At 44.1% G+C, this 72,089-nt stretch overlaps 3 protein-coding genes, 1 long non-coding RNA gene and 1 other non-coding gene across 5 annotated transcripts; 2 read left to right on the top strand and 3 right to left on the bottom strand.

The window, feature by feature from the left end:
* The first annotated feature begins 18,538 nt into the window (after nt 1-18,538).
* Nucleotides 18,539-20,387, top strand: LOC125521187 (cytochrome P450 89A2). Its single transcript, XM_048686240.2, has one exon. The coding sequence runs from the start codon at nt 18,662-18,664 to the stop codon at nt 20,240-20,242; it is 1,581 nt and encodes a 526-aa protein (XP_048542197.2). The 5' UTR covers nt 18,539-18,661; the 3' UTR covers nt 20,243-20,387.
* Nucleotides 20,388-22,781: 2,394 nt separating this feature from the next.
* Nucleotides 22,782-24,698, top strand: LOC147959418 (uncharacterized). Its single transcript, XM_087537051.1, has 3 exons — nt 22,782-23,261; nt 23,365-23,511; nt 24,051-24,698. The coding sequence occupies exons 1-3, from the start codon at nt 23,181-23,183 to the stop codon at nt 24,603-24,605; spliced, it is 783 nt and encodes a 260-aa protein (XP_087393177.1). The 5' UTR covers nt 22,782-23,180; the 3' UTR covers nt 24,606-24,698.
* Nucleotides 24,699-25,891: 1,193 nt separating this feature from the next.
* Nucleotides 25,892-27,452, bottom strand: LOC147959419 (uncharacterized). The gene is made up of 3 exons (XM_087532648.1): nt 27,435-27,452; nt 26,338-27,288; nt 25,892-26,248 (listed from the first exon to the last, which is right to left on the bottom strand). The coding sequence occupies exons 1-3, from the start codon at nt 27,450-27,452 to the stop codon at nt 25,892-25,894; spliced, it is 1,326 nt and encodes a 441-aa protein (XP_087388774.1).
* Nucleotides 27,453-34,779: 7,327 nt separating this feature from the next.
* Nucleotides 34,780-34,852, bottom strand: TRNAR-CCG (transfer RNA arginine (anticodon CCG)). The gene has a single exon. It is a non-coding gene; the product is annotated as a tRNA-Arg (tRNA).
* A 4,442-nt stretch (nt 34,853-39,294) lies between these two features.
* On the bottom strand, nt 39,295-42,889 carry LOC147959420 (uncharacterized). The gene is made up of 2 exons (XR_015611514.1): nt 42,306-42,889; nt 39,295-39,570 (listed from the first exon to the last, which is right to left on the bottom strand). It is a non-coding gene; the product is annotated as an uncharacterized LOC147959420 (long non-coding RNA).
* Nucleotides 42,890-72,089: the final 29,200 nt, after the last annotated feature.

Consider the following 72,089-nt stretch of genomic DNA (forward strand, 5'->3'; position numbering starts at 1 on the left):
TGTAATATGATGCTTGTATGACTTATTTTATTTGTAGAGTTGTGTTGTGATATCTTCCCGTGAGTCCCTGATCTTCATCGTACACGCTTGCGTGTATGATTAGTGTACGATTGAATCGGGGGCGTCACAATTCCCGTGAGTCCCTGATCTTGATCGTACACGTTTGCGTATATGATTAGTGTACGATTGAATCGGGGGCGTCACAGTCACCATGCCTCCGGGCAATATCCACACACACACACATACCCTTGCGCATGACTCTGGAGACCACCCTCCCATGCCTCCAGAGGCGACATGGTCTTGTGCTACCAAAGCCTGGGTCACCATGCCTCCGGGTAATATCCACACACACACACACATACCCTTGCGCATGACTCTGGAGACCACCCTCCCGTGCCTCCAAAGGCGACATGGCCTTGTGCCACCAAAGCCTGGGTCACCATGCCTCCGGGCAATATCCACACACACACAAATACCAAGAGCGCCTCAACCGTGGCTAGCTCCTACGCACACGTGACTTCACATGCTTCAAACCCATGCCTCCGGAGGCAACATACCAATGCCTTCGTAATATGCACACATGTGCATGCACACACAAACCTATATATCCTCCACAAAGCCTAGCTCTTAAGCAGACATGACTTTCAAAACAAAGCAGTTTGCCTTTTGCACGACTTGCTATATAGAAATTAAACGAGCCGAAGGCGAGCAGGAGGTTCCCTCGCGCCAGAGGCGCCGTGTCACACCACTAGGGACAACGCGCCGCACGAACTAGCACGTTGCACGACCAACACACACTTCGACCTATGCCCCCCCTTCAAGATGTTTATGAAAATTAAATGAGCCGAAGGCGAGCAGGAGGTTCCCTCGCGTCGGAGGCGTCGTGTCACACCACTAGGGACAACGCGCCGCATGAACCAGCACACACTTCGACCTATGCCCCCCTTCAAGATGTTTATGAAAATTAAACGAGCCGAAGGCGAGAAGGAGGTTCCCTCGCGCTGGAGGCGCCGTGTCACACCACTAGGGACAACGCGCCGCACGAACCAGCACGCTGCACGAACCAGCACACACTTCGACCTATGCCCCCCCCCTTCAAGATGTTTATGAAAATTAAACGAGCCGAAGGCGAGCAGGATGTTCCCTCGCGCCGGAGGCGCCATGTCACACCACGACGGACAACGCGCCGCACGAACCAGCACGTTGCACGACCAACACACACTTCGACCTATGCCCCCTCCTTCAAGATGTTTATGAAAATTAAATGAGCCGAAGGTGAGAAGGAGGTTCCCTCACGCCGGAGGCACTTTTATTTAATTTAGTATAGTTATACACCTGTGCCTCTCCTGGTGTTCACCTGTGCCTATAAAGAAGTCACACGATTGAATGATTCTGAAGACTGCCGTTTTACATTAAAAAGTTGCTTTTTTTCCTTACTTGAAAGGTCACATCCTATATACTTAAGAAGTTCACCCGCACTATTTGATTTATCTTGACATGCAGCCTATCCACGTCAGCAGCCTTACCACATCAGCAACTCTATTTTTTTCTAGCTAATGATATGTTTTGCATTTAGTTACACAAGTGGGATTTAATTTGCATTAGTACGCAACCAGCCTTGGTCACAGAAGCGACTTGCCGTTTCCTCTTCGTAACAGAACCCCACTGGAACAGAACAGCTCACATCCATCCTATCCCACCTCCACGCAAATCTCATCCTCTCCCACAACCAGCATTATTTCCCCTTTATCTTCTCTACGGCTCCACTCAGGAAACAAATCACCATCTTCATCTCCGCATCAGCCGTTGCACAACTATGGGAAGATCCTCACCTTCAGAAGTGCCGGGGGTGCTGATGGCATCGTACCGCTGCTGGACAAGCCTTCGTTGGTCGTCGCCGGCAGAGCCGCACGCTGCTGCCGATTCAGTCCACGTAATCACCGCCCTTAAATTGATTCTTGCTGCAGATGAATCGAGCCCCGCGCCCCGATGTCCACCAAAGCTCCCGATGAGTCACATGCGCCACCATCGGCTTCCTCCTCCAACATCACCTTCACCAAAGGTGGGTGGATCTCCTTCCTCTTATATGTCCTCAGATCTGAGCAATTATTTTGATTTATAGCTTTGTTTGGATGCTCTGATTTGGGTGTTGTAGGAAGCCTTTTTCAGAAGAACATCCCTGCTCCGTCTCCAGGCACCTTCTCTATGGCCGCAAGTTCCGCAAGTTTCTCTCACCTACGATTCCTCTCTAACTGAAGCACGATCCGCAAGAATGTGTCAACATCCGATGGATCATGATGATCTCTCTGATCCGGTTGGTTTTGATCGGAAACGATAGATGGTGAGCAATTCCTCTTTGTTCGTTTTCTTTATTTTTCTGAAGGAATAAATACATGAAATTTACCATTTAACACGTGCAACTACAATTCTCTCTCTCTCTCCCTCTCTCTCACACACACATGTTAGTTCAGTGTGATTTATTTTTATTTTTATACTTTCCTTTGATAGTTCTATAGAATAAGAGCATATGGCATAGTGCAATTCATTTTCAGGTATTTTGTTGTCCGGTCATATTATTCCAGTGTGAATGGCTTGAGATCAGTCCAATACCCGAGTGACACCGTCGTGTGACTGACATTGTCGTTCTTTTCTACTGCCAGGTTCAAAACTAAGGTTTTGTTTGTTAGCTGCTAGGAATTTCGGAGGTTCCATTAACAAATCACGTGTATTGCATCCGAAAGGAGGCAAGGAGCTCTATAATTACAGTTAGTGTTTTCTTTCTCCTTTCAAATTGATCATACAAGATTACTCCTCTAGGACATAACAAGTACAAAATGCATTTAGCATTTCTCAATGGCTACTCTTATGGAGTATTGACAATTTTCTATAGTAATATAATTATTGACCTTATGGAGTTTAATTAGTTCCATGCAAGAATTTCTAGGGTTGCTTAATTTGTTTCATTCAATATAGTTGCTTGATGATGAACCTATTTTGTGGAAAGAAGTTCAATGTGCATCAAGGTTAGCCTCGAGATCCAGATTTTCTCAAGAATAAGTTTAGCATGTAATTCACAATTTCTAGAACATGATTGTTCATAAAAAAGCATAATATATTCCTACATGATTTTTTACTACAGTTCAATGCGACAAAATTCTATTTTACATAATATCCACTATATCTGGCTTGGTATGCTTCCATCCTCTATCTTATGGAATGGTCTATTTCCACTTTCCAGTTATCACGATGCTCCTACCGCCTTTGTGCTTTTGTTTATACTACTGTGAATAATTCTTATAGAATTTGAGTTTACATGCCAATCAATCAGTGTTTAAGTGTCGTGGGTTTCAAGAAAATTCTCCATAAACTAAACCAGAAGGATGAAAATAGATATTTGTAATTTTATTAAATAATGATATGCATATAATATTTGTCATGTGGGAAATTGAGTTTTAAATTAACTATTTGCATCTAATCAAGGTGGCACAACCACCGAAATGTTTACTCCAGGTACATGTCCCTATCACTCACACTTCTGCATAAGAAATTGGTATTTTTTTTTCATAAAATTTGCTAGAGAGATTATTATTGCTACTGCATTGCTGTATCTTTTTTTCATTTATGCGATTCACCCATGCTAAATAAATACGAATTTCGAATGTCACATGGTTTCATACTCCCAGTCATGTCCTTTTTTTAGGGAATCCCAGTCATGTCCTTAATGTGTCTTTTCTCTTACTAGATATTCACTTCAGATATGTAATAGTATAGCCCATACTCAAATAATGTATTTCCTGTTTTTTGAAGGTGTGTGTTTTGTTCTATCAAATTTGTGATACATTATAATTTACAGGTTTCTAATGGTTTTGGTGTTTGTTCAACTGAATGCTCTACCTGACTACACCTCCCTCCCAGGGACAAGATGTACAAGTGTGATGATAAATAAGCAAATAAGGGCGTTGAGATGTTTCTGGTTTGGAGATAGATGCTAGAATAGTAACCAATGTTCAGTTTTCAAGAACGCATGTGTAACTACAATCGAACAATTTTCTCTAAGGCTAAGCACTTAGATATGATCTCTTCAAACCTATTGCTTCACTTAAAAAATGTAAGAACATTAGTTTTCTGGTTGTTCTGGTATTGACAGACATCCAAGCCTAAAAGGTCTATCCTCACTGAGAGAATCAAGTATGACCCCTTTTGTATCCTTCTGTCTAATTGTACTCTGTTGCGTGGCACCCTATTAAATAAGATGTAAATGGAGCATATATGTTGTTACTCAAGAACCATTCTATTTTTCCACCTTTGGATAATAGACAACTAAGTTATATTATCTGAGAAGGTGCATTCTAATCAACCAAATATGGAGATGCTCTATAATATAAAACCTTTCCAAACTTTTCACATCATTCCATCCAAGGTTAAAAAGACATATATTTATATTTATTTCAATAGTTATTATTTCTCTCTCCATAAATCCTTCTCCTATCAATACTACAAATTCCCGCTGCAACGCGCGGGGTATTATCTAGTTTGATAGTGTTGGTAGTCCCCGCCCGTAACTAACCCATAAATCTCCATTACCCGGAAATATAATGGGAACAAAAAGGGAAACGAGAAAGGGAAACAGGGAACCAACCGCGCGAACTGGTATTTTCTTTGTGTTTTCGCGCGGAAAGGGAAAACGGAAAATTCTGATAGTTCAAGGGTCAAACTGCAAAACGCACGAAACCACAAACCGGAAAGGGAAAACCGGGAACTAACCGCGCCAACTGGTTTTCCCTCGCGGGAGCGCTCCGCACGCGACACTTGTCACGCGCGGAATGCTCCTGAACCGCTCGTTACGAGCGCTCCGAAGAAGCGCTTGTTAACTAGTTGCTCCCGAATAAAGAAGCGCACTGCGGTGTGGCTTCATTCTGGGCCAGACGAGATTCCGGACCTATATAATGCAGACATGGCTATCACTTAATTAATGAATTCCCCTTTTTCCTTGCAAAAAAAAGAATAAATTCCCTTTTCTCCGCAGAAAAAAAAACTACCGACGTGTGCCGAAGTGCCCTTAAGCAAAACGATCAAAAGAATCCCTTTAATCAACGATGCTCCATGTAGTGGTATACTTCAAGCACAACTCCCAATGTTTACTTTTCAATTGCTGCCAAAGCCTTGCTACTTCCGATGGGTTCAGCCCTTGATAATTTTCGTACGTCCCAGGCTTCGTACGTTCCAGGCGTTTCCTCCTTCTCTCGATTCGTTTCTATCAAAAAAAAGAAAATCACAGGACGCATATAGCCGCAATAGGCCGGCCCGTTAGCAGACAAAGATCCCGCGCTAAAAGAATTTCGAAGAAAAAAAATACCGCGACGTGAGTAATCGAACCCAACCACTCATGCTAGAACACTCAAATGCTGACCAATATACTAAACAAGATTATGTATTTTATTAGCACCATGAAACTTTAAATTAACTACGCAGTGGCACCAGATACTGAGAGGAAAATATATTTTTCAAAGTGAATATATTTTAGAATGCGAAAATTTGGTAAAGTTGTTAATTTAAAGTCGCACATTTATTTAAAGAAAAATATTTGTCTTTTTATTTTTTTTGAAACCCGAGTACTTTTTAAAACACAGACAATATTTTCGTTCATGGTGGACCCACATAATTTTCGTACGTCCCAGGCTTCGTACGTTCCAGGCGTTTCCTCCTTCTCTCGATTCGTTTCTATCACAAAAAAAGAAAATCACAGGACGCATAGAGCCGCAATAGGCCGGCCCATTAGCATACAAAGAGCCGCACTAAAAGAATTTCGAAGAAAAAAAATAACACAACGTGAGGAATCGAACCCAGCCACTCATACTAGAGCACTCAAATGCTGACCAATATACTAAACAAGACTATGTGTTTTATTAGCACCACGAAATTTTAAATTAAGTACATAGTGGCACCAGATACTGAGAGGAAAATATATTTTTCAAAGTGAATATATTTTAGAATGCGAAAATTTGGCAAAGTTGTTAATTTAAAGTCGCACATTTATTTAAAGAAAATTATTTGTCTTTTTATTTTTTTGAAACCTGAGTACTTTTTAAAACACAGACAATTTTTTTAAAACTAGGAGGTATTGTTGTGATTATTTCTCGGATTTAGAAATATTTTAAAAACACAAATATTTTTTGAACTTTAAATTTGAAAAGGCAAACATTATTGTAAACATGTCTTTTTTAACTGGGAGGTACTGTAGCTAATTTTTTTTAATCTATACATATATTAATAATACTTGGCGAATATTTGAAATATGCCCACATGATGCTTTGTTTTACTTTATTTTATTAAACTAGGGATATGAAAGGAATTTTTTCTCTTCCGCGTCTCCACGTACAACCAGTCTCACACGGCTCAGTGACGCCCGTCAAAATGCATGAGGAGTCCAGCTAAGGTTTCATGGTCTATCTAACACAAACTACTCAATTTACATGATGACACAAACATATATTATGTGCAGTGCTTTTTCCCTCTTACATTAGCCAAATAATAAAAACAAATTGTGTTCAACGCTTTTGATCTTCATCAGACACGAAGGCAGCTCAACAATCCAGCTATTGGTGAAGGAAATATGCCCTAGAGGCAATAATAAAGTTGTTATTTATATTTCCTTATACCATGATAAATGTTTATTATTCATGCTAGAATCGTATTAACCAGAAACTTAGTACATGTGTGAATACATAGACAAACAGAGTGTCACTAGTTTGCCTCTACTTGACTAGCTCGTTGAATCAATTATGGTTATGTTTCCTAAACCATAGACATGAGTTGTCATTTGATTAACGGGATCACATCATTAGAGAATGATGTGATTGACTTGACCCATCTGTTAGCTTAGCACGATGATCGTTTAGTTTGTTGCTATTGTTTTCTCCATAACTATACATGTTCCTATGACTATGAGATCATGCAACTCCCGAATACCGGAGGAACACTTTGTGTGCTACCAAACGTCACAACGTAACTGGGTGATTATAAAGGTGCTCTACAGGTGTCTCCGATGGTGTTTGTTGAGTTGGCATGGATCAAGATTAGGACTTGTCACTCCGGTTGTCAGAGAGGTATCTCTGGGCCCTCTCGATAATGTACATCATAATAAGCCTTGCAAGAAATGTAGCTAATGAGTTAGTTACGGGATGTAGCATTACGGAACGAGTGACTAGACTTGCCGGTAATGAGATTGAACTAAGTATTGAGATACCGACGATCGAATCTCGGGCAAGTAACATACCGATGACAAAGGGAACGACGTATACCGTTATGCGGTTTGACCGATAAAGATCTTCGTAGAATATGTAGGAGCCAATATGAGCATCCAGGTTCCGCTATTGGTTATTGACCGAATACATGTCTTGGTCATGTCTACATAGTTCTCGAACCCTTAGGGTCCGCACGCTTAACGTTCGGTGACGCTCGGTATTATTAGTTTATGTGTTTTGATGTACCGAAGGTAGTTCGGAGTCCCGAATTTGATCACGGACATGACGATGAGTCTCAGAATAGTCGAGGCGTAAAGATCGATATATTGGAAGCCTATATTTGGACATCGGAATGCTTCCGTGTGGTTCGAGCATTTTTTTTCGGAGTACCGGGAGGTTACCTGAACCCCCCGGGAAGTATATGGGCCTTATTGGGCCTTAGTGGAATAGAGGAGAGGGAAGGGAAAAGAGGGAGGCACGCCCTCCAAGCCAATCTGAATTGGGAGGGGGGCCGGCCCCCCTTTTCTTCATCCCTATCTCCTCCTTCCTTCCTCTCCTATTCCTACTTGGAAAGGGGGGGGGGAATCCTACTCCCGGAGGGACTAGGACTCCCCTAGGGCGCGTGATAGAGAGGGTCGGCCCTCCCCCTCCTCCACTCCTTTATATACGGGGGAGGGGGCACCCCATGGACACACAAGTTGATCATTGATCTTTTAGCCGTGTGCGGTGCCCCCTCCACCATAATCCACCTCGGTTATATCGTAGTGGTGCTTAGGTGAAGCCCTGTTCCGGTAGCAACATCATCACCGTCATGCACGCCGTCGTGCTGGCGAAACTCTCCCTCGAAGCTCTACTGGATCGTGAGTTCGCAGGACGTCACCGAGCCGAACGTGTGCAGATCGTGGAGGTGACGTACCTTCGGTGCTAGATCGGTCGATCGTGAAGACGTACGACTACATCAACCGAGTTGTCATAAATCTTCCGCTTACGGTCTATGAGGGTACATAGATGATACTCTCCCCTCTCGTTGCTATGCATCACCATGATCTTACGTGTGCGTAGGAATTTTTTTGAAATTACTGTGTTCCCCAATAGTGGCATCCGAGCCAGGTTTATGCGTAGATGTTATATGCACGAGTAAAACACAAAGGAGTTATGGGCGTGGGTATATACATGTTGCTTTCCATCACTAGTTGATTCTTGATTCAGCGGCATTGTTGGATGAAGCGGCCCAGACCGACATTACGTGTACGCTTACGCGAGACTGGTTCTACCGACGTGCTTCGCACACAGGTGGCTAGTGGGTGTCTGTTTCTCCAGCTTTAATTGAATCAGATTCAATGAACATGGTTCTTTCTGAAGATCAAAAAGCAAACACTATACCGCGTTGTGGTTTTTCATGCGTAGGTAAGAACGGTTCTTGCTTAGCCCGTAGCAGCCACGTAAAACTTGCAACAACAAAGTAGAGGACGTCTAACTTGTTTTTACATGGCATGTCGTGATGTGATATGGTCAAGACATGATGCTAAATTTTATTGTATTACATGATCATGTTTTGTAACACAGTTATCGGCAACTGGCAGGAGCCATATGGTTGTCGCTTTATTGTATGAAATGCAATCGTCATGTAATTACTTTACTTTATCACTAAGCGGTAGCGATAGTCGTAGAGGCAATAGTTGGCGAGACGACAACGATGCTTCGATGGAGATCAAGGTGTCAAGCTGATGACGATGGTGATCATGACGGTGCTTTGGAGATGGAGATCAAAGGCACAAGATGATGATGGCCATATCATATCACTTATATTGATTGCATGTGATGTTTATACTTTATGAATCTTATTTTGCTTAGTTCGGCGGTAGCATTATAAGATGATCTCTCACTAAATTTCAAGGTATAAGTGTTCTCCCTGAGTATGCACCGTTGCTACAGTTCGTTGTGCCGAGACACCACATGATGATCGGGTGTGATAAGCTCTACGTTCACAAACAACGGGTGCAAGCCAGTTTTGCACACGCAGAATACTCGGGTTAAACTTGACGGGCCTAGCATATGCAGATATGGCCCCGGAACACTGGAGACCGAAAGGTCAAGCGTGAACCATATAGTAGATATGATCAACATAGTGATGTTCACCATTGAAAACTACTCCATCTCACGTGATGATCGGACATGGTTTAGTTGATATGGATCACGTAATCACTTAGATGATTGGAGAGATGTCTATCTAAGTGGGAGTTCTTAAGTAATTTGATTAATTGAACTTTAATTTATCATGAACTTAGTACCTGATAGTATTTTGCACGTCTATGTTGTTGTAGATAGATGGCCCGTGTTGTTGTTCCGTTGAATTTTAATGCGTTCCTAGATAAAGCTAAGTTGAAAGATGATGGTAGCAACTACACGGATTGGTTCCGTAACTTGAGGATTATCCTCATTGCTCCACAGAAGAATTACGTCCTGGAAGCACCACTAGGTGACAAACCCGCTGCAGGAGCAATGCCAGATGTTATGAACACCTGGCAGAGCAAAGCTGATGACTACTCAATAGTTCAGTGTGCCATGCTTTACGACTTAGAACCGGGACTTCAACGATGTTTTGAACGTCATGGAGCATATGAGATGTTCTAGGAGTTGAAGTTAATATTTCAAGCAAATGCCCGGATTGAGAGATATGAAGTCTCCAATAAGTTCTACAACTACAAGATGGAGGAGAATAGTTCTGTCAGTGAACATATACTCAGAATGTCTGGGTACCACAACCACTTGACTCAACTGGGAGTTAATCTTCCTGATGATAGTGTCATTGACAGAGTTCTTCAATCACTGCCACCAAGCTACAAGAGCTTCGTGATGAACTATAATATGCAAGGGATGGATAAGACGATTCCCGAGCTCTTCGCATACTAAAGGCTCCGGAGGTAGAAATCAAGAAGGAGCATCAAGTGTTGATGGTCAACAAGACCACCAGTTTCAAGAAAAAGGGTAAAGGGAAGAAGGGGAACTTCAAGAAGAACAGCAAGCCAGTTGTTGCTCAAGTGAAAAAACCCAAGTCTGGACCTAAGCCTGAGACTGAGTGTTTCTACTACAAAGGAACTGGTCACTTGAAGCGGAATTACCCCAAGTATTTGGCGGAGAAGAAGGATGGCAAAGTGAAAGGTATATTTGATATACATGTTATTGATGTGTACCTTACTAATGCTCGCAGTAGTGCCTGGGTATTTGATACTGGTTCAATTGCTAACATTTACAACTCGAAACAAGGGCTACGGATTAAGCGAAGATTGGCTAAGGACGAGGTGACGATGCACGTGGGAAATGGTTACAAAATCGATGTGATCGCCGTCAGCACACTACCTCTACATCTACCTTCGGGATTAGTATTAGACCTAAATAATTGTTATTTGGTGCCAGCGTTGAGCATGGACATTATATTTGGATCTTGTTTGATGTGAGACGGTTATTCATTTAAATCAGAGAATAATGGTTGTTCTATTTATATGAGTAATATCTTTTATGGTCATGCACCCCTGACGAGTGGTCTATTTTTACTAAATCTTGATAGTAGTGATACACATGTTCATAGTATTGAAGCCAAAAGATGCAGAGTTGATAATGATAGTGCAACTTATTTGTGGCACTGCCATTTAGGTCATATTGGTGTAAAGCGCATGAAGAAACTCCATTCTGATGGACTTCTGGAATCACTTGATTATGAATCACTTGGTACTTGCGAACCATGTCTCATGGGCAAGATGACTAAAACTCTGTTCTCCGGAACAATGGAGCGAGCAACAGAGTTATTGGAAATCATACATACTGATGTGTGTGGTCCAATGAACATTGAAGTTCGTGGCGGATATCGTTATTTTCTCACCTTCACAGATGATTTGAGCATATATGGGTATATCTACTTAATGAAACATAAGTCTGAAACATTTGAAAAGTTCAAAGAATTTTAGAGTGAAGTGGAAAATCATCGTAACAAGAAAATCAAGTTTCCATGATCTAACCGTGCAGGCGAATATTTGAGTTATGAGTTTGGACTTCATTTGAAACAATGTGGAATAGTTTCGCAACTCACTCCACCTGAAACACCACAGCGTAATGGTGTGTCCGAACGTCGTAATCGTACTTTACTAGACATGGTGCGATCTATGATGTCTCTCACTGATTTACCGCTATCATTTTGGGGTTACGCTTTAGAGACAGCTGCATTCACATTAAATAGGGTGCCATCTAAATTCATTGAGATGACACCTTATGAATTGTGGTTTGGCAAAAAAGCCAAGTTGTCATTTCTTAAAGTTTGGGGCTGTGATGCTTATGTGAAAAAGTTTCAACCTGATAAGCTCGAGCCCAAATAGGAGAAATGTGTCTTCATAGGATACCCAAAGGAGACTGTTGGGTACACCTTCTATCACAGATCCGAAGGCAAGATATTTGTTGCTAAGAATGGATCCTTTCTAGAGAAGGAGTTTCTCTCGAAAGAAGTGAGTGGGAGGAAAGTAGAAATTGACGAGGTAATTGTACCTTCTCCCTTATTGGAAAGTAGTTCATCACTGAAATCAGTTCCAATGATTCCTACACTAGTAAGTGAGGAAGCTAATGATGATGATCATGAAACTTCTGATCAAGTTACTACCGAACCTGTAGGTCAACCAGAGTAAGATCCGCACCAGAGTGGTATGGTAATCCTGTTCTGGAAGTCATGTTACTTGACCATGACGAACCTACGAACTATCAGGAAGCGATGATGAGCCCAGATTTCACAAAATGGCTTAAAACCATGAAATCTAAGATGGGATCCATGTATGAGAACAAAGTATGGACTTTGGTTGACTTGCCCAATGATCGGCAGGCCATAGAGAATAAATGAATCTTCAAGAAGAAGACTGACGCTGACGGTAATGTTACTATCTACAAAGCTCGACTTGTTGCAAAAGGTTTTCGACAAGTTCAAGGAGTTGACTACGATGAGACCTTCTCACCCGTAGCGATGCTTAGGGGTGGGCATAAAAACCAATGAACCGAAGACCGAACCGATACCGAAACCGAATAAACCGAATTTTCGGTTTTTTACATTAGCACAGAAAAAATCGGTTTGTACATCCACTAACCGAACTCAATTCGGTAGGTCCGGTTTCTGTATCGGTTAGCCGAACAAAAACCGATTAAACTGAACCTGTGAACACACAACCTGAAACTAGGCAGCCAGCGCCGTGTCGTCCTTCCATAGTGCCACTTTCTTTTTTGAGCCACTTGCGCTACGCGACATGTACATGGGCCTAGGGCCTAGGCAACCACGTGCATGCAATGAGTGCAAGGGCCCTTAGTAAAATGGTGCAAGGCCAAAACTTACGTGGGCTATTTTCTGAAGCGTGTAGCCATAACAATGCACCGTTTTGACTGTTGACGTTCTTGATTAGTCCCACCTCGCTCGGCTATGCAAAAGGAGTTGGGGAGCTGAGGTATATAAGAGGAGGGGTGTGAGACGTCCAACGCACCAAACAAATATTCATTCTTCGGTAGTAAACCGAATACTGAACCGAAGTTGCAGTTAACCGAATATTCGGTTTCTGCTTTTTAACTGTCATTTTTGGTTAGCAATTTTGACAACCGAAATCTGAAAAATACCGAAATTTACTAACCGAAGTTTCGGTTAATACCGAATGCCCAGGCCTAGCGATGCTTAAGTCCATCCGAATCATGTTAGCAATTGCCACATTTTATGATTATGAAATTTGGCAAATGGATGTCAAAACTGCATTCCTTAATGGACATCTTAAAGAAGAGTTGTATATGATGCAACCAGAAGGTTTTGTCGATCCAAAAGGTGCTAACAAAGTGTGGAAGCTCCAGCGATCCATTTATGGACTGGGGCAAGCCTCTCGGAGTTGGAATATACGCTTTGATAGTGTGATCAAAGCATATGGTTTTATACAGACTTTTGGAGAAGTCTGTATTTACAAGAAAGTGGGTGGGAGCTCCGTAGCATTTCTGATATTATATATAGATGACATATTGTTAATCGGAAATGATACTGAATTTCTGAATAGCATAAAAGGATACTTCAATAAGAATTTTTCAATGAAAGACCTCGGTGAAGCTGCTTATATATTGGGCATCAAGATCTATAGAGATAGATCAAGACGCTTAATTGGACTTTCACAAAGCACATACCTTGATAAAGTTTTGAAGAAGTTCAAAATGGATCAGGCAAAGAAAGGGTTCTTGCCTGTATTACAAGGTGTGAAATTGAGTCACACTCAATGCCCGACCACTGCAGAAGATAGAGAGAAAATGGAAGGTGTTCCCTATGCTTCAGCCATAGGCTCTATCATGTATGCAATGCTGTGTACCAGACCTGATGTGTGCCTTGCTATAATTTTAGCAGGGAGGTACCAAAGTAATCCAAGAATGGATCACTAGACAGCGGTCAAGAACATCCTGAAATACCTGAAAAGGACTAAGGATGTGTTTCTCGTATATGGAGGTGACAAAGAGCTCGTCGTGAACAGTTACGTCGATGCAAGCTTTGACACTGATCCGGATGACTCTAAGTCATAGACCGGATACGTGTTTTTATTAAATGGAGGAGCTGTCAGTGGGTGCAGTTCCAAGCAGAGCGTCATGACGGGATCTACGTGTGAAGCGGAATACATAGCTGCTTCGGAAGCAGCAAATGAAGGAGTTCATATCCGATCTAGGTGTCATACCTAGTGCATCGGGTCCAATGAAAATCTTTTGTGACAATACCGGAGCAATTGCCTTGGCAAAGGAATCTAGATTTCACAAAAAAACCAAGCACATCAAGAGACGCTTCAATTCCATCCGCGATCAAGTCAAGGAGGGAGACATAGAGATTTGCAATATACATACGGATCTGAATGTTGCAGACCGTTGACTAAGCCTCTCTCACAATAAAAACATGATCAGCACCAAGACTTCATGGGTGTTAGAATCATTACAATGTAATCTAGACTATTGACTCTAGTGCAAGTGGGAGACTGAAGGAAATATGCCCTAGTGGCAATAATAAAGTTGTTATTTATATTTCCTTATATCATGATAAATGTTTATTATTCATGCTAGAATTGTATTAACCGAAAACTTAGTACATGTATGAATACATAGACAAACAGAGTGTCACTAGTTTGCCTCTACTTGACTAGCTCATTGAATCAATTATGGTTATGTTTCCTGAACCATAGGCATGAGTTGTCATTTGATTAACGGGATCACATCATTAGAGAATGATGTGAATGTGATTGACTTGACCCATCCATTAGCTTAGCACGATGATTGTTTAGTTTGTTGCTATTGCTTTCTCCATAACTATACATGTTCCTATGACTATGAGATCATGCAACTCCCGAATACCAGAGGAACACTTTGTGTGCTACCAAACGTCACAACGTAACTGGGTGATTATAAAGGTGCTCTACAGGTGTCTCCGATGGTGTTTGTTGAGTTGGCATGGATCAAGATTAGAATTTGTCACTCCGATTGTCGGAGAGGTATCTCTGGGCCCTCTCGGTAATGCACATCATAATAAGCCTTGCAAGCAATGTAGCTAATGAGTTAGTTACGGGATGTAGCATTATGGAACGAGTAAATAGACTTGCCGGTAACGAGATTGAACTAGGTATTGATATACCGACGATCGAATCTCGGGCAAGTAACATACTGATGACAAAGGGAACGACGTACACCGTTATGCGGTTTGACAAATAAAGATCTTCGTAGAATATGTAGGAGCCAATATGAGCATCCAGGTTCCTCTATTGGTTATTGACCGGAGACATGTCTTGGTTATGTCTACATAGTTCTTAAACCCATAGGATCCGCACGCTTAACGTTCGGTGACGATCGGTATTATGAGTTTATGTGTTTTGATGTACCGAAGGTAGTTCGGAGTCCCGGATTTGATCACGGACATGATGAGGAGTTTTGGAATAGTCGAGACGTAAAGATTGATATATCGGAAGCCTATATTTGGACATCGGAATGGTTCCGAGTGACTCGGTTATTTTTCCGGAGTACCGGGAGGTTACCGGACCCCCCCGAAAGTATATGGGCCTTATTGGGACCTAGTGGAATAGAGGAGAGGGAAGGGAAAAGAGGGAGGCGCTCCCCCAAGCCCAATCCGAATTGGGAGGGGGGCCGGCCCCCTTTCCTTCCTTCCTCTCTCCTCCTTCCTTCCTCTCCTACTCCTACTTGGAAAGGGGGGAATCCTACTCCCGGAGGGAGTAGGACTCCCCTAGGGCGCGCCGTAGAGAGGGCCGGCCCTCCCCCTCCTCGACTCCTTTATATACGGGGGAGGGGCACCCCAAGGACACACAAGTTGATCATTGATCTTTTAGTCGTGTGCGGTGCCCCCCTCCACCATAATCCACCTCGGTTATATCGTAGCGGTGCTTAGGCGAAGCCCTGTTCCGGTAGCAACATCATCACCGTCATCACGCCGTCATGCTGAGAAACTCTCCCTTGAAGCTCTACTGGATCATGAGTTCGCGGGATGTCACCGAGCCAAACATGTGCAGATCGCGGAGGTGTCGTACCTTCGGTGCTAGATCGGTCGATCGTGAAGACGTACGACTACATCAACCACGTTATCATAACGCTTCCGCTTACGGTCTACGAGGGTACGTAGACGATACTCTCCCCTTTTGTTGCTATGCATCACCATGATCTTACGTGTGCGTAGGAAATTTTTTGAAATTACTGTGTTCCCCAACAATTGGACCTTGCCAACCTTGGTTAGTGACAGCTAATACTACGACCACCGGTGACGAGGACGGCAAAGACGACAAGCGGAAACATGTGTCTGGTGTTATATTGAAATGGAGGATGTGGAACTGAGGATGAGGTATTATAATCATGTTTATTATGTTATGGACAGAGGGTGAGGTCTTTAGCCATGCTCAGTGCGAAAGGGCATGTGAAGGCCTTTTTCTCCCATTGCAACGCACGGGCATGTTTCCTAGTCTACTTCTAAGAGCAACTCTAGCAAACCCCACAAAACGCCCGGCCTGCAAAAATTCCGGCGAGTATGCGGGCTCAGACCAATTTTGCGGCCAGAACAGAGCCCGCATACTCGCCCGGCCTGCAAAAACTTTTGCCGCAGCCCGCAAACCGCACGCCCCGAGCACTATAAGTGCGGTCCCGCGACCCTTTTGCGGGTCCAAACCCTATCCCACCGCCACCGCGAGCCACCCGATTCCCCTTTCTCCTCTCCCAATTTCTCGTCGTCGGCGACCCTCCGCCCCGCCTCCAGCCGCCATGTGGGGGCGAATGTGGAGCTCCGGACGCGGCTCCGGCAGCCGATCCAGCAATGAGAGGGACTCGAATCGCGAGCGGCGCGTCCGGCCCAACGGCGCGAGGAAGCGCAGCGCGCGGAAGTGGACCAACCGCGGGCTTTCGCCGCCGGCGAGCTTCTACCGCCGCGAGAAGGTGGAGTACGACCGCCGGCGCGTGTCGTTCTCCTCCGCGCGTTCTTCGTATGCCGGATCCTCCTCCTCCTCCGCCGCAGGCTTCCTCCCCGTGAAGAGGGAGTGGTCGGACGAGAAGGAGGAGCCGGAGCCGTCGGCGCCGTTCCCCTTCATGCCGGTGAAGGAGGAGCCCGAGGAGCCCGCTCCGCTCGGCCGCCGCGGGGTCGTCGGGCCCGAGGACTACGTCGCGAAGTTCGACGCCGTCGCCGCCGCCATCGCCGAGCGGAGCGTGCGTGAGGAGGAGGAGCGCCGCCGCCACGCCGAGGAGCTCGAGGCCCTCGAGTGACGACAGGCGGTCGCCGCCAAGGAGAAGGCCGAAGAGTGGCGCCGCATCCATGCGGGGCAGGCGGAGAAGTTCGTCGATCTCTATAGCTCCGGCGAGGAGGAATGAGCGTCCGGCTCCTTCACGACGTCGTCCAGTTGCCGCGACCTCGCCGCCGTTTAGATCCGACCCCCTAATACTAGCTTAATGTAGTATGTATGCTTCTAGTGTGATGAACTATGTAGTATGCAATGAACAATGTAGTATGTGATGAACTGTGTTTGTGCAATTTCTCCCGCGAAAGTAGTTTTTCAAATTATGCAGGTTTAGATACAGGTTCTGCTCGAACGTGTATGTTTTTAACTCGCAAAAGCGATTTTCATGAGGCCGCAAACACGTTTTGCGGGTCGTATTTTTGCGGGGTCTGCTAGAGTTGCTCTAAAGTCTAAACCGCAACTCGTCGACGTATGATCTGTCCCGTATTACGACCGTCTCCTGCAGATTTCGTCGTTGTTCTTTCTCCCCTAGGTAAGTCCCTCACCTCCTCAAAACCTTGCTCGTGATACTATTTATTAAAATAAATTCGAGACGCCACGAACACGAGACCGAGATTTGTTAACGAGGTTCATCGATATGGCTACATCTCCGGGGCCTGATTACGGGTGCTCCTTTCAATGACACCGCTACAACACCGCACCCGACCGTCCGGGCACCGGCACACGACGCCGGGTCCCCTTGCGTGCCTGTGCTATTATGTTGCCATAGGTTACATCGTGTGTCTACCATCTCATTATATAAAATATAGAAGACCTAGAGTACAAGTGTTCTACTTGAAGACGACTTCATATCCTGTCTACACACCGTACGACTCCAAGTCCAACTATAACCTACCTTATATAATAATATTCAACACAATTCTAACAGATGGTGGTTGGACGCTCCACTTAAAGCACTCTTATCTCACAAAAATGATCCTTAGACTAGTTACAATGGAAGTAACTTCAGCAGTAACATCGAGTCCAACTCAGCAAATTTGCTTATGTGGCAATGATTTAATGAGGAGAGAGGTAGTTTCAGTAACTTAGCTAGTTACTGTAACATCACATGTCCCAATATAATATGAGTCTATAACCTAATAAATGAAGCTTTGTATGTTATCACACTTATGTTACTACCCACTATGAAAGTAGTAACATAGTCTAGGAAAATGTGTATATTACTAGTGTATATTACTCTTCATTGTGGCTAGTCTTATGATGCTCCAGGAAGGGTATTCTTTAATCGGTTGCTCTCATAAAAATGTAGCTCTATCCATCCTTTGGTGTCCACTGGTTCTGTTCTGGTTCCTCCATCTCTATCCATCCAACTTTTCTCCTCCTCGTCCTCGTCACCTCATTTTCATTCACGTAACAAAATCGCCCCAGGTGTCTAGCAGCCATGTTTTCTCTTCCGTCCTTCAGACGACCACTTCTCCACTGTCACACCACACGCGTGCATATGTGGTAGCCGCGCAGTGTTATTCTTCTCTCCACCACTCACTCCTTTGTCGACAGCGGCTGATCCGGCGTGTCTTACTCAGAAAATTTAGCATCGCTTAGTCTCCTCAATGGCACAAGAAAAGAGACGGAACAACTCTAACTCGCTGGAGGTGGTATAAAATGCCGCTAACGCTGCAACTCGTTGGTGCATGCCCAGCAAGTCCGGATCTTGCTGCACCGGCAATGGATCAGGCCGCCTCCTACCCCGCCTCCACCACGCCCCTGCTGCTCCTCCTCGGCTCCGTCACGCTTGCGGTCTCGCTGTTCGTGCTGATTGGTCGCAGCAGACATGGACGCGGGAAGGCGGGGCTCCCGCCCGGCCCGCCGGCGCTGCTCTTCCTCGCCAAGTTCCTCGCGCTCCGCCGGTCCATATTCGACCTGGGCCCGCTGCTCGTCGACCTCCACGCGCGCCACGGGCCCGTCATCTCCGTGCGCCTCTTCCGCACGCTCGTCTTCGTCGCCGACCGCAAGCTGGCCCACCGCGCGCTCGTCCAGGGCGGCGCCACCTTCGCCGACAGGCCGCCGCCGGTCGACCCCACCCGCTTGTTCACGTCCGGGGGACGTGACATCAGCTTCTCCTCCTACGGGCCCTACTGGCGCCTCCTCCGCCGGAACCTCGCCGGGGAGGCGCTCAGCCCGGCCCGTGTTGGTCTCTTCGCGCCGGCGAGGAGGTGGGCGTGCGACGGCCTCGTCTCCAGCCTCCTCAGCGAGCAGCAATCGCAGCGCCAGGACGCCGTGACGCTCAGGCCGCTCCTGCGCCGCGCCATGTTCGAGCTGCTCGTGTACATGTGCTTCGGCGCACGGCTCGGACGGGAGGCGCTCGACGAGGTGGAGGAGCTGCAGCACCAGGCGCTACTCTCGCTCACCACGTTCCCGGTCTTCGCCTTCTTCCCGGCGGTCACTAAGAGGCTCTTCGGCAGACGCTGGGCGGCGTGCCTCGCTGTGCGCAGGAGGCAGGACGAGGTATTCGTCCCGCTCATCCACGCGAAGCGCGGCGACGGTGACCCGCCGTGCTACGCCGACTCCCTCCTCGCCGTCCGCGTGGCCGATGAGGGCGGCCGCCAGCTCACTGACGCCGAGATGGTCGCCCTCTGCTCCGAGTTCATGAACGGTGGGACGGATACCACGGTGACCTTGCTGGAGTGGATCATGGCCGAGCTCGTGCAACACCCCGACGTCCAGACCAAGGTCTACGAGGAGGTGAAAGCCGATCCAGAGCTCAACAACCTGCAGGCAATGCCGTACCTGAAGGCCGTCGTGCTCGAGGGCCTTCGGCTGCACCCGCCAGGCCACTTCGTCCTCCCGCACGGCGTGCAGAGCGGCGACGCGGAGATCGCGGCCTACGCGGTGCCCAAGGGAGCGGAGGTCAACTTCCTGGTAGCCGAGATTGGCCGCGACGAGACTGTGTGGACGGCGGCGCGGGAGTTCCGTCCGGAGAGGTTCCTGGAGGGCGGCGAGGGGCACGGAGTGGACATCACGGGGAGCAGGGAGATCAAGATGATGCCTTTCGGCGCAGGCCGCAGGATGTGCCCGGGGTACACGCTGGGCATGCACCACGCCGAGTACTTCGTGGCGAGAATGGTGAGGGAGCTGGAGTGGCGGCCGGCAGCGGAGGGGGCCAAGGTGGACATGGCGGAGACGCTCGATTTCACCACCGTGATGAAGCACCCGCTCCGTGCGCTCATCGTCTCCAGAAGCTAACGATTTCCCACGCAGAATGCAACCTCTCGACATATGAGTCGAAGAATACGTCGACGCAACTTTGTTATTGCGTTTAAAAGTATTTTGAGTTTTAATTCGTACTCCTACTTACTAAATCAAACATATTACTCCCTCCTTCCATCTATATAGAACCTAATGCGTTTTTCGAGACTAACTTTAACCAAATATTAAAACAATAATATATGACATGCAATTAACACAAAGCACACCGTTAAATTCGTGTGTGATTTTCACATTGTGCATGTCATGTACTATTAATCTTGTCAATAGTCAAAGGCGGTCTTAAAAAACGCATTAGGTCCTATATAGATGGAAGGAGGGAGTAATGTTTGATTATGCCTATAAAAAATACACCAACATCTGCAACATAGGCAATTAGTTTACCTATTTACTTTTAGCCAGCCGGTCGTGGCGTCTTTTCGTGGCTAGTTGGTGTTTCTAGCCTTGTTTGGCTCGGTGTGAGCCTTCTTTACTTTTTTATTACTTTTGGAGACCTTGGAACCATGTTGGCACTGCTTTATTTGGTTAATAAGATGGCCATATGCATCACTCTGATGCAAAGGTCGGGGAGAGTCCCCCTTTTCAAAAAAAAATCTGCAACACTGTATTGTTTTAACATCATTATAGACACAAGTGCTCATATATGCACGCATACACTCATTTTTATGAACGCACACATACACATCCCTATCTCTATGAGCATCTCTGAGAGACTGAGCCGGTATATCCCTATGAACACACATAAAAAAATAAACTTGACCAGGTGTCTGTCCATCATCGCTTTCTTTTCGTTGTAGACGACGAATTTTGGTCCAATAATGTGTTTAGCGTCTTGAGCCTTCTATCAACCAAATTAAGAGTAATGTTAGAGTAATGTTTTTGGTGTACAAAAATTCAGTTCAGAAAAAAACATACAAAAATATTAGAGAACGGACCGTACAAAAAAATCGACCACGCTGGTGTCCCTATAAACACACACACACACAAAAGGAAACTTGATCAGGTGTCCGTCAAGCATCGTTTTCTTTTCGCTGTAGACGATGAATTTTGATCCAATAATGTGTTTAGCATCTCGAGTCTTCTATCAACCAAATTAAGAATAATGTTAGACTAATGTTTTTGGTGTAGAAAATATCAGTTCAGGAGAAACCGTACAAAAATATTAGAGAACAGATCGTACAAAAAAAATCAACCACGCTGATGTCCCTATAAACACATACACAAAAAGGAAACTTCATCAGGTGTCTGTCCAACGTCGTTTTCTTTTCATTGTAGACGACGAATTTTGATCCAATAATGTGTTTAGCGTCTCGAGTCTTCTATGTTAGAGGAATAAAGTTTGATACTTTTCCAAAAAAATGTTTTTGGTGTAGAAAAATTCAGTTCAGGAAAAACCGTACAAAAATATTAGAGAACAGATCGTAAAAAAAAATTGACCACGCTGATGTCCCTATAAAAACACACACACACACACAAAGGAAACTTGATCAGGTGTCCGTCCAACATCGTTTTCTTTTCACTGTAGACAACGAATTTTGATCCAATAATGTATTTAGCGTCTCGAGTCTTCTATCAACAAAATTAAGAGTAATGTTAGAGGAATAAAGTTTGATACTTTTCCAAAAAAAATAGATTTTGGTGTAGAAAAATTCAGTTCAGGAAAAATAGAGAAGAGACCGTACAAAAAGTCGACCACGCTGATGTCTCTATAAACACACACACAAACACACACAAAGGAAACTTGATCAGGTGTCCGTCCAACATCGTTTTCTTTTCACTGTAGACGACGAATTTTGATCCAATAATGTGTTTAGCGTCTCGAGTCTTCTATCAACAAAATTAAGAGTAATGTTAGAGGAATAAAGTTTGATACTTTTCCAAAAAAATGATTTTGGTGTAGAAAAATTCAGTTCGGGAAAAATAGAGAAGAGACCGTACAAAAACTTGATCAGGTGTCCGTCCAACGTCGTTTTCTTTTCATTGTAGACGACGAATTTTGATCCAATAATGTGTTTAGCGTCTCGAGTCTTCTATGTTAGAGGAATAAAGTTTGATACTTTTCCAAAAAAAATGTTTTTGGTGTAGAAAAATCCAGTTCAGGAAAAACCGTACAAAAATATTAGAGAACAGACCATACAAAAAAAATTGACCACGCTGATGTCCCTATAAACACACACACACACAAAGGAAACTTGATCAGGTGTCCGTCCAACATCATTTTCTTTTCACTGTAGACGACGAATTTTGATCCAATAATGTGTTTAGCGTGTCGAGTCTTCTATCAACAAAATTAAGAGTAATGTTAGAGGAATAAAGTTTGATACTTTTCCAAAAAAATGGTTTTGGTATAGAAAAATTCAGTTCAGGAAAAATAGAGAAGAGACCGTACAAAAAGTCGACCATGCTGATGTCCCTATAAACACACACACACACACACACACAAAGGAAACTTGATCAGGTGTCCGTCCAACATTGTTTTCTTTTCACTGTAGACGACGAATTTTGATCCAATAATGTGTTTAGCGTCTCGAGTCTTCTATCAACAAAATTAGAGTTAATTGCACAGAAGTATCACAATTTGGGCATCACATGCAGATTGGTACCATGATTGCTAATTTTTGCGTGTCAGTACCAACATTGGTGTAAGTTTTTGCAAATTAGGCTAAAACGCGTATTTATACGTATTGACGCCCGATCCGACAGCTCGGGCCCACCCGTCAGGTGCCACGCTGGCCAATCGGCGCGTGCCCGCGTGCTGACTAGGACGAGCCGGTGCGCTGCTGCTCTCCAACCTGGTCCGGTCGCACCAGCTCCAGCCCAGCCGCACCATTCCCCTCCCCTCCTCCTCCTCGCTCGTTTCCTCCGTCGCCGCCGCCCGCGTCCCGACTGCCGGCCGCCGCACCGCCCCGCCGACGCCATGGTTTTGGAGGACGAAAGCAGCGACGACCATTCTAGCCTCCCGTACATGCAATCTTCCTCCACAGACTGTCTCAACGAGGTCAGTACAGGGTTAGGGTTAGGGTTTCAGATTTGGGATTTCTTGATTTGGTTAATATCGCTAGGTTTTGATTTGGCCATTGTATTTGTGCGAGCTTCTACAGGTCCCTTTCAGCATTGAAGATCCAGATTACAAGGGGCTTAAGCTAGATCTGATGTCTCCATGTGAGAAGCACGGCATGGCATCTGAGAGGCTTGTTGCCTTTGAAGGAACAGACACAGGCAGGAGGTTTTTAGCATGTGCACAGCCGGTATGGATTGTAGGATTGTAGGCATACTGATTTTTTTTCTTACTTGGTCAGTGCCATATTGAACTCTGTTTGCTGGAGTACTCTGCTTGCTGTCAACATTTTGGTTCATAGTGGTTAGAGTAGCTTATTTAGGTCAAGCATGAGTATATTTTGCTGGAGTACAATGGCATAGTAATTTATGTTAATAGTGGTAGTAGAGTAGCTTACAAATGTTTGAACACTCCTTGATATGAACAGTATAGTAACTAAACTAGTCAGTCAGCTACTCAAGTGGCTGCTCCTCTTGTTAAATGTAGTGGTCTGGTGCTAACATAGTAATTTATGTTAATAGTGGTAGTAGAGTAGCTTACAAATATTTGAACACTCCTTGATATGAACAGTACAGTAACTAAACTAGTCAGTCAGCTACTCAAGTGGCTGCTCCTCTTGTTAAATGTAGTGGCCTGATGCTAAATTTAGACATTCTTTTTGGCAACTGCAGTGATTTTGTGTAATTACTTGATGTATGAACTGTTTTGTTGTTGTTGTTGTTTTTGCAGGAAGGTAGCAATTGTGGCTTTGTTGAATGGGTTGATCACCAGTGGCCCCCAACAATGCAGAATGCATTGTTGAAGCTATGGGCAATGGTTGAAGATGCCAAAAGTGCTAGGGTGAATGACAATCTTGAAAGTTCTTTCACTATCCACCATCTGACAGAAGAGAAGAACAACCTGGAGGCCAACTATGACAAGCTAGTCCAAGATGTGCATCAGCTTATGAGCTTCCAGGAGGATAGGGTGGTGGATTTCAGACATCTGCAGTCTGCCATTACATATCAGCATGAATGCAGAAGTGAACTGGTGGCTGATATGAATGCACAGATGGGAAAGAAAGATGCAGAGTTTGAGAAGTTTAAGCAGAATTATGATGTGCTACTGAACCTGACAAGAGCTCAAGCTACAGTCATCCAGAACCTGAAGTTGAAGCATATTACTGATAAGCAATTGCTTACTGAAGCTAAGATGAACTTGGAGTTGAAGAATGCAGAGCTCACAAAGTCTGAGGAGAAGCCGAAGGAGAAGATCAAGGGGATCCAGGCCATCTTAGAGAAGTGAAGAAAATGAATATGAGAGTAGTGGGCAATGCTGACCTTTTGGGCATGATGGTTGTGTAGTGTATGGCTCTACTAAACGTGAACTTCTCTAAGATGAACTATGGCTGTGTATGTATGTAGTAGATATGCTTTTCATCCTTTTGTGAGAAAAGGATGAACTATGCATCAAAACTCCACTATGTATTGTGAACAATGGTTGTGTACTTTATAATATGTTGAACTGTAGTAAGTATTGTGTGTTATGTGTGTTATGTTTGCTGGATCAGATATTCTGTGTTATGTTTGCTAGACTTCAGATTATGATTTCTCATGCACTAGGTTTTGATGATTATGTTAGCATTGGAAGACTATTTGATGGTTATGTTAGCACTGGATTATTAGATGGTTATGTTATATCATGCATTGGAAGCCTATGTTTAGGTGGCTCTGTCGACCCCGAGTCACCGTAAACCCTAATGGTTAGGTTTAGGTGGCTCCGTCGACCCCGAGTCACCATAAACCCTAATGGTTAGGCTTAGGTGGCTTCGTTGACCCCGAGTCATCGTAAACCCTAATGGTTAGGCTTAGGTGGCTTCCTCGACCCCGAGTCACCGTAAACCCTAATGGTTAGGCTTAGGTGGCTTCCTCGACCCCGAGTCACCGTAAACCCTAATGGTTAGGCTTAGGTGGCTCCGTCGACCCCGAGTCACCGTAAACCCTAACGGTTAGGCTTAGGTGGCTCCGTCGACCCCGAGTCACCGTAAACCCTAATGGTTAGGCTTAGGTGGCTCCGTCGACCCCGAGTCACCGTAAACCCTAATGGTTAGGCTTAGGTGGCTCCGTGGATGAACCCTAGTTTCGTTCCCCACTCTGAGATCTGGTGCTATCAATTTAATAGTAGAAGAGGTATCTGTCCCACATGTCAGAATCCCCAAATGTGGTACTGCATGTTATGTGATGCCCCAATATTGGTACTGACATGCAACAGATAGCAGCAGTATTGGTACTAATTTGTCACAAGTAACTGCAATTGTGGTACTGCTTTGCAAATACTGGTAGTTCAGAAAACCACCTAAAGTTCAACATTCAGAAAACCACCTAAAGGTGAACATTCAGATAACCACCTAAAGTTCAACATTCAAATAATCACCTAAAGTTCAACCACATATCCAGTAGCAAGTCATACATATCCAGTACTCCACCTCAAGTTCAACATTACAAGCATCAAGTTCAACATTACTAGAGTACTCCACCAGTACTCCACCTCAAGCATCAAGTTCAACCAAAATAACACCACAGTATTTCACATTACATGGCTCCTCCTCCTCCCATGCTAGCATTGAAGTAGGACATCCATCCAGTGTGTGTGCCATCAGTAGGAATGTCAGCATATTTCCTGGGAGCACCTCTTCCAGCTCTTCCTCTGCCTCTACCAGCTCCTCTTCCAGATGGTGGTGGTGTAGTAGAAGTAGCACCAGCTCCTCTGCCAGCTCCCCTTCCTCTTCCAGATGGTGGTGTTGTAGTAGAAGTAGCACCAGCTCCTCTGCCAGCTCCTCTTCTTCCAGATGATGGTGGTGTAGGAGCAGAAGCAGCAGGTCTTGGCTGTCTTGCTGTTGGTGGAGTAGAAGGACCAGCAGCTCTTGGCTGTGAGGTACTTGGAGTAGCCTTGCAAAGAAAAGGAAACAATTAATAATGCTAGAAAGAAATGTACAAGAAAGAAAACATTAGTATATTTCAAGGTGAAAAATTATTACCACATGCTTATTCTTCCTCAAAGCTAGCTCGGGCTTCAACTGTTTAAGACAGTTTGTGTACCTATGCCCTTGGAGACCACAATTGCCACATGTTATGGTCCCCATTCTTGAAGTTTCTTTTGGCTTTGGTACTTCAAATTTGCCCTTGATCATCTTTTCTTTCCTTCTTCCTCTCTTGATTTTGAATGCAGGTGGTTCTATGTCTGGACCAGGGGTCCTTGTCCAATCATGCTCACCAGGCACAGGAAAGATCATTGGTTCATAAGCTGCAGCATAAAAATCTTTCTTGAAGAATTTGCTGACATAATCCTCTGGTTTCCTTTTAGCCTTGTTTATTGCAGAGATGGCATGGTTGCAAGGTATGCCACTAAGGTCCCACTTCGTGCATCCACATGTCTGAAGTTCCAGGTTGACAGCATGTGTTTGCTGCCCACTTGTAACTTGCCATAAGTTGACCCCTGCCTGTATTGGCTTGCAGTATCTGGCCCTCTCCTTCTCAGCCTCTAGCTTCTCACTGTAATGAGGTGTTATCTCCCATCTTGCTTCCTTAACACTCTCTCTCTTAATGTGCCACCTCACCATCTGCTTATCTTTTATCCCATCACACATTGTCCTTATAGGTTTTCTCCTAACATCTAGAATGTACTTGTTGAACACCTCAGACAAGTTGTTCACTACCAAGTCAGTCTTGCAGTTTGTGTCAAATGCATGCCTTGCCCATGTCTTTTTTGGTATTGCAGTAAGCCACTCCCAAGCTTCCTCACTTTCAGCTCTAAGATCATTCATTGCAATATTAAATTTGTGTTCATTGTAGGCATAGCTAGCATTATCCATGCACTTCTTAAGATCTTCACCCCTAAACCCAGCATTTTGGAAATTTGCATATATATGTCTAAGGCAGAACCTTTGGTTGCAATTTGGAAACACAGCATTCACTGCATACAGTAACCCCTGACACAAACAATATAACAAGTCTAAGCTACATCCTAAAGAAATATGCACCAATGAATTAAATATGCATTCTAATCTACTATAAACACTTGTGCAAAACACAATGAAACTCTAAGCTAATGTGAACACTTCTGCAAAACACATACCTTTTGTCTATCTGACATTATAGTATAAGGTCCAAACTTGCCCACTTCTCCCCCTAGGCAAATTTTCAGTTGGTGTAGAAACCAACACCAACTAGCTTTGTCCTCTTGTCCAACTATGCCAAATGCCAGTGGATATATGTTGTTGTTGCCATCTCTACCAGTGGCAGCAAGGAGTTGAGCACCTGTAGTGAGCTTAATGAAGCACCCATCAACACCTGCATAATCAACATTTCCAAACATTAAATACATTCAAGTGAGAAACAAAATGTAGTACTCTACAATATGTAAATGGTGCACAAGGTTTAGGAACTAACCAATGAATGGCCTACACCCATTGAGAAACCCCTCCCTTGCTCATGCAAAAGAACATGGCATGGAATCTTGGGCCTGGGTGGGGTATTCTTGCAGTTGGTGTTGGAGTAACAGTAGTGACTATTACTCTGCTCCCAGGGTTTGTGTCCATGACAGTCTAAGCATAGTCTTTAAGCCTAGGATATTGCTTCTTGTGATCTCCTAACACAGCTTCAATAGCTATGTTCTTTGCCCTATATGCCATGCACTTGGGCACATCTACACCATATTTTTCATTGCATGCATCAATTATAGTCTGAATACCAGTAGTTATATCAGATCTAAAGAGATGCTCATATTTCTGTGCTAGCCACTTAGCACTAACCCTGGTGGTCTCTGTGGTACTAGGGCAAGTGTGTTCTAGTCTCATCTTCTTAATTACAAAGGTTTTCTCCCCTTTTATAACTGCTGCCACCATTAAGAAGTGGCATTGTTTATCTGTACACTCAACAATTATCCTCTGATATGAATTCATGTGATACCTGAAATTCCTGGCCTGGGTGATGTGCAAATTGAACAAAGCATCTCTGAATTGATGCTGATCCCTAAAACACAACTTCACACACAGTTGCTCATGTGGTTGCTCCAATTTCTCATTATACCACTTCCTAGCAGGCCTTTTCTTTGCCCTACTCTTCCTTTTATTTGGTAGGACAAAAGAGAGTGGCTCAAAACCATCATCATCACTCTCCCTCAACAACCCCTTCTCTTCTTCATCTGATGATGGTCTGAAATCAGGTTCAACCTCTGGTAGCTCACTACAATGTGACCTAGTGGTTGGGCCTCTTCTAACTAGCAGCTTCTGCTTCTTCTTTATAGGTTCAACTATAGTTTCTTCTTCTTGTTCAAAAGTCCTATCTTGTTCTACCTCAAATGGGTCCTCAACTTCAGTGTCACCCTCATAATGCAACATTTCTTCCTCTTCTGATTGATCATCATCTGATTCTTCCTCTTGTGCTTCTAGCTCTCTCTGTCTCTTTCCCTCTTCCACCTCTACATCTTCATCATCAACCATGTAATTAGGGTCACTTCCAATTTGACCATCCTCATCAGAGGCATCACTGTCCTCATAAGCCTCAAATCCTTGATATCCCTCTTCTTCTTCTTCCAAAACTGCTTTCAACTTGTCTGTTGCATTTTTGCTTTCTTGTGTGCAAACACCAGCAGGACCAGCAGGGTGATGTGTGCTACATTGACTGTCAAAGACTACTCCTTCCTTATCAACAGCTAAGATAGGAGGCTCACTCAGATCATAAACAAGAGGCTCTTGGTACACCACAGTGGACAAGTCTGGCTTTTCAAAATGCTGCCTCTCAAAATCAGTATCAGGGGGTGGACAAGCCCTGACTAGCAAATTAAGCACCAATTTGTCCTGGATCTTCCTCTTTATCATCTGTAATTCTGCATGACTATCTACCAAATCCAGCCCTTTCTCTCCTAAAGATGGATTTTCAATGTGAAACAAACAATCATATGCATTAAATCCTTGGGTTTCCATCACTGCAACCAAATTCAGATAAGTAATATCTGAACCACACAACTTCATCTCCAATGGCTCTCTTGCATCAAAATGGATCCTTACTTCCCAAATGTCTTCATCTAAACTACAGAACAAATTAAATTTCATGTATTCATTATAATTACTCTTAATTTGCAGAGCAACAGTACAGTGCAGTGCAATTTAAAGTAACCTGTAAGTCTATTATTTACTAATTGAGCACAATAGCAAAATTTGGAGAGCAACAGTACAGTACAAAACAATTTAAAGTAACAGTACCAGACAGTACAGAACAATTTGGAGAGCCACAATAATCCCAAATTTTTATTGTCATTGAACTAATTTGAGAGTGCAATACACTATGTTACTAGGTTAGTTTAATTGTCCTATACTAGTCACTTCAATTGGATAAAACCTAATTCCCAACTGGATAAAGAAGAAGATGAACAAACCCTAAAAATGCCCAATTGGATAAATCAGAGGAGGAAGAGGACAAGGGTACTTACAGCACGCCGCCAAGTCCATGCGTCAACTCATGGCTGCTGCTAGGGTTCGCCACCCACTGATGCGCCAATCGCAACCGCTGCTCCATGGTGAGTAACATCGACTCCTCGTCGTCGGTCGAGTACGCGGAGCTGGAGTCGTCGTCGCCATCCCAGTCGACGCCAGCCGTTCCGCTAGGAGGCCAGAATGGCATCTCACCGCCGCCGTGGACGCCCTCGCCGCCGCCTGGCGGAATCGCCGACGCCATGGACTAGGGTTCGAGCGAGGAGGAGGAGGGGAGGGGAATGGTGCGGCCGGGCTGGAGCTGGTGCGACCGGACCAGGTTGGGGAGCAGCAACGCACCGGCTCGTCCTAGTCAGCATGCGGGCACGCGCGGGCATGCGCCGATTGGCCAGCGTGGCACCTGACGGGTGGGCCTGAGCTGTCGGATCGGGCGTCAATACGTATAAATACGCGTTTTAGCCTCATTTGCAAAAACTTACACCAATGTTGGTACTGACACGCAAAAATTAGCAATCATGGTACCAATCTGCATGTGATGCCCGAATTGTGGTACTTCTGTGCAATTAACTCACAAAATTAAGAGTAATGTTAGAGGAATAAAGTTTGATAGTCTCGAGTCTTCTATCAACAAAACTAAGAGTAATGTTAGAAGAATAAAGTTTGATACTTTTCCAAAAAAATGGTTTTGGTGCAGAAAAATTCAGTTCAGGAAAAATAAGAAGAGACCGTACAAAAAGTCGACCATGCTGATGTCCCTATAAACACACACACACACAAAGGAAACTTGATCAGATGTCCGTCCAACATCGTTTTCTTTTCACTGTAGACGACGAATTTTGATCCAATAATGTGTTTAGCGTCTCGAGTCTTCTATCAACAAAATTAAGAGTAATGTTAGAGGAATAAAGTTTGATAGTCTCAAGTCTTCTATCAACAAAAGTCCACCACGCTGATGTCTCTATAAACACACACACACACACAAAGGAAACTTGATCAGGTGTCCGTCCAACATCGTTTTCTTTTCACTGTAGACGACGAATTTTGATCCAATAATGTGTTTAGCGTCTCGAGTCTTCTATCAACAAAATTAAGAGTAATGTTAGAGGAATAAAGTTTGATAGTCTCAAGTCTTCTATCAACAAAATTAAGAGTAATGTTAGAGGAATAAAGTTTGATACTTTTTCAAAAAAATGGTTTTGGTGCAGAAAAATTCAGTTCAGGAAAAATAGAGAAGAGACCGTACAAAAAGTCGCGTAGGAGGCCAGAACGGCATCTCACCGCCGCCGTGGACGCCCTCGCCACCGCCTGGCGGAATCGCCGACGCCATGGACTAGGGTTCGAGCGAGGAGGAGGAGGGGAGGGGAATGGTGCGGCCGGGCTGGAGCTGGTGCGACCGGACCAGGTTGGAGAGCAGCAGCGCACCGGCTCGTCCTAGTCAGCACGCGGGCACGCGCGGGCACGCGCCGATTGGCCAGCGTGGTACCTGACGGGTGGGCCCGAGCTGTCGGATCGGGTGTCAATACGTATAAATACACGTTTTAGCCTCATTTGCAAAAACTTACACCAATGTTGGTACTGACACGCAAAAATTAGCAATCATGGTACCAATCTGCATGTGATGCTCGAATTGTGATACTTCTGTGCAATTAACTCACAAAATTAAGAGTAATGTTAGAGGAATAAAGTTTGATAGTCTCTGAGTCTTCTATCAACAAAATTAAGAGTAATGTTAGAAGAATAAAGTTTGATACTTTTCCAAAAAAATGGTTTTGGTGCAGAAAAAGCCGATTGGCCAGCGTGGCACCTGACGGGTGGGCCCGAGCTGTCGGATCGGGCGTCAATACGTATAAATACGCGTTTTAGCCTCATTTGCAAAAACTTACACCAATGTTCGTACTGACACGCAAAAATTAGCAATCATGGTACCAATCTGCATGTGATGTCCGAATTGTGATACTTCTGTGCAATTAACTCACAAAATTAAGAGTAATGTTAGAGGAATAAAGTTTGATAGTCTCGAGTCTTCTATCAACAAAATTAAGAGTAATGTTAGAAGAATAAAGTTTGATACTTTTCCAAAAAAAATGGTTTTGGTGCAGAAAAATTCAGTTCAGGAAAAATAGAGAAGAGACCGTACAAAAAGTCGACCACGCTGATGTCCCTATAAACACACACACACAAAGGAAACTTGATCAGGTGTCCGTCCAACATCGTTTTCTTTTCACCGTAGACGACGAATTTTGATCCAATAATGTGTTTAGCGTCTCGAGTCTTCTATCAACAAAATTAAGAGTAATGTTAGAGAAATAAAGTTTGATAGTCTCAAGTCTTCTATCAACAAAATTAAGAGTAATGTTAGAGGAATAAAGTTTGATACTTTTTCAAAAAAATGGTTTTGGTGCAGAAAAATTCAGTCACAAAATTAAGAGTAATGTTAGAGGAATAAAGTTTGATAGTCTCGAGTCTTCTATCAACAAAATTAAGAGTAATGTTAGAAGAATAAAGTTTGATACTTTTTCAAAAAAAATGGTTTTGGTGCAGAAAAATTCAGTTCAGGAAAAATAGAGAAGAGACCATACAAAAAGTCGACCACGCTGATGTCCATATAAACACACACACACACACAAAGGAAACTTGATCAGGTGTCCGTCCAACATCGTTTTCTTTTCACTGTAGACGACGAATTTTGATCCAATAATGTGTTTAGCGTGTCGAGTCTTCTATCAACAAAATTAAGAGTAATGTTAGAGAAATAAAGTTTGATAGTCTCAAGTCTTCTATCAACAAAATTAAGAGTAATGTTAGAGGAATAAAGTTTGATACTTTTTCAAAAAAATGGTTTTGGTGCAGAAAAATTCAGTTCAGGAAAAATAGAGAAGAGACCGTACAAAAAGTCGACCACGCTGATGTCCCTATAAACACACACACACACAAAGGAAACTTGATCAGGTGTCCGTCCAACATCGTTTTCTTTTCACTGTAGACGACGAATTTTGATCCAATAATGTGTTTAGCGTCTTGAGTCTTCTATCAACAAAATTAAGAGTAATGTTAGAGAAATAAAGTTTGATAGTCTCAAGTCTTCTATCAACAAAATTAAGAGTAATGTTAGAGGAATAAAGTTTGATACTTTTTCAAAAAAATGGTTTTGGTGCAGAAAAATTCAGTTCAGGAAAAATAGAGAAGAGACCGTACAAAAAGTCGACCACGCTGATGTCCCTATAAACACACACACACACAAAGGAAACTTGATCAGGTGTCCGTCCAACATCGTTTTCTTTTCACCGTAGACGACGAATTTTGATCCAATAATGTGTTTAGCGTCTCGAGTCTTCTATCAACAAAATTAAGAGTAATGTTAGAGAAATAAAGTTTGATAGTCTCAAGTCTTCTATCAACAAAATTAAGAGTAATGTTAGAGGAATAAAGTTTGATACTTTTTCAAAAAAATGGTTTTGGTGCAGAAAAATTCAGTTCAGGAAAAATAGAGAAGAGACCGTACAAAAAGTCGACCACGCTGATGTCCCTATAAACACACACACACACAAAGGAAACTTGATCAGGTGTCCGTCCAACATCGTTTTCTTTTCACTGTAGATGACGAATTTTGATCCAATAATGTGTTTAGCGTCTCGAGTCTTCTATCAACAAAATTAAGAGTAATGTTAGAGAAATAAAGTTTGATAGTCTCAAGTCTTCTATCAACAAAATTAAGAGTAATGTTAGAGGAATAAAGTTTGATACTTTTTCAAAAAAATGGTTTTGGTGCAGAAAAATTCAGTTCAGGAAAAATAGAGAAGAGACCGTACAAAAAGTCGACCACGCTGATGTCCCTATAAACACACACACACACAAAGGAAACTTGATCAGGTGTCCGTCCAACATCGTTTTCTTTTCACCGTAGACGACGAATTTTGATCCAATAATGTGTTTAGCGTCTCGAGTCTTCTATCAACAAAATTAAGAGTAATGTTAGAGAAATAAAGTTTGATAGTCTCAAGTCTTCTATCAACAAAATTAAGAGTAATGTTAGAGGAATAAAGTTTGATACTTTTTCAAAAAAATGGTTTTGGTGCAGAAAAATTCAGTTCAGGAAAAATAGAGAAGAGACCGTACAAAAAGTCGACCACGCTGATGTCCCTATAAACACACACACACACAAAGGAAACTTGATCAGGTGTCCGTCCAACATCGTTTTCTTTTCACTGTAGACGACGAATTTTGATCCAATAATGTGTTTAGCGTCTCGAGTCTTCTATCAACAAAATTAAGAGTAATGTTAGAGAAATAAAGTTTGATAGTCTCAAGTCTTCTATCAACAAAATTAAGAGTAATGTTAGAGGAATAAAGTTTGATACTTTTTCAAAAAAATGGTTTTGGTGCAGAAAAATTCAGTTCAGGAAAAATAGAGAAGAGACCGTATAAAAAGTCGACCACGTTGATGTCCCTATAAACACACACACACACACAAAGGAAACTTGATCAGGTGTCCGTCCAACATCGTTTTCTTTTCACTGTAGACGACAAATTTTGATCCAATAATGTGTTTAGCGTCTCGAGTCTTCTATCAACAAAATTAAGAGTAATGTTAGAGGAATAAAGTTTGATAGTCTCAAGTCTTCTATCAACAAAATTAAGAGTAATGTTAGAGGAATAAAGTTTGATACTTTTTCAAAAAAATGGTTTTGGTGCAGAAAAATTCAGTTCAGGAAAAATAGAGAAGAGACCGTATAAAAAGTCGACCACGCTGATGTCCCTATAAACACACACACACACAAAGGAAACTTGATCAGGTGTCCGTCCAACATCGTTTTCTTTTCACTGTAGACGACAAATTTTGATCCAATAATGTATTTAGCGTCTCGAGTCTTCTATGAACAAAATTAAGAGTAATGTTAGAGGAATAAAGTTTGATACTTTTTCAAAAAAATAGTTTTGATACAGAAAAATTCAGTTCAGGAAAAATAAAGAAGAGACCGTACAAAAAGTCGACCACGCTGGGACTCGAACCCAGAATCTCCCGCTCCGGAGGCGAGCGCCTTATCCATTAGGCCACGCGGTCATTGTTGTGTATGATCAGCTTTGGCTCCTTAAAAAACAAGTAAATCGTACGTATCAAACACTAAGCAAGTGTGGTCCATATGTAGATACGTAGATGATTCAGCCAACGTAAACAGCAGGAGATTCTACAAACTCTATTTACAGATTTATATAAATGCGCCTTATCCATCCACGCGGTTATTGTTGACTGTACGCAGCTTTGGTTCTTTAAAACAGGAGTGAATTGTACGTATCAAACACTAAACAAGAATAGTCCATGTGTAGATACGTAAATGATTCAGCCAAGGTAAACAGCAGGAGACTCTACAAACTCTATTTACAGATTTAAATGCACCTACCGATGTGCTATAACAAGAATTTGTTTTTATTAGACATTGAGAGGGATATATTCTTTTAACCCTCTTTTTTCCTTGTGGTGTAATGATTTATTCATCAAAGGATAGCAACATCACTTGCGAGATGAAAGAACTCTTTGAAGTAAAAGCTTCCTTCGCTAAGAAGTGTGCAACTCGACTGGCCTCACAATTGCATGTGATGAGCTTTTTTTTTCTCGAATAGACACGAGTGTGCATACTATATTATAAAGAAGGGTGTGGGGTAAAGAGCTCCTTCATGTTAGTGTTACAGGTTACATATATACATGAACACCAACACCACCATCCACCCTCGCTATCTAGTGCTAACTACTCATTGTAACCCACCCTTCCACATCATCTGTGTCTCCCTTTAGTAGTCCCGCTTGCTTCCATACACGGCCCTCTCTTGCGATGGCGAGGATAACTTAATTCTTGGATGGCGTGGCTCCGTCGAAGATGATAGAGTTGCGGTGCTTCCATAGTTGCCACATAACTAGAATAATGATCGCGTTAGCATCTCTCTTAGCTTGCCCTCGGCTTCCCTTGTCTTGGCACCACACGGGGGGGCTGACCTTCGGTGTCAACATCCTCTCTAGCTTGCCCAAAGAGTGATAGATCGCCGTCCACACCTCACGCGCCAAAACACAATGTAGTAAGATATGGTTGATGCTCTCTTCCTCTTGTCTGCATAATGGGCATCTTTCTTGATGATCAAGTCCTCTTCTTACCAACCAGTCGGACGTCCAACATCTATTTTGCATTGCAAGCCATGTAAAGAAGCGACATTATGTTGGCGCTTTGGACTTCCAAGTAAAGTCGGCCGTTTGGATGGTTTGCCTGCCCCAGAACTTGGCGTTGTAGGTCGTCCTCATAGAGTAGCAGTCGTTCGCTTCCCAGGACCACGTGATGTTATCTTGCTGTGTTGGGTCAAGCTCCACTCTGTCTACCGCAATCCACAGCGACAGGTACTCCCGTAGCATCGTTGTTGTTACCTCCGGGCCAACTTGAGTAGCCCATCTAGCGTCCTGCGGCGCCTGGGAGACGGTGCATGTGGCTCTCACACCTTTCCTGACACGGCCATAAGTAGTCAGGGCAAGCTCTGCAATCCTGTAGCCGTCGAGCCATCTATCTTCCCAGAAGAGTGTTGTTTGTCCGTCTCCTATCATCCAGTGAGCTGCCGCGTTGAAAATTTGTCTGGATGCTTCTAGCACTGGGATTGGGAATTCAGCCCATGGGCGTGAGTTGTCTGATCTTTGCAACCAAGGCCACCTTGCATGCACGGCAGTATTCGTCCACTTCAGGTTTGGAAGTCCGAGTCCACCCGCCCATTTGAGAGAGAACGCGGCCTCCCATGCGACGACACAATGTCCACTGGTCGAGCTTGCCTCCGAGCACCACAAGAAACTGTGGCAGATTTTGTTCATTGATGCGATTGTCTTCTGCGGGAGGTCCAACGCCATCATCGCGTGCAACGGGATCGAACGGAGCATGGATTGGACTAGCAACATTCTTCCACTCTTTGGCATCTTGGCCGCCTTCCACTTCGGTAGAGCTGCCGAAAGCTGGTCCACTAGGCCGGTTAGTTGGACGTGGGATTGCTTTCGTAGGGTGAGTGGCAATCCTAGGTACTTGCATGGAAAGACTCCTCTAGGGCAGCCTGCCTCCATGGCTTCGATGGAGCATTGCATTGGGTATCCCACACTTTTAGATAGGTTAACTCGCAGCCCCAACGCTTCACCAAATAGCCTGAGTAGTGATGCACACGCATGTAGGTCGAGCTCATTTGTCTTCAGGAAGATCATGACATCATCGGCGAACAATGATAGACGGTGCTTCAACCTTGTCCTTGCTAGAGGAGCAAGTAAGCCCCTCGAGGTTGCCAATTCAAACATACGATGCAATGGTTCCATGATCAGGATGAAGAGCATTGGAGAGAGAGGGGCGCCTTGTCTCAGACCCGCGGTATTGTAAATTGGTGTTCCAGGTGTTCCATGGATCATGATTCTTGTCGATGAACTTGCCAAAAACCCACACATCCACGCAATCCAACGTTCGCCAAAGCCGGCCACACGGAGAACTTCATGGAGGAAGGGCCACTGCACCAAATCATATGCTTTGGAGATGTCAAGTTTGAGCATAAGTGTTGGGTCTCGAAGGGCATGCAATCTTCGTGTGGTGCATTGGACTAGCATGAAGTTATCATGTATGGATCGGCCTCTGACGAATGCACCGAAGGAAATATGCCCAAGAGGCAATAATAAAGTTGTTATTCTATATTTCCTTATTCATGATAAAGGTTTATTATTCATGCTAGAATTGTATTGATCGGAAACCTAAATACATGCGTGAATACATAAACAAACACCGTGTTCCTAGTGAGCCTCTACTTGACAGCTTGTTGATCAAAGATGGTTAAGGTTTCCTAACCATGGACATGAGTTGTCATTTGATAACGGGATCACATCATTAGGAGAATGATGTTATGGACAAGACCCATCCGTTAGCTTAGCATAACAATCGTTCAGTTTTATTGATATTGCTTTCTTCATGTCAAATACATATTCCTTCGACTATGAGATTGTGCAACTCCCAGATACCTGAGGAATGCCTTGTGTGCTATCAAACATCACAACGTAACTCGCTGATTATAAAGATGCTCTACAGGTATCTCCAAAGGTGTCTGTTGAGTTGGCATAAATCAAGATTAGGATTTGTCACTCCGAGTATCGGAGAGGTATCTCTGAGCCCTCTCGATAACACACATCATAAGCTTGCAAGCAAATGACTAAGGAGTTAGTCACGAGGTGATGTATTACAGAACGAGTAAAGAGACTTGTCGGTAACGAGATTGAACTAGGTATGAAGATAACAATGATCGAATCTCAGGCAAGTAACATACCGATAGACAAAGAGAATTACATATGTTGTCATAACGGTTCGACCGATAAAGATCTTCGTAGAATATGTAGGAGCCAATATGGGCATCTAGGTTCCACTATTGGTTATTGACACGTCTCCAACGTATCTATAATTTTTGATCGTTCCATGCTATTATATTATCTGTTTCGAATGTTTAGTGGGCTTTAATATGCTCTTTTATATTATTTTTGGGACTAACCTATTAACCGGAGGCCCAACGCCAGTTTCTGTTTTTTTGCCTATTTTAGAGTTTTGCAAAAAAGGAATACCAAACGGAGTCCAAACGGAATGAAACCTTCACGATGATTTTCTTAGACCGAAAGCAATCCAGAAGACTTGGAGTCGAAGTCTGGAACTCCACGAGTAAGCCACGAGGCAGGAGGGCGCGCCTGGGGGGTAGGCGCGCCCCCACCCTCGTGGGCCCCTCGTAGCTCCACTGACGTACTTCTTTCGCCTATATATACTCTTATACCCTAGAAACATCAAAGAGAGCCACAGAACCACTTTTCCACCGCCACAACCTTCTGTACCCGTGAGATCCATCTTGAAGCCTTTTCCGGCAATCTGCCGGAGGGGGAATCGATCACGGAGGGCTTCTACATCAACACCACTGCCTCTCCTATGAAGCGTGAGTAGTTTACCACAGACCTTCGGGTCCATAGTTATTAGCTAGATGGCTTCTTCTCTCTCTTTGATTCTCAATACAAAGTTCTCCTCGATGTTCGTGGAGGTCTATTCGACATAATACTCTTTTGCGGTGTGTTTGTCGAGATCCGATGAATTGTGGATTTATGAACAAGATTATTTATGAATATTATTTGGTTCTTCTCTGAATTCTTATATGCATGATTTGATATCTTTGCAAGTCTCTTCGAATTATCGGTTTAGTTTGGCCTACTAGATTGATCTTTCTTGCAATGGGAGAAGTGCTTAGCTTTGGGTTCAATCTTGCGGTGTCCTTTCCCAGTGACAGTAGGGGCAACAAGGCATGTATTGTATTGTTGCCATCGAAGATAAAAAGATGGGGTTTATATCATATTGTTTGAGTTTATCTCTCTACATCATGTCATGTGACGCCCTCGATTTGACCGTACACTAATCATACACACAAATGTGTATGATCAAGACCAAGGACTCACGGGAAGATATCACAACACAACTCTAGACACAAATAAAAATAATACAAGCTTTATATTACAAGCCAGGGGCCTCGAAGGCTCGAATACAAATGCTCGAAGACACAAGAGTCAGCGGAAGCAAAAATATCTGAGTACAGATATAAGTTAAACAAGTTTGCCTTAAGAAGGCTAGCACAAAAGTTGCAACGATTGAAAAGGTAAGGCCTCCTGCCTAGGACCTCCTAACTACTCCTCGAAGTCTAACTCCACGTAGAAACATCCTCGAGATCCTCTGGCTCCTTGACTCCATCATCTGGTTGCGACTTCTGAGAAGAATGGAAAAGGGGAAAAGGGGGAGCAAAACAACCGTGAGAACTCATCCAAAGTACTACCAAGCAAGTATCTACACTACATATGCATTGTATCAATGAAATGGGTAGTATCTATGTACTGAACTGCAGAATGCTAGAATAAGAGGGGGATAGCTAGGCCTATCGAAGACTACACTTCTGGCAGCCTCCATCTTGAAGCATGTAGAAGAAAGTAGCTGTAGTTCACCAAGTATCACCACATAGCATAATCCTACCTGGCGATCCTCTCCTCGTCGCCTTGTGAGAGAGTAATCACCGGGTTGTATCTGGCACTTGAAAGAGTGAGTTTTATTAAGTATCCGGTTCTAATTGTCATAAGGTCAAGGTACAACTCTGGGTCGTCCTTTTACCGAGGGACACGGCTATTCGAATAGATATGCTTCCCTACAGGGGTGCACCACATTACCCAACACGCTCGATCCCTCTGGCCGGGCAAACTTTCCTGGGCATACCCGGCCTCGGAAGATCAACACATTGCAGCCCTACCTAGGCACAACAGAGATGTCAGCACGCCGGTCTAAATCCTAAGCGTGCAGGGGTCTGGGCCCATCGCCCGTTGCACACCTGCACGTTGCGAACGCGACCGGTGAGCAGACCTAGCAACCTCCATTACAAAGGAAGTTGCGTTACGCGGTCCAACCCAGCGCGCGCTTAGTCGCTGACGTCAAGAAGGCTTCGACTGATACCACGACGTCGAGTGCCCATAACTGTTCCCACGTAGTTGGTTAGTGCGTATAGGTTGGTAGCCAGACTCAGATCAAATATCAAGATCTCGTTAAGTGAGTTAATTGATGTAATCGCGGACGCCGACCAGGGGCCTGGCCCACCTCTCACCTAGATGATCTCAACCTGCCCTGTCGCTCCGCCACAAAGTAACAGTCGGGGGCCGTCGGGAACCCAGGCCCACCACTACCGGGATGGAACCACCTGTCCTTTCAGCCCCCACATCGGAATCACTTGCGGGTACTCTACGAGCCGACCCGACTTTAGTCACCACATGTATCATATAATATGTATGTAAGTATATACCCGCGATCACCTCCCGAGTGATCACAGCCCGGTAGTATAGCATAGCAGATGGACAAGAATGTAGGGCCACTGATGGAATACTAGCATCCTATACTAAGCATTTAGGATTGCAGGTAAGGGTAACAACTATAGCAACAATGGCAGGCTATGCAACAGAATAGGATTAACCGAAAGCAGTAACTTGCTACACTACTCTAATGCAAGCAGTAGCGAGAAGGAATAGGCGATATCGGATTGATCAAGGGGGGGGGGGGCTTGCCTGGTTGCTCTGGCAAGAAGGAGGGGTCGTCGTCGATGTAGTCGATCATGGGGGTATCGGCGGCGGTCTCGAGGTCTACCGGAAAGAAGTAACGAAGGGGGAACACAAATAAATAATAGAGCAATCAAAGCAACACAAAGCATAACATGGCAAACCGCGGTGCTAGGGGTGACCTAACGCAGTACTACGCGATACTGGCGAAGGGGGGGGGGGACATTCGGGAAAGTATCCCCGGTGTTTGGCATTTTCGGACAAACGAACCAGAGGGGGATGGTTGCATGTTCGTTATGCTAGGGACGCGTGGCAGATGAACGGACTGCGTATTTGGATTCGTCTCGAAATTCTGAGCAACTTTCATGTACAAAACATTTTCATCCGAGTTACATATTAATTTATATTAATTTTCTAAGATTTAAACATTTTGGAATTTGTTTAATTCGAGAATAAAACAACAAAAACTTTTGTTACCTAGTGTTACTCTAGCCTATGTGTATGACAATGGGACCCAGGGGGCTGGTCAACCATTTCACTTTGACTGGTAAAAAGGTAAGATAGGGTCCACATGTCATGGTCTTAGATATTTTAAATCTAATTTATTTTTTATTACTAGTGGGATCTACATGTCATTTGCACTATACCTAATCACTAATTAGTCTAACTAGCAGGAGTACTAATTATAGCTAACTACAACAGGGCCGGTCAAACTCTCTCACACAATGCACGCACACAACGCCCATGACCAAGCTTGGACGGGGCAAGCTCTCTGATAGTCTGATGGGTTTCTTCAGTAGTCAGTTCAGTTTGATCAGTTGTTTCTTCAGCAAACAACTTTGCAGCTACGAGCTAGAGTGACCAGCAAACAGCAGCGACAGCAGCTAAGGAACAGCAGCGGCAGCGGGTATGCAGCGACAGCAGCAAGAGCAGCTGCAGCGTAGAGCAGCAGCAATACACGACAACATAGAGTAGCAGCGGACAGCTACAGAGCGGCAGCAGCAGCGGCTCACAAGGGCAAACGGAGACGGCGCGGCCGGCGCGGGGCATGCAGGGACGACGTGCACGGGAGACGGCCTTGGGGCAGTGAGCGCGAGGCGGCAACGGCGCAGGGAGGCCGTGGCGCGTCGCAGCGAGGAGCAGCAGTAGCACAAGGAGCAGCATCAGTCGAGCGCGTGCGCGGACGGTGCCAGCGAGCAATCGGCAGCGGCGGGGCGCACACGTACGGCGCGGTCAGGGCGTGCAGGCGTGGGTGCGCACGCGCGGAGTAAGATAGGACGCGACCGGGGGCTCGCGGGCACGGACAGTGGGCGCGGTGAGCGGAGCTCCGGCCATGTGACCGAGCTCGCGGGGCGACTACACGACGACGAATTGAGGCAGGTAAAAAAGGGGAATCGGCGGAGGGCCTCACAGCGGTTCTCGACGACGTGCTCGGGAGGCCGGTGAAGCACCGAGGAAGGAGATCCGGGGCGGGGAAACGACGACCGGACGCGGGGAAGACGACCGATGGCGAGCGCATGGGGCCTCCTGGCTCGAGCCCTTCGGCATGGTGATGGAGTCGACCACGACGGAGCTCCCGGACGCCTTCTCGTGGGTCGGGGTGGCTGGTGGCCGCGTCAGTGGCGAGCGGCGGCGACGACAGCGCTCGGCTCGAGAGTGAGATGCGAGGGAGAGGGCGAAGGGAAAAGTGTCATAGGGTTTCCAGGCAAGGCGCGAGGCCATGGATGGCCTCCAGGCAAGGCACGGCGCGGCCATGGCCTGCAGATGGGTGCCACGAGCCCCCTGCCTTCCTGTAGCAGGAGGTTGGGAATGATAGGGGTGGGCTGGACCTGTTTTGCTAAAAGGGCCAAGGGTCCAGTAGGTTTAGGTCCCCTTCTTATTTTCTATTTTGTGTTCTTTTCTTAGCTTTTGCTTTCTGTTTACTTTTAATTTTCAACAGCATTTTAGGTTTATAAAATATGAGACTTACACCAATATTAACGTTGCAAATTAGATCACTGCCACAAAAAGATTGGCAGTTAAATAAAATAGATTAGCATTTTGTAAATCAAGAAGGCATTTAATTTATTGTTTTGACCATTGTTTATTTATTTAAGGGCACTAAAGTTGGTTTCTCCACCAATATTTCCTATGGATTATTTGACACATTTAGAACAATTTAGTTTTGATATTTTGAAAACTTTAAAAGTTTGACTTGATTTTAAATTTGAATTCGAACGGGGTTTGAAACAACGTGATTTTATCAACAGTAATCGTGGTGATGTGACAACATTAGTGAAGGGTTACTGTAGCGTAGTTATCCGGGCGTCACATGTCATCTTGCTTAATGCGTTACTCCGTTTTTATGAAATTAATACACTAGATGCATGCTGGATAGCGGTCGATGTGTGAAGTAATAGTAGTAGATGCAGACTCGTTTCGATCTACTTGACACAGACGTGATGCCTATATTCATGATCATTGCCTTAGATATCTTCATAACTATGCACTTTTCTATCAATTGCTCGGCAGTAATTTGTTCACCCACCATAATACATGCTATCTTGAGAGAAGCCACTAGTGAAACTTATGGCCCCCGGGTCTCTTTCCTATTATATTACATCTCTTTTATTTACATCGTATCTCGTTTACTATTTTGCAATCTTTACTTTCCAATATATACAACAAAAATATCAAATATATTTACTTTACTATCTCTATTAGATCTCATTTTTGCGAGTGACCGTGAAGGGATTGACAACCCCTTTATCGTGTTGGTTGCAAGTTTCATGATTGTTTGTGCAGGTACTAGGTGACTTGTGCGTTGTCTCCTACTGGATTGATACCTTGGTTCTCAAGACTGAGGGAAATACTTATGCTACTTTGCTGCATCACCCTTTCCTCTTCAAGGGAAAACCAATGCATGCTCAAGAGGTAGCAAGAAGGATTTCTGGCGCCGTTGCCGGGGAGATCTACGCCAAGTCAAGACATACTAAGTACCCACCATAAACTCTTCTCCCTCGCATTACATTATTTGCCATTCGCCTCTTGTTTTCCTCTCCCCCACTTCACAAAATTTGCCATTTTATTCGCCTCTTTTTCGTTCGCCATTTTCTTGCCGGATCTGTTTTTGTGTGCAACCTTGTTTGCCATTATGGATAGTTCTTCCTCTATCACTTGCACTCCCGAGAATGAGGTGCTCAACTTTAAACAAAGGGGAGGAGAAAATTTAAAAGATGCTTGGTATATGATTTGCAATGCTCATAATAGATCTACCCATAAGCAATCCACTGTTGTTCTTCTTCGTTGTTTTTATGTTGGCATCACCACTTGGTATAGATTCGTCCTTGATACGATTACCAGTGGAAATTTCTTGATGTGCCCCTCTCTTGATGCTTTTAATGCTATGGGAAATTTAGTGGGATCACCACCCCTCATGATTAATGAAACAATTTTGACTCTTGAGCATGTTATGGAAAGACTAGATGCTATTGAAAAGAAAATGCTCACCGAAGATCATATAGGAATTATAGATAAAAAGATGCATAATTTTGCCACTAATATTGGGCCAAAAGCGGGAGATATTTTTAAGTTGGTAAAAGAGAAGAGTATCTTAATCCATGAAAGAATAAAAGAAAGTTCGTCTCAGATTGATAAATTAGAAGAAATCTTCAGTAATCTAAGCACGGCTTTTGCTTCCGCTAAAATTATTGAGAAAACTCCCGTAAGGAGGGGTAGATCCAAGAACAAGGGTGCAAATTCTAGTAATAGTAATAATGGAGGTCTTAAGATGATTAGTGTTCACCCGGATTTTGTTGAAGTGACAAGAGATCCTTTTTGCAAGAATGCAATCTTTCAATCTATTCCTAGGATTATTGTTATTGAAGATCTTTATGCTAAATCTTTGAAGGATCCTAAGTGTTTAATTGAAGAATTGCATATCAAAGATGGCAATACCTAGATCTATTCTTGTTTTTATGCCTAGCTAGGGGCGCTAAACGATAGCGCTTGTTGGAGGCAACCCAATTTTATTTTTGTTCTTTGATTTTCGCTCCTGTTTAGTAATAAATAATTCATCTAGCTTCTATTATGATTGTGTTTTTATGTTTTAATTAGTGTTTGTGCCAAGTAAAGCCTTTAGGATCTTCTTGGGTGATAGTTGTTTGATCTTGCCGTAAAAAACAGAAACTTTTACGCTCACGAAATTAATTTTATTTTTTACCAGAGAGCGATAAAATACCTACTCCACTTGCAGTAGATCAATATACAGATTGCTCAGGCCGTCCTAATTTTTCAGAATTTTTGGAGTTACAGAAGTATTCGAAAGTTACAGATTGCTACAGACTGTTCTGTTTTTGACAGATTCTGTTTTCGTGTGTTGTTTTCTTATTTTGATGAATCTATGAGTAGTATCGGGGGGTATGAACCATAGAGAAGTTAGAGTACAGTAGATTTAACACCAATATAAATAAAGAATGAGTTCATTACAGTACCTTAAAGTGGTGGTTTATTTTCTTATACTAACGGAGCTCATGAGATTTTTGTTGAAGTTTTGTGTTGTGAAGTTTTCAAGTTTTTGGGTAAAGATTTGATGGATTTTGGAATAAGGAGTGGCAAGAACCTAAGCTTGGGGATGCCCAAGGCACCCCAAGGTAAAATTCAAGGACAACCAAAATCCTAAGCTTGGGGATGCCCCGGAAGGCATCCCCTCTTTCGTCTTCGTCTATCGATAACTTTACTTGAGGCTATATTTTTATTCACCACATGATATGTGTTTTGCTTGGAGCGTGATTTGAGTCTTTGCTTTTTAGTTTACCACAATCAGCCTTGCTGTACACACCTTTTGGGAGAGACAAGCATGAATCGGAATTTATTAGAATACTCTATGTGCTTCACTTATATCTTTTGAGCTAGATAATTTTGCTCTGGTGCTTCACTTATATCTTTTTAGAGCACGGTGGTGGTTTTATTTTATAGAAATTATTGATCTCTCATGCTTCACTTATATTATTTTGAGAGTCTTTTAGAACAACATGGTAATTTTCTTTGGCTATAAAACTAGTCCTAATATGATGGGCATCCAAGATGGGTATCATAAAAACTTTCATATAAAGTGCGTTGAATACTATGAGAAGTTTGATTCTTTATGATTGTTTTGAGATATGAAGATGGTGATATTAGAGTCATGCTAGTAGAGTAGTTGTGAATTTGAGAGATACTTGTGTTAAAGTTTGTGATTCCCGTAGCATGCACGTATGGTGAACAGTTATGTGATGAAATTGGAGCACGATCTATTTATTGATTGTCTTCCTTATGAGTGGCGGTCGGGGACGAGCGATGGTCTTTTTCTACCAATCTATCCCCCTAGGATCATGTGCGTAGTACTTCATTTCGATAACTAATAGATTTTTGCAATAAGTATGTGAGTTCTTTATGACTAATGTTGAGTCCATGGATTATACACACTCTCACCCTTCCACCATTGCTAGCCTCTCTAGTACCGTGCAAATTTCGCCGGTACCATAAACCCACCATTTACCTTCCTCAAAACAACCACCATACCTACCTATTATGGCATTTCCATAGCCATTTTGAGATATATTGCCATGCAACTTTCCACCGTTCCGTTTATTATGACACGCTCCATCATTGTCATATTGCCTTGCATGATCATGTAGTTGACATCGTATTTGTGGCAAAGCCACCATTCATAATTCTTTCATACATGTTACTCTTGATTCATTGCACATCCTGATACACCGCTGGAGGCATTCACATAGAGTCATATTTTGTTCTAAGTATCGAGTTGTAATTCTTGAGTTGTAAGTAAATAAAAGTGTGATGATCATCATTATTAGAGCATTGTCCTAGTGAGGAAAGGATGATGGAGACTATGATTCCCCCACAAGTCGGGATGAGACTCCGGACGAAAAAGATAAAAAATAAAAAAAGGCAAAAAAAAGAGAGGGCCCAAAAAAAATGAGAGAAAAAGAGAGAAGGGACAATGCTACTATCCTTTTTCCACACTTGTGCTTCAGAGTAGCACCATGATCTTCATGATAGAGAGTCTCTTATTTTGTCACTTCCATATACTAGTGGGAATTTTTCATTATAGAACTTGGCTTGTATATTCCAATGATGGGCTTCCTCAAAATGCCCTAGGTCTTCGTGAGCAAGCGAGTTGGATGCACACCCACTTAGTTTCTTTTTGAGCTTTCATACATTTATAGCTCTAGTGCATCCGTTGCATGGCAATCCCTACTCACTAACATTGATATCTATTGATGGGCATCTCCATAGCCCATTGATACGCCTAGTTGATGTGTGACTATCTTCTCTGTTTTGTCTTCTCCACAACCACACCTCTATTCCACCTATAGTGTTATATCCATCGCTCACGCTCATGTATTGCGTGAAGATTGAAAAAGTTTGAGAACATCAAAAGTATGAAACAATTGCTTGGCTTGTCATCGGGGTTGTGCATGATTAAATATTTTGTGTGATGAAGATAGAGCATAGCCACACTATATGATTTTGTAGGGATATCTTTCTTTGGCCATGTTATTTTAAGAAGACACGATTGCTTTGTTAGTATGCTTGAAGTACTATTGTTTTTATGTCAATATTAAACTTTTGTCTTGAATCTTTCGGATCTAAACATTCATGCCACAATAAAGAAAATTACATTGATAATTATGTCAGGTAGCATTCCACATCAAAAATTATGTTTATATCATTTACCTACTCGAGGACGAGCAGGAATTAAGCTTGGGGATGCTTGATACGTCTCCAACGTATCTATAATTTTTGATTGTTCCATGCTTTTATATTATCTGTTTTCGATGTTTAATGGGCTTTAATATGCTCTTTTATATTATTTTTGGGACTAACCTATTAACCGGAGGCCTAGTGCCAGTTTCTGTTTTTTTGCCTATTTTAGAGTTCTGCAGAAAAGGAATAGCAAACGGAGTCCAAACGGAATGAAACCTTCGCGATGATATTTCTTGGACCGAAAGCAATCCAGAAGACTTGGAGTCGAAGTCTAGAACTCCACGAGGAAGCCACAGGTAGGAGGGCGCGCCCGGGGGGGTAGGCGCGCCCCCACCCTTGTGGGCCCCTTGTAGCTCCACCGCCGTACTCCTTTCGCCTATATATACTCTTATACCCTAGAAACATCAGAGAGAGCCACAAAACCACTTTTCCACCGCCGCAACCTTTTGTACCCTGAGATCCCATCTTGGGGCCTTTTCCGGCAATCTGCTAGAGGGGGAATCGATCACGGAGGTCTTCTACATCAACACCATTGCCTCTCCGATGAAGCGTGAGTAGTTTACCATAGACCTTCGGGTCCATAGTTATTAGCTAGATGGCTTCTTCTCTCTCTTTGATTCTCAATACAAAGTTCTCCTCGATGTTCTTGCAGATCTATTCGACGTAATACTCTTTTGCGGTGTGTTTGTCGAGATCCGATGAATTACAGATTTATGAACAAGATTATCTATGAATATTATTCGGTTCTTATCTGAATTCTTATATGCATGATTTTATATCTTTGCACGTCTCTTCGAATTATCGGTTTAGTTTGGCCTACTAGATTGATCTTTCTTGCAATCGAAGAAGTGCTTAGCTTTGGGTTCAATCTTGCAGTGTCCTTTCCCAGTGACAGTAGGGGCAACAAGGCACGTATTGTATTGTTGCCATCGAGGATAGAAAGATGGGGTTTATATCATATTACTTGAGTTTATCCCTCTACATCAAGTCATCTTGCTTAATGCGTTACTCCATTCTTATGAACTTAATACTCTAGATGCATGCTGGATAGCGGTCGATGTGTGGAGTAATAGTAGTAGATGCAGAATCGTTTCGATCTACTTGACACAGACGTGATGCCTATATTCATGATCATTGCCTTAGATATCTTCATAACTATGCGCTTTTCTATCAATTGCTCGGCAGTAATTTGTTCACCCACCGTAATACATGCTATCTTGAGAGAAGCCACTAGTGAAACCTATGGCCCCCGGGTCTCTTTCCTATTATATTACATCTCTTTTATTTACATCGCATCTCATTTACTATTTGGCAATCTTTACTTTCCAATCTATACTACAAAAATACCAAAAACATTTACTTTACTATCTCTATTAGATCTCACTTTTGTGAGTGACCGTGAAGGGATTGACAACCCCTTTATCACGTTGGTTGCAAGGTTCTTGATTGTTTGTGCAGGTACTAGGTGACTTGTGTGTTGTCTCCTACTGGATTGATACCTTGTTTCTCAAAACTGAGGGAAATACTTACGCTACTTTGTTGCATCACCCTTTCCTCTTCAAGGGAAAACCAACACATGTTCAAGAGGTAGCAGTTATTTACCAGCGAGGTGTCTCGGTCATGTCTATATAGTTCTCGAACCCGTAGGGTCCACACACTTAACGTTCGATGATGATATAATATTATATGAGTTATGTGATTTCGTGACAAAATGTTGTTCGGAGTCCCAGATGAGATCACGGACATGACGAGGAGTCTCGAGATGGTCGAGAGGTAAAGATTTATATATCGTACGATAGTATTCGGACACCGGAAGTGTTCCAGAGGGTACCGGCTATATAACAGGTCACCAGAAGGGGTTCCGGGCACCCCCGGCAAAAGATATGGGCCTTATGGGCCAAGAGGGGAAACGCACCAGCCACAAGGGGCTGGTGCACCCCCCATATGGGCCGACCAAGGTGGAGAAGGAAAGGGGAAGGGGCAAAGGAAAGAAAGGGAATATGATTCCCACTTCCTTCTCTCTCCCCCCTCTTTCCTTCCCCCTCCGACATATATGGCAGGGGCACGCAGCTTGGGAGGAGCCCAAGTAGTATTCGGTCCTACTTAGGGTGCCTCCTGGCCTCTCTCTCTATATATATATATATATGGGAGGGGGGCACCTGGCACAGACCAGACAATTGCCTAGCCATGTGCGGCGCCCCCTCCACTGTTTACACCCTCGGTCATATCTTCATAGTGCATAGGCGAAGCCCTGTGAGGATCACTTCACCATCACCGTTTCCACACCGTCGTGCTGACAGAACTCATCTACTACCTCAACGTCTTGCTGGATCAAGAATGCGAGGGACGTCACTGACTTGAGCGTGTCCATAACGCGGAGGTGCCGTGCATTCGGTACTTGATGGGTTGAAGCGCGAAGAAGTTCGAGTACATCAACCGCATTGAGAAACGCTTCCACTTACAGTCTACGAGGGTACGTAGACACACTCTCCCCCTCGTTGCTATGCATCTCCATGGATAGGTCATTGCGTGTGCGTAGAATTTTTTTGTTTTTCATGCAACGTTCCCCAACAGTGGTATCAGAGCCAGGTCTATGCGTAGATGATATGCACGAGTAGAACAGAAAGAGTTGTGGGCGGTGATAGTCATACTGCTTACCACCAACATCTTATTTTGATCCGACGGTATTGTGGGATGAAGCGGCCCGGACCAACCTTACATGTACACACAGATGAGATTGGTTCCACCGACAGACATGCAACTAGTTTTGCATAAAGGTGGCTGGCGGGTGTATGTTTCTCCTACTTTAGTTGAATCGAATTTGACTGCGGCCGGTCCTTGAAAGAGGTTAAAACAGCAAACTTGACGAAACATCGTTGTGGTTTTATGCGTAGGTAAGAACGGTTCTTGCCAGAAGCCCGTAGCAGCCACGTAAAACTTGCAACAACAAAGTAGAGGACATCTAACTTGTTTTTGGAGGGCATGTTGTGATGTGATATGGTCAAGACATGATGTGATAAACGTTATTGTATGAGATGATCATGTTTTGTAAGATATCTGACAACCGGCAGGAGCCTTATGGTTGTTTCTTTATTGTATGAAATGCAAACGCCATGTAATTGCTTTAGTTTATCACTATGCATTAGCGATAGTTGTAGAAGCAATAGTTGGCGAGACGACCATGCCGCTATGATGGAGATCAAGATGTCGAGCCAGTGATGATGGAAATCATGACGATGCTTTGGAGATGGAGATCAAAATCACAAGATGATGATGGCCATATCATGTCACATATTTTGATTGCATGTGATGTTTATCCTCTATGCATCTCATTTTGCTTAGAACAACAATACCATTATCAGATGATCCCTTCACTAAATTTCAAGGTAAAAGTGTTCTCCGTGAGTATGCACCGTTGCTACAGTTCGTCGTGTTGAGACACCACGTGATGATCGGGTGTGATAAACTCTACGTTCACATACAATGGGTGCAAGACAGTTTTGCACATGCAGAATACTTAGGTTAAACTTTACGAGCCTAGCATGTACAGACATGACCTCGGAACACTGGAGACCGAAAGGTCGAAAGTGAATCATATAGTAGATATGATCAACATAGATATGTTCACCATTGAGGACTACCTCATCTCACGTGATGATCGGACATGGGTTAGTTGATTTGGATCACGTATCACTTAGATGACTTGAGGGATGTCTATTTAAGTGGGAGTTCTTAAGTAATTTGATTAATTGAACTTAATTTATCATGAACTTTGTCTTGATAGTTTTGCATATCTATGTTGTAGATCAATAGCTCACGATATAGCTCCTATATATTTTTTATATGCTCCTAGGGAAAACTAAGTTGAAAGATGATAGTAGCAATGATGCGGACTGGGTTCGTGATCTTAGGATTATCCTCATTGCTGCAAGAATTATGTCCTTGATGCACCGCTAGGTGACAGACCTATTGCAGGAGCAGAAGCAGACGTTATGAATGTTTGACAAGCTTGGTATGATGACTACTTGATAGTTTAGTGTGTAATTCTTTACGGCTTAGAATCGGGACTCCAAAAACGTTTTGAACGCCATGGAACATATGAGATGTTCCAAGAGCTGAAATTGGTATTTCAGGCTCATGCCTGTGTCGAGAGGCATGAGACCTCTGACAAGTACTTTGCCTACAAGATGGAGGAGAATACCTCAGCCAATGAGCATGTACTCAGAATGTCTGGGTACTACAATCGCTTGAATCAAGTGGAAGTTAATCTTCCAGATAAGATAGTGACTGCCAGAGTTCTCTAGTTACTATCACTAAGCTACTAGAACTTCGTGATGAACTATAATATGCAAGGGATGACGAAAACGATTCCCGAGCTCTTCGCGGTGCTGAAATCGGCGGAGGTAGATGATACATCTCCATCGTATCTATAATTTTTGATTGTTTCATGCGAATATTATACAACTTTCACATATTTTTGGCAACTTTTTATATGATTTATTGGACTAACCTATTGATCCAGTGCCGAGTGTCAGTTCCTATTTTTTGCATGTTTTTGTATTGCAGAAAATCCATATCAAATGAAGTCCAAATGCAATAAAATTTTACAAAGAATTATTTTGGAATATATGTGATTTTTGGGACTTGGAATCAACGCAAATGGAGGCCCACACAGCCCACAAGACACCAGGGCACGCCCAAGGAGCCAGGCGCGTGGTGGTGGGTTGTGCTCACCTCGTACGTCGGTTGGAGCTCTACTTTGGGCACAAGGAAGCTTATATCCAGAAAAAAATCATGTTAAAATCTCATCGCAATCGGAGTTACGGATCTCCTGGAATATAAGAAACGGTTTTTAGCCAGATCTGGGGAACGCGAAACAGAAGAGAACAGAGAGGGAGATCCTATCTTGGAGGGGCTCCCGCCCCTCCGCCACCATGGAGGCCATGGACCAGAGGGATAACTCTCCTCCCATATATTGGGGAGGCCAAGGAAGAAGAAGAATGAGGATGGCTCTCTCCCCCTCTCTCCCGGTGGCGCGAGAGTGCCGCCGGGGCAAGGTTCGGGACGGCGATCTAATCAACAATCTTGCTACCGTCAACACCAACTTGCTCCCCCTCCATGCAGTGGTGTAGCACATCTTCTCCCTGCTGTTATCCCTACGTAAACATGGTGCTCAACTCCATATATTATTTCCCAATGATCTATGGTTATCCTATAATGTTTGAGTAGATCTGTTTTGTCCTATGGGTTAATCGTGATCTTGGTTGGTATGATTGTATATTTTATTTATGGTGATGTCCTATGGTGCTCTTCGTATCGCGCAAACGTGAGGGGTCCCTGCTGTAGGGTATTGCAATACGTTCATGGTTTGCTAATTGTCGGTGTTGCGGGGGTGACAGCAGCCTAAACGCGGATAACTGGGTTATGGCGTATGGGAGTAAAGAGGACTTGATACTTAATGCTATGGTTGGGTTTCACGACCTTAATGATCTTTAGTAGTTGTGGATGCTTCCTAGATTTCCAATTAATCGTAAGTGCATATGATCCAAGTAGAGAAAGTATGTTAGCTCATGCCTCACCCTCATGTAAAATTGCAAGAATGATTACCAGTACTTGTTATCGATTACCTAGGTACAAATGACTTTCTTGTTGACAAAAGCTATCAACTTTTATTACCTTGCAATTTATTTGAAGTTTTATTCTCACAAAGTACTCGTAGTTTTATCCTTGCAAAATAGTTTCATAGTTGTTTCTGGTAAAGCAAACGTTAAGTGTGCGTAGAGTTGTATCGGTGGTCGATAGAACTTGAGGGAATATTTGTTCTACCTTTAGCTCCGGTTTGACACTATTATTTATCGAAGAAGGCTACAAACGATCCCCTACACTTGTGGGTTATCAGTAGAAATCAAGAAGGAGCATCAAGTGTTGATGGTTAACAAGACCACTAGTTTCAAGAAAAAGGGCAAGGGAAAGAAGGGGAACTTCAAGAAGAATGGCAAGCAAGTTGCCACTCCCGGGAAGAAGCCCAAAGCTGGACCTAAGCCTGAAACTGAGTGCTTCTACTGCAAAGGGACTGGTCATTGGAAGTGGAACTGCCGCAAGTATTTGGCGGATAAGAAGGATGTCGAAGTGAACAAAGGTATATTTGATATACATGTTATTATGTGTACCTTACTAATGCTTGTAGTAGCGCCTAGGTATTTGATATTGGTTCGGTTGCTCATATTTGTAACTCGAAATAGGAGCTACGGATTAAACGAAGATTGGCTAAGAACAAGGTGACGATGCGCGTCGGGAATGGTTCCAAGGTCGATGTGACCGCCGTCGGCACGCTACCTCCACATCTACCTTCGGGATTAGTTTTAGACCTGAATAATTGTTATTTGGTGCCAGCATTGAGCATGAACATTATATCTGGATCTTGTTTAGTGTGAGACGGTTATTCATTTAAATCAGAGAATAATGGTTGTTCTATTTATATGTGTAATATCATTTATGGTCATGCACCCTTGAAGAGTGGTCTATTTTTGTTGAATCTCGATTGTAGTGATACACATATTCATAATATTGATGCCAAAATATGCAAAGTTGATAATGAAAGTGCAACATATTTGTGGCACTGTCATTTAGGTCATATTGGTGTAAAGCGCATGAAGAAACTCCATGCAGATGGGCTTTTGGAATCACTTGCTTTTGAATCATTTGATACTTGCGAACCATGCCTCATGGGCAAGATGACTAAAACTCCGTTCTCTGGAACAATGGAGTGATGACCCACAAGTGTAGGGGATCTATCAAAGATTTTCGATAAGTAAGAGTGTCGAACCCAATGAGGAGCAGAAGGAAATGATAAGCAGTTTTCAGTAAGGTATTCTCTACAAGCACTGAAATTATCGGTAATAGATAGTTCTATGATAAGGTAATTGGTAACGAGTAACAAGTAATAAAAGTAAATAAGGTGCAGAAAGATGGCCCAATCCTTTTTGTAGCAAAGGAAAAGCCTGGACAAACTCTTATATGATGTAAAGCGCTCCCGGGGACACATGGGAATTATCGTCAAGCTAGTTTTCATCACGATCATATGATTCACGTTCGGTACTTTGATAATATGATATGTGGGTGGACCGGTGCTTGGGTACTGTCCTTACTTGGACAAGCATCCCATTTATGATTAACCCATATTCCAAGCATCCGCAACTACAACAGAAGTATTAAGGTAAACCTAACCATAGCATGAAACATATGGATCCAAATCAGCCCCTTACGAAGCAACGCATAAACTAGGGTTTAAGCTTCTGTCAATCTAGCAACCCATCATCTACTTATTACTTCCCAATGCCTCCCTCTAGGCCCAAACAATGGTGAAATGTCATGTAGTCGACTTTCACATGACACCACTAGAGGGATGACAACATACATCTCATCAAAATATCGAACGAATACCAAATTCACATGACTACTAATAGCAAGACTTCTCCCATGTCCTCAGGAACAAACGTAACTACTCACGAAGCATATTCATGTTCATAATCAGAGGGGTATTAATATGCATAATGGATCTGAACATATAATCTTCCACCAACTAAACCAACTAGCATCAACTACAAGGAGTAATCAAAACTACTAGCAACCCACAGGTACCAATCTGAGGTTTGGATACAAAGATTGGATACAAGAGATGAACTAGGGTTTGAGATGAGATGGTGTTGGCGAAGATGTTGATGGAGATTGACCCCCTCCCGATGAGAGGATCGTTGGTGATGACGATGGTGATGATTTTCCCCTCCCAGAGGGAAGTTTCCCCGGCAGAACAGCTCCGCCAGAGCCCTAGATTGGTTCCGCCAAGGTTTCACCTCGTGGCAGCGGAGTCTCGTGCCGAAAGCTTGCTTATGATTTTTTTCCTCGACGAAAGACTCCATATAGCCAAAGATGGGCATCGGAGGGCCGCCAGGGGGCCCACGAGGCAGGGGGCACGCCCCCCACCCTCGTGGCCAGGGTGTGGCCCCCTCTGGAACTTCTTGCGCTCAGTATTTTTTATATATTTCGGAAATAGCTTTCGTGAAGTTTTAGGACTTTTGGAGCTGTGCAGAATAGGTCTCTAATATTTGCTCCTTTTCCAGCCCTGAATTCCAGCTGCCGGCATTCTCCCTCTTTATGTAAACCTTGTAAAATAAGAGAGAATAGGCATAAGTATTGTGACATAATGTGTAATAACAGCCCATAATGCAATAAATATCGATATAAAATCATGATGCAAAATGGACGTATCAACTCCTCCAAGCTTAGACCTCGCTTGTCCTCAAGCGAAAGCCGAAATCGAAAAATATGTCCGCACATTTAGAGATAGAGGTGTCGATAAAAATAAAATACGGACATGAGGGCGTCATGATCATTCTTAGAATAGCAACATATATATATATTTTATCATATGATCTCTTATGCTAAAGTAACAATTCAATCACAATTTCAAGTATGAATCATAAACTTCATTGAGAACCAACAAACTCTAATCTCAGTCATTGAGGCAATTGCAATTTATCATAACATAGGAAAGAGTCAATATAAGAGCTTTTTAGCAAGTCCACATACTCAACTATCTTTTAATCTTTCACAATTGCTAACACTCACGCAATATTTATGGGTATGAAGTTTTAGTCGGACACAGAGAAAGATAGGGGCTTATAGTTTTGCCTCCCAACGTTTTACCTCAAGGGTAATGTCAACAATAATAGTTCATGAAGACTCACATCCAATTAGCTATATATATATCAGGATCTTTCCAACACATTGTGCTTGCCAATGGATTAAATGTAAAAAGGAAAGGTGAAGATCACCATGACTCTTATGTAAGGTAGAAGATAAAAGTAAAAGATAGGCCCTTCGCAGAGGGAAGCACAGGTTGTCATGCGCTTTTATGGTTGGATGCATGAAATCTTAATGCAAAAGAACGTCACTTTATATTGCCACTTGCGATATGGACCTTTATTATGCAGTCCGTCGCTTTTATTTCTTCCATATCACAAGATTGTATAAAGCTTATTTTCTCCGCACTAATAAGTCATACATATTTAGAGAGAAATTTTTATTGCTTGCACCGATGACAACTTACTTGAAGGATCTTACTCAATCCATAGGTAGATATGGTGGACTCTCATGGAAAAACTTGGTTTAGGGATATTTGGAAGCACAAGTAGTATATCTACTTGGTGCGAAGAAATTGGCTAGCATGAGAGGGAAAGGCAAGCTCAACATGTTGGATGATCTATGACAATATAATTTATCTTAGATGTAAGAAAACATAACCCATTACGTTGTCTTCCTTGTCCAACATCAACTCTTAGCATGTCATACTTTAATGAGTGCTCACAATCATAAAAGATATCCAACATAGTATATTTATATGTGAACCTCTCTTTCTTTATTACTTCCTATTAATTGCAACGATGACCAAAACTATGTTTGTCAACACTCAACAATTTTTATTCATCATACTCTTTATATGTGAGCTCATTACTTTCCATAGGATCCATATGATCTCTTTGTTTCTTTTTATTCTTTCTCTTTTTATTTTATTCCCTCAAGATCATAGCAAAATAATCAAGCCCTTGACTCAACACTAATCTTTATTATATATAGCTCACGGACTCGATTACATAGATGGATCATAAAGCAAAACTCACAACTAGATCATACTAAAACTTTATTCTACTAGATCAAGATATTATCAAAAGGATCGAACTAAGAAAAAAAGGTAAAGATAAAAGTGATGATGGTGATACGATACCAGGGCACTCCCCCAAGCTTGGCAGTTGCCAAGGGGAGTGCCCATACCAGTGTGATTATGTCTCCTTCTTCGGGGGTGGTGATGTGATATTCTTGGCGATGATGCCCCTCAGGATACGATTCTCTTCCTTGAGCTTATTGACTTTCTGCTTGAGGTTCATTATTTCCTTACGGAGCTTGCCAGTGAAGGCTAAAGCTCCTTTCACCCAAGGATCTTGCATAGCTGCGGGAGAACAGGTAACACTCTTTTCATATTTCCATAGGAAAGAAATCTAACATTGGAAGGGATAACCGAGTTTGGAATAGCTGAGCTCTGTGGTTCCCCCATCGTGAATCCTGCCCGGAAACTAGAAGTAACTTCTTGATCCTCCTCCATGGCATCTATCCTTTTCAAGTCAGCTTCCATCTCTTCCTCCGTTGAGGGCCCAAAGTGATAGGCATCGCTGTTTACCCCTGGACCTGGTGTCGGATGAGACACCCAACTCTCCCCGACTGACTCTTGATAAGACATCTTGCTCTAATCTGCGGCAGAAATAGCTCGAAACAAAGACAAGAGATATTTGCATGATACGGGGGTCAAAACCTTCAGGGGATTATATAATGAATTTTTACCGACCAAAAGAAGTATCATGCAAGAAAACAGAGTCCGGAGAGCACACGAGGTGCCCACGAGGCAGGGGGCGCGCCCAGGGGTTAGGGAGCGCCTCCCACCCTCGTGGAAGCCCCGTGTACTTTCCGGTCTACTTCTTATTTTCCTATTTTATTAAATATTCTAAAAACGGAGAAATATTGCCATTAGAATTGTTTTGGAGTCGGTTTACTTACTGTACCACATACCTATTCCTTTTCGGAGTCTGAAACGTTCTGGAAAGTGTCCCTTATGTATTCCTCTGGGGTTACGGTTTCAATAATATTAGTTTCAACATTTATAGGATTACATGAGATATAATGTTTAATTCTTTGACCGTTCACCACCCTCGGATTTGTGCCTTCGAAGTTGTTGATTTTTATGGCACCGGAACGATAGACCTCCTCGATAACGTAAGGACCTTCCCATTTAGAGAGAAGTTTTCCTGCAAAAAATCTTAAACGAGAGTTGTATAGCAATACATAATCACCTACATTGAACTCACGCTTTTGTATCCTTTTATCATGCCATCTTTTAACTTTTTCTTTAAACAGCTTGGCATTTTCATAAGCTTGGGTTCTCCATTCATCAAGTGAGCTAATGTCAAATAACCTCTTCTCACTGGCAAGTTTGAAATCATAATTGAGCTCTTTAATGGCCCAATATGCCTTATGTTCTAGTCCAAGAGGTAAGTGACATGCTTTACCATTTTATATGAAGACATACCCATAGGATTTTTATATGCGGTTCTATAGGCCCATAATGCATCATCAAGTTTCTTGGACCAATTCTTTCTAGACCTATTAACAGTCTTTTGCAAAATTAATTTCAGCTCTCTGTTACTCAATTCTACTTGACCACTAGACTGTGGGTGATATGGAGATGCAATTCTATGATTAACGTCATACTTAGCAAGCATTTTACGAAAGGCACCATGAATAAAATGTGAACCACCATCAGTCATTAAATATCTAGGGACTCCAAACCTCGGAAAAATAACTTCTTTAAGCATCTTAATAGAGGTGTTATGATCAACACTACTAGTTGGAATAGCTTCTACCCACTTAGTAACATAATCAACAGCAACTAAAATATGTGTATACCCATTAGAGGAAGGAAACGGTCCCATATAATCAAAGCCCCAAACATCAAATGGTTCAATAACAAGTGAATTATTCATAGGCATTTCTTGACGTCTACTAATATTACCAATTCTTTAACATTCATCACAAGACAAGACAAACTTACGGGCATCCTTGAAGAGAGTAGGCCAATAAAAACCGGATTGCAGTACCTTATGTGCAGTTCTATCTCCAGCATGGTGTCCTCCATAAGCCTCGGAGTGATTACTTGCGTAGGATCTGTTCCTGTTCATGCTCAGGTACACAACGTCTAATAATACCATCTACTCCTTCTTTATAAAGGTGTGGGTCATCCCAGAAGTAATGTCTTAAATCATAGAAAACCTTTTTCTTTTGCTGGTATGTGAAACTAGGTGGTATAAATTTAGCAACTATGTAATTAGCATAATCAGCATACCATGGAGCAGTACGAGAAGCATTTATGACAGCTAGTTGTTCATCAGGAAAGCTATCATCAATAGGTAGTGGGTCATCAAGAACATTCTCTAACCTAGACAAGTTGTCTGCAACGGGGTTCTCAGCTCCCTTTCTATCAATAATATGCAAATCAAATTCTTGTAGCAAGAGAACCCATCTAATAAGTCTAGGTTTAGCATCTTACTTTTTGATAAGGTATTTAATAGCAGCATGATCAATGTGAATAATTACTTTAGAATCAACAATCACAAGCAAATACAACTGCTAAAAATTCTTTTTCAGTGGTAGCATAATTTCTCTTGGCATTGTCTAGAGTTTTACTAGCATATTGAATAAAATTTAATTTCTTATCAACTCTTTGCCCTAGAACAGCACCTACAACATAATCACTAGCATCACACATAATTTCAGAGGGTAAATTCCAATCAGGTGGCTGAACAACAGGTGCAGAAAGTAATGCTTTATTAAGTATTTCAAATGCTTCTACACAATGATCATCAAGACAAAAGGAATATCTTTTTGTAATAGGTTAGTCAGAGGCCGAGAAATTTTTGAGAAGTCCTTAATGAACCTCCTATAAAAACCGGCGTGACCGAGGAAGCTTCTTATACCTTTAATGTCCTTGGGACATGGCATCTTTTCAATAGCATTAACTTTAGCTTTGTCAACTTCAATACCTCTTTCAGAAATTTTATGTCCCAAGACAATACCTTCATTAACGATAAAGTGGCATTTCTCCCAATTTAGAACAAGATTAGTTTCTTCACATCTCTGCAAAACTCGATCAAGGTTGCTTAAGCAATCATCAAAAGAGGATCCATAAACGGAGAAATCGTCCATGAAAACCTCACATATCTTTTCACAAAAGTCAGAGAATATATCCATCATGCATCTTTGAAAGGTAGCAGGTGCATTACATAAACCAAAAGGCATACGTCTATAAGAAGAAGTACCGAAAGGGCAAGTAAAAGTGGTCTTTGATTGATCATCAGCTGACACAGGTATTTGAGAGAAGCCAGAGTAACCATATAGAAAGCAAAAATTTGTATGTTTGGATAATCTTTCTAGCATTTGATCAATAAAAGGCAAGGGGTAATGATCTTTTTAGTAGCCTTATTTAATTTGTGGAAATCAATTACCATCCTATGACCTGTAATAATTATTTGCGGAATCAATTCATCTTTATCATTAGGAACAACAGTAATACCTCCCTTCTTAGGGACACAATGGACATGACTTACCCACTGACTATCAGCAACGGGATAAATTGTACCTGCCTCAAGGAGCTTTAATATTTCCTTTCTTACCTGTCGTGGATCTAAGACTGACAGTAGAATGGAGGGTAGGTATGAGGAGGCAAGATCCTAGCTATGGAGTAGTTGTACACACGAGTTTTACGAGTTCAGGCCCTTCTCGGAGGAAGTAACAGCCCTACGTCTCGGTGCCCTGAGGTGGTCGACTGGATTATATGTGTGTGTGAGTTTACAAAAGTGCGAACCCTTGTCCCAGAGGAGGGGGGGTGGCTTATATAGAGTGCGCCAGGACCCCAGCTCCCCTCTGTTACATAGGGTTCAATGTTCGTAAAGGTGGGGCGTTACTGGTAACGCCTACAATAAAGTGTTATAAATGCCCATAAAGCTATGGTTTAAGTCACGACCGTTACAGAGTGGAGGGCTTCTCATCTTCAAGGTGGTCGAGTGTCTTCAAGGTGGTCGAGTGTCTTCAAGGCAGTCGAGTAGGCACATCTTCATGGTCGAGTGGATGATGTTTTCTCTTCGACTGCTTCTGATTCTTTGTAGAGATGTCCTTGGGGAGGGTATGCTGGACAGATCCATGACCCTACCCTAGGTACATAGGTTCATCATTAGCCTCCGAATGGGTCAGGGTTTAAGTGGGGAAAGAGTTGGTAACACTTCCGACCCATTCTTTGTGCTACGAGTATATCTCATTCTGGAACAATGAGTTGAGGTGAGGACGTCGACTCCTTTCTCAGTCGCCTTGGTCCATTCTTGGTTTTTGTCGAGTGAATTTTCATGGTAGGATTCCGAATGATGATGTAGAGGATGTTTGTCTTCAGTCTGACAGGTTGTTCTGCTCTCCGCGGATCTCGCGGGATTCAAATTTTGGGAAGCACGCCAGACGGACGGAACCGAGGTTATCGGGACGGATTAGGCAAGTCTCCTTGATCTCTGCGCCACCTTTTTCGCCACATATTGCACGCGCGACTGTTGCGGGATTTGTTTAGATCGCCTGGGTCCACCAGTTAGTCACTCGGATGACGACCTTATAAAAGGCCTCGGACCAGGCCTCTGCCCCGTGCGCTCCCATTCTCTCTTCTTCTTCTCTCAATCTCCCCGCCACGCTCGCTTCCGCCCTCGTCGCCGGACCTTTGCTCGAGCTCGACCCTCCGCCATGGGGAAGGAGAGGACGGTGGCGCTGGAACGCGCGAAGAAGGCGACAACGAAGGCGAAGGGCAAGCGGACCAGCCGGGGCGGATCCTCATCGAGATCCAGCCTGCTGGCGGGCTGGATCCAGGGCGTCTGGATCCGCTCAACAATCACCCAGGACGACCTCGACGACCTGGTGGAGGGGGGACTGATCCCCCACAAGTCGGCACGGCTCCAGGGGAACGAAACCGAGCCGCAGCCGAGGGAGGGTGAGTGTGTTCTCCTCGCCACCCACGTAGATCGCGGATTCTCACTGCCTCCCCATCCTTTCTTCCGGGGTTTTTTGATCTTCTTTGGGGCTCAACTCCACCATTTCACTCCAAACACCATAGTCTATCTGGCCACTTTTGTATCGATGTGCGAAAACTTCTTGGGTTGTCGACCGCACTGGGGTCTTTTCAAACACATCTTCACCTGCCGATCCCAGTCGGTCAAAAAGGCCAAGTCGAGTGACGAGAAGACACAGGTGATCCAGATGTGCGGGGGTCTGGGGATCCATATGAGGAGCAAGAGTACTTTCCCAGCCATGATTCTTCCCGACTCGGTCCGGGGCTGGCAGTCGACTTGGTTCTACTGCATGGATCAGCCGACTCTGGGCCAGTCGACTGGACTTCCTCCTTTTTCTTTGGCTCGAGTGGAGAAGCCCGCCCCCTGAAGGTAGTTCCAGAAGAGAAGGCGTAGGTCAAGGTGCTGGTCGAGAGGGTCGTCCAGCTTGTCCGCGATGGGGTGACCGGGATGGACCTGCTGGAGGTCTTTCTTGGTTGACGCATCCAACCTCTTCAGGCGCGCGATCATCCGATGTGGATGTACTCCGGGCTCGAGGATTCCACTCGGATCCACCCGGAGGACGTCAGCGAGGATACCTTGGAGAAGTGGTTGATGGGGATCACCAGCAACAAAGACAACCCTCGGGGGTCTAGGAGGGTGATTCCATTCAACAACTCGCACCAGCCGGAGCAGGTTTAATTCTGTCTTATCAAGCATCTTTTCGATTCACCGAGTGACATCTTGTTTATGATTGATTGGATTTCCTTTGATCGTTTTCCTTTCAGGCCCTCATCGACATGTACTCAATGCCCAACGGAGTGCAGGACCAAGAGGCTGAGGAAGAAGGGAGCGGTGGCGAGAGCGGCGAGGAGCATTCGGAGGCCGAGGAAGACGAGGAGAGCGATGAATCGACCGACGAAGAAGTCGACTCGCCTCCTCGCAAGGAGAGGAGATCCAAACATGCCCACGACCCGGCGAGTGCTCCGGACTTGGTGGCCGCGTCGACTGGTCAGTCTTCGAAGCGTCCTAGGACGTCTTCCCCGACGCCGACTGAAAAGGCTCCAAAGTAGTCCAAAGTTGCGCCGCCTCCAGCACCGAAAGCGCAGAAAGCCACCTCCTCCAAGCCGCCAAAAGCTTTGCCCAGGATCAAAGTGACCATTCCTACTATCTTCGGGTAACCATCTGACTTGTCCTTCTCGTCGACTCAATTAACCGGACGTATTCGATTGAATGTGGGTCTTCACAGTGCTGCTACGTCAGGAACCTCTTCTCCAATACCGAGACGAGGAAATGGAAGATGCAGTAACCTCCAACCCAGGTATAAACTCTTGTGATTTGATTCTTTGGTCGATTGCGTTCGAGTGGCTCACTTGGGGTCGAATGATCTGCCTTGCAGCTCCACCTAACGTCATCGATCTTCCAGATGACGACGAAGATGTGGCTCTTAAGCCCAGGAAAAGCAAGAAGGTAACCGCTGGTAGGACATCTCGGCAAGAAACCACTACGACACCTCCCGTCTGTCAACTTGAAGACGCGAGCAGGGCTTCTGTGACCTTCACCGCACCTTTGTCGAGTGGGCCTCCCACACCGTTGCCTGCGCCAATGATTCCTTCAGCTGTCCAACTCCATGCCACGGAGCTCCAAGCCGCCGCACCTGGGTTGTCTGCCCACTTTTTCACCAGCTACCCCGTCCCGGACAACCAGTCGGAAGTGGATGCGGAAGCCATCCGACAAGCTGACATGATGATGGAGCCGGTGAAAACAGTGCATGAGAACAGCCAGGCTGTCTACGACCCCAGCGCTGCTCTTCGGGCCAATGTCCAGGTGAGTAAACTTTCCGACTGTTTTTGCTCTATGAGGAAATGTTACTCGAAAAATCTTCGTCTACACAATCTCCTGTTTTTTGCGTCGAATTAGAGCACCCGCTGGGTGTTTTGTTGATTTTGGTAGTTTCGCTCTTCTACTCGATCTGGGCGAGTGGAATCAGAACCGGTGGGGGCACGATAAGTGCACCCACTGGGTGTAGTCCCCGAGACCGCGGTCGACTACTGGCAGTCGACTGGGGTCTGAGTTCTTCTTTCCTCCTTACACTCGACTCGGGCGACCGGTCGAGTAGTTTCGTTCTTCCACTCGGTCTGGGCGAGTGGGATCTGAACCGGTGGGGGCACGCAAAGTGCACCCATTGGGTGTAGTCCCAGAGACCGCAGTCGACTGCTGGCAGTCGACTGGGGTCTGAGCAGTTATTTTTTTTGAGTTGAGTCTTAGTCAGCGGGGGCACGCCAAGTGCACCCGCTGGGTGTAGCCCCTGAGACCACAGTCAATTGTGTGCAATCGACTGAGGTCTAAGCGAACTTCTTTAGGCTTTATTCACTCGGAAGTAAACAACCTTTGATCTTATCAACTGATCCGTCTTTTGCCTTCTGCAGAAGTCTTACACTCTTATTTCTAAGTTTGCTGAACTTGAGGAGAAGCAGAGGCAACTCAACCTCGACTTGGAATTAGCCCAGCTGAATCTGAAGAAAGCTCAAGACGAAGCCGCTGGTATGGAAGGTAACTGACTGTCGACTGACTTTCAATACATTTCTTTGATCTCTTCTCTGATTCGATTGCTTCTTTTGTAGAGACAATGAAGTTGGCTCTAGAGAAGAAGGACTCGGACCTCACCGCCGCGCAAAAAGTAGCTCAAGATAAAACTTCTCTCGCAGACCAGAAGCTTGCTTCAATCAGGACGCTGGAAGAAGAGGTGACCAAACTGAAATCTTGTCTTAATGAAGCTAACCGCGAAGTGACCAGTCTGAAGAAGGACAAGGTCGCCCTGAATGAAAAGCTGGAGTCTGCGATCCGCAAGAGAAATGACACGGAAGCTTATCTGAGGACTCTTTCCAAGAAGCTTTATCTCACGCTGGAAGGTATTTCTTTTACTCCGACTGTGTTGATGCTTGCGATCGGATCTTGCTTGGTCGATTGACTATTTTTTGTTGCAGAATTCTGTCAAGACTTCGATGAGGAAACTGGAACGGTCGAGACGGGTCTGGACCCTATCGCTTGTCTAGTCTGCGACAAAACTACAATGAACGTGCTCCGACAGGAGTCCCGCATCGCCAGCGCCATAAGCTACCTCACGCGCCTGAAGGAGGTAGTATCCCGAATCGACTGATCGCTTTGGCCGGGGGCTACGCTTCAGAACGACTTGGAATCCTTGATGACTTGACTGAACGAGATCCCTGACCGAGTGCAAGAATGGAAGAACTCCTCCGCCCGCTGTGGTGCTGATGTGGCGCTGTCCTTGGTGCGAGTCCATTGCAAGGAGGCTCGTGAAGACAAGCTGGCTGCGATCAAAGTTGCTAACACCAAAAAGCATGACTTCCAGTCCTTCATGGAGACTTTCATCGCTGCCGCCACTCGGGTCGCTGATGGGATCGACCTGGACTCATTTGTGGCGCCTGCCAGCCCTCCTCCGGCCGAGTGAACAAACTTAAGAAACCTGAATTTGCTTTAAATTTGCCTCGGAATGCCGAGTGATTGCTGTAACCATTGAACTCCTTCAGGCTTGATGCCCGAGCGCTTTTGATTTGCTACTTGGAACTTTTAGGATTTATCTGAATTTGGTTTATCTCCGAATGTGCTTGCGTTTTCCTTCGAATGGACTTTGCTAACTGCTTGGAATAGTCTTTGTGCTGGAGACGCAGCTCTGAGGGGGCAGCTCCAGTCGACCCATGCTTCGTCGTCCTCGCGGATAGGGATGGAGTGGACGTTGTATTCACGTCGTAGCTCCGAAGGAGAAGGTTTCAGTCGACCTGCACCTCGTCATCCTTGCGGATGGGGATGGAGCGGACGTTGTATTTGCGTCGTAGCTCTGAAGGAGAAGGTTGCAGTCGACCTGCACCTCATCATCCTTGCGGATGGGGACGGAGCGGACATTGTATTTGTGTCGTAGCTCCGAAGGAGAAGGTTGCAGTCGACCTGCACCTTGTCGTCCTTGTGGATAGGGATGGAGCGGACGTTGTGCTTGTGCCGCAGCTCCGAAGGAGAAGGTTGCAGTCGAACTGCACCTCGTCGTCCTCGCGGATAGGGATGGAGCGGACATTGTACTTGTGCCGCAACTTCGAAGGAGAAGGTTGTAGTCGACCTGCACCTCGTCATCCTTGCAGATGGGGATGGAGAGGACGTTGTATTTGTGCCGCAGCTAGGAGAAGGTTGCAATCGACTTGCACCTCGTCATCCTTGCGGATAGGGATATGTTTCAAACTTAGACGAGTACTGGACTGTAGCTAAGTCTCCTAGTGGGAGAACCTAGGCGAGTGCTGGACTGCAGCTAAGCCCCCGAGTGGGAGGGTTGCTCTCCACTCGGTAGGATTTCTTCAAACTTAGGCGAGTACTGGACTGCAGCTAAGTCTCCTAGTGGGAGAACTTAGGCGAGTGCTGGACTGCAACTAAGCCCCCGAGTGGGAGGGTTGCTCTCCACTCGGTAGGATTTTTTCAAACTTAGGCGAGTACTGGCCTGCAGCTAAGTCTCCTAGTGGGAGAACTTAGGTGAGTGCTGTACTGCAGCTAAGCCCCCGAGTGGGAGGGTTGCTCTCCACTCGGTAGGATTTTTTCAAACTTAGGCGAGTACTGGACTGCAGATAAGTCTCCTAGTGGGAGAACCTAGGCGAGTGCTGGACTACAGCTAAGCCCCCGAGTGGGAGGGTTGCTCTCCACTCGGTAGGATTTCTTCAAACTTAGGCGAGTACTGGACTGCAGCTAAGTCTCCTAGTGGGAGAACTTAGGCGAGTGCTGGACTGCAGCTAAGCCCCCAAGTGGGAGGGTTGCTCTCCACTCGGTAGGATTTTTTCAAACTTAGGCGAGTACTGGATTGCAGCTAAGTCTCCTAGTGGGAGAACTTAGGCGAGTGCTGGACTTCAGCTAAGCCCCCGAGTGGGAGGGTTGCTCATCACTCGGTAGGAGTTTTTTTTCGAACTTAGGCGAAATGGATTCGCGACTAAGCCACCCACTGGGGGATTTCAGAAGTAAATAAGAACACAACAATCGAATGATAGGACCATAAGCTCTTGTCTTTGATAAACATATTACAAAGGTGTTTCTTATTACATTTTATTCGAACGAGTGCTTAAGTATAGAAGGGGTGGAGCAGCTCCACGTTCCAAGCCCGTGGCTCGTCTTTCTTATGCTCAATACTGTAAAGATGGTATGCTCTGTTGTGGAGAACTTTGGTGATGATGAAGGGGCCCTCCCAAGTCGGGGCAAGCTTGTGTGGTTTCTGTTGATCCACTCGAAGAACTAGGTCTCCTTCTTGAAAGGCTCGACCCCTCACATTTCTGGCGTGGAATCGACGCAAGTCTTGCTGATAGATGGTTGTAGGATCGAAAGTATGTCTAGAGGGGGGGTGATTAGACTACTTGACCAAATAAAAACTTAACCTTTTCCCAATTTTAGTTCTTGGCAGATTTTAGCTATTGTAGGACAAGTCAAGCAATCATCACACAATTCAAGCAAGCATGCAAAGAGTATATTGGCAGCGGAAAGTAAAGCATGCAACTTGCAAGAATGTAAAGGGAAGGGTTTGGAGAATTCAAACGCAATTGGAGACACGGATGTTTTTCCCGTGGTTCGGATAGGTGGTGCTATCCTACATCCACGTTGATGGAGACTTCAACCCACGAAGGGTAACGGTTGCGCGAGTCTATGGAGGGCTCCACCCACAAAGGGTAACGGTTGCGCGAGTCCACGAAGGGCTCCACCCACGAAGGGTCCACGAAGAAGCAACCACCCACAAAGGGTCCACGAAGTAGCAACCTTGTCTATCCCACCATGGCCATCGCCCACAAAGGACTTGCCTCACTAGCGGTAGATCTTCACGAAGTAGGCGATCTCCTTGCCCTTACAAACTCCTTGGTTCAACTCCACAATCTTGTCGGAGGCTCCCAAGTGACACCTAGCCAATCTAGGAGACACCACTCTCCAAGAAGTAACAAATGGTGTGTAGGTAATGAACTCCTTGCTCTTGTGCTTCAAATGATAGTCTCCCCAACACTCAACTCTCTCTCATAGGATTTGGATTTGGTGGAAAGAAGATTTGAGTGGAAAGCAACTTGGGAAGGCTAGAGATCAAGATTCATATGGTAGGAATGGAATATCTTGGTCTCAACACATGAGTAGGTGGTTCTCTCTCAGAACATATGAGTTGGAGTTGTGTATGTGTTTTGATGGCTCTCTCTATGAATGAAGAGGAGGTGGAGGGGTATATATAGCCTCCACACAAAATCCAACCATTACACACAGTTTTCCAATCTCGATGGGACCGAATCAACAAACTCGGTCGGACCAAAAAGGTAAACCTAGTGACCGTTAGAGATTTTCGGTGGGACTGACATGCAACTCGGTAGGACCAATATGGTTAGGGTTTGGGCATAACGTAATCTCGGTGAGACCGATTACACAAACTCGGTGAGACCGATTTTGGTAATTAGCTAACCAGAGAGTTGGTCAGGCAAACTCGATGGGACCGATTTTCTCTTTCGGTGAGACCGAAAAGTTACAAAAAGGAAACACTGAATTTACATTGCAATCTCGGTGGGACCGATTCGCTCTTTCGGTGAGACCAAAAAGTTATGAAAGGGAAACAGAGAGTTTGCAATCCCATCTCGGTGAGACCGAGATCCCTATCGGTAGAACCGAATTGCTAGGGTTTGGCAGTGGCTTATGATAAGTGAAACTCGGTGGCGCCGGATAGAAAGAATTGGTATGACCGAGTTTGGCTTAGGGTTTAGGTCATAAGTGGATATGGGAAAGTAGTTGAGGGTTTTGGAGCATATCACTAAGCACATGAAGCAAGAGGCTCATTAAGCAACACCTCATCCCTCCTTGATAGTATTGGCTTTTCCCAAAGACTCAATGTGATCTTGGATCAATAAAATATAAAATGAAGAGTCTTGAGCTTTTGAGCTTGAGCCAATCCTTTGTCCTTAGCATTTTGAGGGTTCCACTTTCACATCCATACCATGCCAATCATTGAGCTTTCCTGAAATAATCATCTTGGAATAGCATTAGCTCAATGAGCTATATGTTGTTATGAATTACCAAAACCACCTAGGGATAGTTGCACTTTCAATCTCCCCCTTTTTGGTAATTGATGACAACATATAGATCAAAGCTTCGACAAATGATAATAAGCATGAAATATATCGTCGCTTTGAGAAGTATGTGACAAGTAAGAGCTCCCCCTAAATTTGTGCATATTTAAAATTTGCTTTGGACTGCAAATGCACAAGGAGCTAGAGTCATGGGTTACTCTTCCATGTCACATATATCTTGGTGGAGCGCTTAAAATGATAAGAATGAAATGCATGCACTCATCACCAAGAATAGTGAATGATCACATAAGATAGATAATATAATAGCATTAAGCAAGCATTAATTGTAGCTTATGATCAAACACATGATCATCAATGTCTCACAAGCATAGTATCTCAAGCACTCAAAAGCAAACAAACTTCGAAAAACCACCAAATAAAGCAAGAGAGAAAAAAGCAACACTCTCTCTCTCGAAGCCTATGATCTATACATTTTTCTCCCCCTTTGGTTACAAGTTACCAAAAAGTTCCTAGAAAATGCATAGTGCTAGATCGACGCTCAGGCTTGATCTTCAGGTGGTGGTGGAGTCCGGATCACTCCAAGGACGAAGGCTTCTATAGACGCTGAAGTAGACGCTGGAGTTGGAGCTGAAGTAGACGCTGGAGCAGGTTGGGCTGGTGCTACGGCTGGAGTTGAGGCAGTTACTCTTGTGTCAGGAACTGGCACTGCAGACGACCTCAGACCTCGTGGCACTCTGGCAAAGGCATCAGTGGTTGTCTTCCCTTTCCTCTCCTGCATATCATCTTGGAGCTGCTCCACTGCAGTCTGAATCTCTGTCACCTTAACATCCAAGTCATAGAACTTTTGTTCCATGATTCTCTCTAGGCTTGCCTGGTTCTGAGTTAGGGTGGCTAGTCCTTTCTCAATCCGCAGGGTGGATGCAATCAGGTAACCAAGCTGCTCTTGTTTGGTTTTCAAGAAATATTCAGATGCCTCCTCTTGAGTTGGCATCTTGGCAGCTTTCTCCTTCCTCGCCTTCTCCTTCTTTGCTTGTGCTTGTGCAGACGATGGTTCATTTTCAGTCATCACAACTTGATTGTCCTCAAAATCTGGATGGATGGGCAGGTGTTCCTTGTCCAATAAGTATTTGCCTGTGCCCATCTTGGAGTTGATGAGCTCCTGAATTTGTGGGGCGTAACCACAGCTCCTCTTCTGGTCTGCTGCTGTCCTCTTGATAGTCTCTACTATGAGGCTCATCACCTTGAACTTCTGTGGCACATCAAATACATGAAGCAAATTGATTGCATGGCCTCTGATCATCTTGTGATCACCTGACTTGGGCAAGAGAGTGTGCCTCAAAATCCAATTGATGGTTGGCAGCCCTAACAGAAGGTAATGTACTGAGCCAAACTTGAAAGTTTCAAGAGCTTCATTTGGAATTTCCTTGTACATGTTTGACATTGAGTTATGGTCCATCTTCTTCTTGGCATATATGTCCAAGTCATCATCATGCTCCTCTGGGGCATTAATGAGCTGTGCCCACTCAGCAACTATAGATTGGTACCTCGTACCTTCAGACATCCAAGTTATCCTACCATATGGATAGAAGTGTGCCGTGGAGTAGAATTGCATAATAAGTTCCTCGTTCCACTTTGTGAGCTTCTGCCCAACAAAGTCTGCAACTCCACAAGCACTAAAGCTGTCCTGCACTCCAGGGTAGTACTCTTCGTTTTCCTTAATGTTTTCCCAATCGACCCATCTCATATCACAAACTATGGGCTTCTTATCAAGCAGCACTGTCTCATAGAAATCTTGCTGTTCCTTGGTGTGAAACCTGTAATCCACAGCAGTCCTTCTCCTTGAAGCATACGGATCTGCTTCTCTCCACTTCCTGAGCCCTGAACCTCTCCTGAGCTTCATGTCCTCAGCCATAGGATGAGCATCATTGTGGTCTGGGATCTTGGGCTTGAGTTTTCTGAGTACTTTCTCTTCATCATCTTCTTCTGCAGCTTCAGGCACTGGGGCCTTGTTCTTTTCAGCAGCTGGGATGCTTCTTGTATTTCTCTTTGGTTTTGGATTTGGAGCTGGCTTGGCCTTGGAAGCAGCTGCCCCTGATCTTATGGCATCACCCATCAGCTTGGGTGCCTTAGGTACTGGTGCAGCTACCTCTTCTTCTTCTTCTTCTTCCTCTTCCATGATGGAAGCCTTTCCAAGCACTCTGGCTACGGTCTTCTTGACCCTTTCCTTCCTTTTCTTGCCTTCAGCAGCAACTGGCTCTTTGGGCTTCTCAGTTGAAGCTCTGGCCTTTGACATAGGCTGCCTGCCTGCTGGCCTTTTGATCTTTAACCCTGGCTTTGTGCCCTGTGCTGGCTCAACTCTCTTTGATGTGGCTTCCTCTTCTGCCACATAATCTTCATCCTCAGAATCTGAAGTTCTCTTCTTTCTTTGTCTGGTGGCAGCTTTTGGCAGATTGCTAGGAGTACTTCTGCTGCCATCATCTGTAGAGCTTGAGGGACTAGTGCCCTCACTCATCTGCACTTGCTCTTCTGACATGTTCTGGCTATCACTCTGGTCTGACATGATGAACAAGCTGACTGCTGACCCTGTGAACAGTTTATAGATGAGGTAGAATAGATGAGCATCACAAAATGCAGAGATTTTTGCAAAAGAATGATCCAAAAACTTAG

This window comes from Triticum urartu, chromosome 7A (genome assembly GCF_056163025.1).
Source record: "Triticum urartu cultivar PI428250 chromosome 7A, HENAU_Tu73, whole genome shotgun sequence".
In the NCBI taxonomy this organism is placed as follows: domain Eukaryota; kingdom Viridiplantae; phylum Streptophyta; class Magnoliopsida; order Poales; family Poaceae; genus Triticum; species Triticum urartu.

Coding starts and splice junctions, on each gene's coding strand:
- LOC125521187 (XM_048686240.2), top strand. CDS start 18,662: ATGCCGCTAACGCTGCAACTCGTTGGTGCATGCCCAGCAAGTCCGGAT.
- LOC147959418 (XM_087537051.1), top strand. CDS start 23,181: ATGGTTTTGGAGGACGAAAGCAGCGACGACCATTCTAGCCTCCCGTAC. Junction 23,262..23,364: donor CCACAGACTGTCTCAACGAG/GTCAGTACAGGG, acceptor GAGCTTCTACAG/GTCCCTTTCAGCATTGAAGA. Junction 23,512..24,050: donor TTTTAGCATGTGCACAGCCG/GTATGGATTGTA, acceptor TTGTTTTTGCAG/GAAGGTAGCAATTGTGGCTT.
- LOC147959419 (XM_087532648.1), bottom strand. Junction 26,249..26,337: donor TGAGGAAGAATAAGCATGTG/GTAATAATTTTT, acceptor TTTCTTTGCAAG/GCTACTCCAAGTACCTCACA.